Source organism: Gopherus flavomarginatus, chromosome 4, assembly GCF_025201925.1.
Source record: "Gopherus flavomarginatus isolate rGopFla2 chromosome 4, rGopFla2.mat.asm, whole genome shotgun sequence".
Classification (NCBI taxonomy): Eukaryota; Metazoa; Chordata; order Testudines; family Testudinidae; genus Gopherus; species Gopherus flavomarginatus.
The window spans coordinates 98423885-98495416 of NC_066620.1; the positions used below are offsets into that span (position 1 = coordinate 98423885).

General features: G+C 40.1%; 1 protein-coding gene across 1 annotated transcript; it reads left to right on the forward strand.

Moving 5' to 3' along the window:
- The first annotated feature begins 2121 nt into the window (after positions 1–2121).
- Positions 2122–48392, forward strand: NOX3 (NADPH oxidase 3). Its single transcript, XM_050949713.1, has 13 exons — positions 2122–2169; positions 2796–2891; positions 3098–3208; positions 3916–4000; positions 10339–10484; positions 17278–17459; positions 19473–19602; positions 24734–24826; positions 26229–26482; positions 29421–29583; positions 36468–36614; positions 43923–44047; positions 48229–48392. The coding sequence occupies exons 1-13, from the start codon at positions 2125–2127 to the stop codon at positions 48353–48355; spliced, it is 1704 nt and encodes a 567-aa protein (XP_050805670.1). The 5' UTR covers positions 2122–2124; the 3' UTR covers positions 48356–48392.
- Positions 48393–71532: the final 23140 nt, after the last annotated feature.

Here is a 71532-nt window from a genome sequence, read left to right on the forward strand (position 1 = left end):
GCGTAACACAAACTGATAATATTAAATTGATATTAAGTACTTAAAAAGTAGTTGTTGAGCATGACAGATTCTCTTTAAACCTCACTATTGTCATCCGTTGCTTCTCATGTTTTGGAAATATTAAAATGAATTGCACTCACATCTGGACAAACTGCCTCCAACATTTCAATTTTAATTAACATGTCTATTTTGTCAGGGGCAAATTTTGCCTTTAAGGCATGAATGTGAAGAACTCTTTTGGAAACGATTCTGCTGTGGAAGACAAGCAGGGAGAGGTGGCAGAGCAGATTTTCAGAGGCTACATGGCTTCTTGCAGGGAGAAGTTGGGAGTAAGAAGACCTATCAGGATAAGAATGGGAATGGGGCTAGGGAATCTGTCACTATGTGAATCCTTCCCCCTTCCTCCCAGCAACCCCTGACCTCAGAACTGTGTAAGTCAGACCTCCCGCCCCAACACGCACACACTAGGATCTGCTTGTGTGTTCTACTTCTTCATCCACCCTGTGTATGTCTTGTTTGTTTATACTGTAAGATCTGTGGGGCAGGGACCATCTAGTACAGAGGTCAGCAACCTATGGCACGTGTGCCAAAGACGGCACGCAAGCAGCTTTTTAATGGCACGCTGCTGCCTGCCGGGACTCCAGCGTACCATTAAAAATCCTGCCCAGCCCAGCCTGCTCTCCTCTGCCCAGAGTGTCAATGAACACCATTCCTTCCTTTGCAAAGATCGGATTGGAAGATGACCAAGAGGCTTACCTGGTCATTTTTGAGACGATAACAGCTGTAGCCCATTAAAAGAAGGAGACCTGGGCTATTACACAGAGGCTGAGGCACTGGAGGCCATTATGGTCATGACTGCAGACTAAAATAGAGGGGCCATCAGTAAGATAGACAGAAGAACCTTCACAGAAAAAATGTGCTGTGCCCTTAGTTAATTCAGATCAAATTTCCTTAGTGTCCCTGTGTAGACAAGCCCTAAGTCTCCTTTATGGATCTAGCCCAGAGTCCCTGTGTGATGTTGGGCAAGTCCCTTAAAGCAAACTTTACACAAGTGGCCACTAATTATATGTTCCTAATTTTCTGGGTGCCTGACTTGAGAAACTGGAGTCTGATTTGCAGAAGTGCTGAGCACTCAGTGTTGCAACTGAAGTCATTGGGAGTTGTGATTTGAACATATAAATGCTATATAATACTGAGTACACTGCAGGTCAAGCCTTAAGCACCATAAATTAGTGGATGCTTTTGACTTTAATCTCTCTGTGCCTTGGCTCCTCCTCATCTCACAGGGTGTTGTGAAAATAAATTTGTTAATATTTGTGAAGCAGTCAGATCCTATATTGATAAGCATCATAGAAAAGCCAATAAGGAAATTAATTTTGTATTCAGAGCAGAGTCTGAATAGGGCATAGGACCATATATTGCACAATGAGGCTAAAACAAAATACTGAATAGTTCCTCACTAAATGAGCACTGTTCATCTTGTGCTCTGAATAAAGCAGGGGTCTTATGAGGAAAAAATAGTATCTGATCATGTATCAGAGGGGCAGCTGTGTTAGTCTAATCATGTAATTAAGGTCTGTATCATAATACATGCTCACAAAGGGTCTGTATTAAGGTTGTATTGGCAACTTTTATTCTGGCATTTCCTAACTTTTGAGTGCTTGATTTTGCAACCATCAAGTTCTTTTAAGATAATTTTGTGTGTTTAAGATATATACATAATGAATTCTCCCTCCTGTTTGGTATTTTAACAACTTGCATCATGAAGAATTATGTTAATTTCTTCTGAACCTGTGGTGAAAGCCAACCCAGAATGGTAAATGAGGATAATTTAATGAACCCAGCTCTCATTTTCTGTAAAATAACTTTTGAAAGAGGAATCACTGGACATGGAGCAGCTTTGTATTTAGACAGGTCATAAGGCATGTCAGTTTGGTGATCTGCTCTTAGCAGGAAGTCCTTAATTAGAAAATTCCTAGAGAGAGCTGCAGCTCCCGGTAGGTGCTTATTAAGATCTCAAGACAAAAAGTAGTTAGTAGAAAACCTTGAGGAATGTACTGAGAACTCAGGTTATGATATAATGCAAGAGTGAATTGCTATTAACATAAAAGAGTGGCAATCAAGATGAGATGCTGGATTTTCAGTGAAAGTCTGTCAGTCCTGGTTTTAGTAAGTATCTCTTTAATATTAAAAAAAACTAATTGGCTATATATAAGTATTTTAAGCTTGTTTACGAGGTTTTTTATGGTTTGCTTACAGTAAGTGAACAAGTGAAATGTAAAACCTGTATAAAATATTCAACAACTTTTATAAATAGCCTTTAAAACAATTTAATGTCTTACTGTATTTTTTTAAGCATTTTACTTCTCAGATTAAGGGAACAGTGGTTTATAATTGTATTTGAAATTGTGCTCTGAATTATTTTCTGATTTTTTGGGTAAGGGAGTTCCCTCAACCTTCCAAACTCTTTTCACTTCTGGAAGTCTTTAGTTTTCATTGTTATTGCCTTTTGCAAACACATACACTACCATGCTACATCTTATACCTAAGAACAAGTGTACTATCTGACATTTATTTTGTGATGATATGTCCTCTATTGGGGGACTATATGCTGCATTTGCCAAAAGATAGACTCAGTCTGATAGGTATTTTCCATTTCTAACTTCTGTGATCTTCTAGAACTATGTTTCATACTCGTATTGAAATACTCTCCAGGTCCTTTTGAAAGAATACCACAAATGATTTAATATGCAGTAAAATATTAATTACTTAACCGTCCCCCATTTTTATTGTAGCTGGTGTGGCTGGGATTGAATTTATATCTGTTTATTGACACATTCCACTGGTATGAAGAAGATGATGCTTACCTTTATACACGGGTTATGCTGGGTGTAAGTATGAGTTAGACTGCTAAGCACCTTCTCAAAGGAAAATGTTGCAATATGCATATTTTATTAGCCTCTACTGTACTGTACTGTACTTTTGCTGATACTGAGTAATTTTTCCTAGTGAGAGACTTGCTTTTTAATATGTTTCCTTTCTTCTTTAACCTATCCCTACATTTATAATATAATTTTTTATACCATTATGTGTACAGTCAACACTGGCTTGGGCGAGAGCTTCTGCAACATGCCTTAATTTTAACTGCATGTTAATCCTGCTACCAGTCAGTAGAAACCTTATTTCATTCATAAGAGGAACAAGCATTGTAAGTACAGTTTTTGAAATCCATGTATTATTTTCTCTAATTTCTATAGCTCATCAATGTTATCCAAATAAAAAAATTCAAAGAAATGTAATTGTTAGAGGCAACACTATTTAGGGCTAGATTCTGCATAATACGGTGATGCGAAGTGTTGTGCCTATAATCACAAAGTAAAATGTGACGGTGTAGACAAGGAGTACAGGGGAATTCAACTTGCATTAATGGAGAACGTTGCTGTGTATCCATCATGTTACTCCTGTCTAGTGGCAAGATGAAGGCCAAAGTGAGGAACACACAGGTGAAGCCTCATGACTCCAATGAAAGTTGAGATTCTCACATACTCACGTGATTCCAGGAGGCAAGGCTTTAAGAAAAAACCCAAATATTTCTAGACTTGCAATAAAATCACAGGAGCTGGCAATACTGTAATAATGTGCACACTCTTTATACACTATGTAAGAACTTACATGATCAAGACCTTCTTCAATAATTGGTTTCCACTTGATTTCTGCCATTAAACCCCCAAGTATACTGAATCCCTGTGAGAAATACTTGAATAAATCATGTCAATATGTAGCATGCAATTGCTTAATTAAAAAAAAATTAAAAATAGCTGTTGAACTCACCATCCCCTTTTCCCTCTGTGTGAGTTGGAAATAGTAAATTGAATTAACTATAACTTGTAAAATGAATTTTGCTTTTTTGCCAAGTGTTGTAGAGGAGCACTGAGGAGACAACTTGATAAAAACCTCACATTTCATAAGATAGTTGCCTATGGAATAGCTGTAAATGCAAGTAAGTTTTCTATTTTTCCTGGTTTGTCTTTCAATTGTCGCTTAGTAATGATATAGTGATTTTACCTAATATTATAATCTCTGTATGCCATCCACCTGCCTCAACAGGTTGGAGGAACTTGATAGGGTCAGACATCCACTAAGATTAAGGGACACTAGGTAGCTCCTCCTGCTGGCAGTTTCTGGCACCCATTAGCCAGCTGAGGAGAAGCAGGTGCAGATTGCCCAGCATTCCCCAGTTCCCAGGATTTAACCTTGCACAGGGGCCATGAGGAGCATCCTTCAGCACTGGTTTCCAGTGCAGTTAAGAGAATAAAATGAACTGGTCCCAGAGGTAAAAGACCTGGGATTTTGGTGTTGGGCCTTGGGTTCATGGAATCCTCCTGATGGCAGAGAAAGTGCTAGCACTCAGGGAGAACGGAGTCCTGAGGACAGCCTACCCTGAGTTGTGGGTTATAGGGTAAGGAGCTACATAGCCCCTGCACTAGAGCCAGTTAAATGCCTAGTATAGGAGAGTATGAGTGGTTGGAGAGTACCGCTCCTCTGCTGTGTTAAAGTCTAATAAAAGTTGCAGCCTGCTGCTTAATTCCATGCATGTGTTTGTCCTCATTTTGCTGCTGTGTCCGCATAAAAAGCTCTGATACACTCACTGCTCCAGTATGACCATTTAGTGAGTGAAACTTTAAATATCACAGGAATCCTTCCTGCTGGCCAATAGTCTGCACAAAATTCTAGTTTTTGCTTTGGTAGAGTTAATAACATTTCAGCTGCAATAGTGCCTAAAGGTTCTAATAGCTCCATCAAGCTTTAGAAACTTCCTGCCTAGTGTAAAGACCTGACTTCAGTAACATTTAGCAAATCCTTGAGAGAGTGTAACCCACACACTTTCTGGGTGTGATGTTCTGTCCCCTCAAATGGCACCAAAACCACTGAGAGAGAGAGAGTTTAAGGAGTCTGCTCTACACCCTTAGCTAACAGGCATAAGACTTTTAGCTCATGCACTAAGCTCCAGGGACCACCAATTCAATCCCACCTGCCTACAAGTGGGGTCTGTTGGCCTTACAAAAGGATATTTGGAGAGGCAGCATAGCATTTTCATTATATTGTGCGAGTACTTTGCTCAGATTTCTGGAAACACCTAGCTCAGACTGGACATGCTCAGAAATTTAACAAAGTCTATTTTTCTATAGTCGCTCCCTTACTAACATTATGTCATCTAGTTTGCAAAGTCATCACACCATACTCTATAGCTATCCTTTCACTAACCATAATGCTATTAGCTTAATGAGGATTCTGGGGTGAAAGCCTGATCCCACTGAGCTTTCTGAGCACAATTTCTACCAGTATAGATACATACTCTATATTTCAGATTCAAATAAGGTAGTTTGTGCAATCCTCTATCATAATAATACTTTAGGTATAAACTCGATTGATATTTATACTTAAGATAATGAATAGAATCTTCAGGGTGTGGGAGATGACAGCCAGAGAAGGCTGCTGGTTTTAGGTTAGACTGATGGACTGACCTGAGTTAAGATGTTCTGTATATATGTTAACTATGCATCTAATAAAGACTATTGTTAAATTACTAGCAATGAATTATCATTAAAACTAGTGGATTACTTGAATATAAAACAACACACCCATTGAAGTCAATGACAAAATTCCTATTCATTTCAATGAGGTCAGGGTTTCACTTGGTTTTTTTATTGTTATTTTTAAATCTTTGTGATGGTGGTGGGGAGGAGTTAAAGCAGGAGAAATGAAGGGGTTAGTTAAGGTTGCTACAGCCACAGCAAATTTTACTATCAGAATTCTTCTCAGAATGTCATGGTTGATCTTGATTCTAATATTCTGGTCTTTCTGTATGAAGGATCTACTTTCCCATGCGTATATCTGACATTAATCTTTCTATGGAGGGAGAGCAGAATATGGAATCAGCATCCTCCATTAAGATCCAAGAGCTGAATTTTATCTTTCGGATGTGATGTTAAAGTAGTCAGAAGGGAAGGCAGAGGAGGTGGAATATGTATTTTCTAGTATATTAGGCTGACTTGCTTATCTGTCATGTCCATTCACTTATCAGAGTTCATTTTCAGCATAAAACACATCGCTAGAGAATGCAACTTTTTTTCCTTTAATTAACATATCAACCCAGCACTGTAAATCAGCCAACTTCTATTTAATGTATCATTTCTGTCATGCTCCAAAATGTGAGTAAAATTGCACTGTCAATTAAGCCTTTTTTATTTTAGTTTTTTATATTAGTGTAAAAATGTTTGCTAGTGTGTTAAACTGGACATTTTTTGAAATGCAAGGTTATCAGAAAAGTGATTACTTTATAACTTCAGTAATTCTAGAGATTTACGAACAACAGGTGATGTCAAGTGCCAGAAAGCCAGTACTTAATCCTGACTATCCATAGGAGGAAACTGATGATGAAATTGAAAAAAGAATACATCAAAACAAAAGGACATCTGAATAATGAAACATTACAACTTATAAACTCATGTGTCCTTTTAAAAACAAGTGAGAAAAATACTTTTTTGGGGAAATACTGAGTTCATGCTGATATCCTTTGTGTTAAAAAGGGCCAGAAACTCAGTTGTTTAAAATACAAAATGAAATGCTACAGAAAACTCCCAATACTAAACTTTTAGTCTACATCTGTACATTGTGTGGAAAATCACATTTATCTGTTTGCACTATAAGCTGTTACCCATAAGTATATGGAGTTCCTTGTTATAATATTTAGCAATATTAAGATGATGTACAGAGAAAAATGTGAAACATTTCAGGCACAATTGTCAAATTCTTTTTGTATGCTAAAAAGCATTATAGGTAGTACGTGCATAAATAATCAAGTGCCCCACAAAACTGTTGGAAATTTTCTAGTTAGTTCTAACAAGTAAATTTTCTCCCATGATTTCAAATATGGCAGTAGGAAGCTAAACTAATTTGCAGATCAAATCACTGAGCCTGATATCTGAACAATATAAAGTTGGAAATCACTTTTTGTTTAATAATAAAATATCACAAGTATTTGTCTCTGCTTTTTAATTATTATTTTAGCACTTTCACTTAGTAGCATACTAAAGATAATCAGAGCAATATTATTAATCTTGTCTATTATCTTACTTCTCAAACAGTAGACTATCTTGGTAGAGGTTTTTGTGGTCTTGGGAAAAGTTTGTAACTAAGTTTCCATCTTTAATTTTTCATCAGTTCTTATACAAATTCAATGTAGGCTTCAGTTGGCTAGGTGTAACTAGACCCTGGTGGAAGTAGAAAGTTGGAAGAAAAAGAGAGAGGCAACAATGCTATCTATAATCAAAGGGCATCACTGAAAATTCAATAAAGGGCATTCTGCTTAGTGTGGCTTCCTGCCTTTCTGCATACCTGTCTATGATAAGAGCTGCTTAGGAGTTACTCATCTTCTAATAAATGTTCCCTATAGACCTGTAGAATAAAATCGTAGTTTCATACTCTCTCAACTTGATCCACACAGATCATTCAAGATATTCTAATTCACATGGGATATTTCAGTCAAAAAATAGTGACTGGAACCAAAAGATCTTTATAAGAGAGGAGCAAATAATGTTTCAGACAATTTCTCTCACATTCATTTTCTTCCTCAAAGAAAGTAAATTTATATGTTTACAAATCTTACAGTTCCCTCCTCTTTAAAAAAACCTAAAATCTGAAACTAGAGTGTCATAATATTAGTGCTGGTTTTAAAGGTAACCTACAAAAGAAAAAGAAAGAAAAAATATTTTATTTTTACTTCTTTATGACATAAAGGTAGTCTGAAAGGGTTGGCTTTTTCTGCTTATCTTTAATATTAAAAACCTACCCTGAATTTTCTAAAATAACCCTATCTCCAGTCCTAACTTAGTCCTCCAGCAAAAATCAGGGAAGACGAGATTCTATATTCTTAGTATTTCTGAGCACAATATAATGCAAAGCTCTCATCATCCCTCACCTTTATTATACAGCAAAACTTTAAATTGGGAACAAGTTAATAAAACAAACAAACAAAAAAATCCAAAATTGAGAATGTATGGAATTTAATATCAAAATATATCAGATAGTGTGCTGGGCTCAGTATGCTTATACATTGGTTGTATTACACAGGTTCATAATTTAATATATTAAAAGGAATGATTTTGATTTTTCTTGACGTTCAAAAGGAACAATCCTGTGACAACAGAAAGCAGAGAAGGAGATGCTGCTACAAAACTTAGGGTCAGTTTGCTGAAGCATTCCCAGACTTATGCAAGACCACTGACTTAGTGAGGTTACAAAGGACAAGATTTTGACCCTTTGAGTTTATAATAGTGGGAATACCAAGATGGTTAATTAGTAGGAACGAACTTCAAAATGATTATTATCCTAGGCAGGCATGCAGAAAAAGAAAGATAAGCACATGTCCTCAGATAAACACATGCAATTTCTATTTAGTTCAATGAGAGCTGTGTATGGTTCACTGACAGCAGAATTGGCTGAATAAGACTAACTAAATTGACCAGACTTACAAGAATGTAATTAAATTACATTTCTTTTTGTTCCTTTTTTAAATGATTTTTAAGATGCACTATGGACACTGAACTCTAACTGCAGCCTCTTCCTTTTTTGTCCCCACAATAAAAGCATGTGATTTGAACTCAGTGGTGGACTAGATGAAAAATGTAAAGGCTAGCATACAAATTACTACACCTGCATACCATTTCTAAGGTTCCAGATTTTACTAATAAAAAGGGCTAAATCCTGCAGCTCTTACTCAGGCAAAACCCCCTTTGATGTCAAAGGAAATTTTGGTTGAGTAAGGAATGCAGAATTTTGCCCATAGTATATGCTTACTCATGAGCGGTGGGAAAATACTGGTAAAAACAAATTATAGATGAAGCATTCTAAGCTCTGTACCCATAATGAATAAATTGGAAGCAATAAAAAATGCTCATAAATTTCAGGAATTTGTACAGTGGCTTTTGAAAGTACTTAGCAAATTCCACACACTGTAGAGCTAAGGAAACTCCACAAAATGCACTGTAGAGATATAAAATGTTTTAGCTAATGGCAAGGTATCTGGTGCCAGACTTTTTACCTTGCTACAACTATTGTGCATTAAAGGAACCACTCTGAAAAATGAAATTAGAAGTTTTCATTACTCTTACTAGCCTGCTATAATTCACTTTTAGATTGAATTATTTTTTCTCCTAGTGGCACACAAGAAACTATCAGAAGCACAAATCTAATAAAACTCAAGCCAGTAGTTAAGATCATAGAAGATTCAGGGAAACCAACATTCTGAATGCATTTGTTTGAATTTTAATATTTTTTCTCCATAGGATTATATTTTGTATGTTAACATCTTGCACAAAGTAATTTCCAGGAAAGCACAGTCTGGCTCATGCTAGCAGACTTGTGCTATATCTGTCGGGTACAAGTTGGAGTGATTGTCATCCATCAGAAGGAAGAAAATTCTAGGTCTAAGTAGATTTCTTAGTAAGGCCTCCAAAACATAAATCTGGTAGGATGTGTTTGCATTGGGAATAGAACTCTGATTATGGTAGAAGAAAAGAATAATGTGCTGCTGATACCAAATAACATTTTTACAACGATTAGAGCTAAATGTCTTAAATAAACTATAGTGAAAATTTGATGTTTTCTTTTTCACAGAAGAGGTACAGCAGTGGGAGCTGCAATGTAGGCTTTCCCCATGCTGCTCTAACTGAACCTGACACTGAAGGACTCACTTATTGGGGGGAATAGTGATTATTTCGAATCACCCATTGCATTTGTCGTCATTTTGTGATGTGCTAGTTTCTTTGTCCAACAGGAATTAAGACCTCTGAAAACACATCATCATGGCCACTTATTAAGTGGCACCAATTATGTGTTACTTCTGACATTAGTAAAATTTGCATACGTACCATTGAAGTGAAAGGCTCCATAAACACTTTAGCAAGAGAACATGCCTAATTTTGAGTGAAACCAATCAATTTTATGGTGTATCATTCCTATTTTCAAGAGCACACCTTTCCATGGCACCAAAAGCTAAAGGGCAGTACATTTGGGAACACAAGAAATGACATCATCGGGACCCCAAACATGGGAAAATCATGTTGAATCTGTTATTCCATTTTATACTTTGAACATAAATGGTTGCCATGTATTACACGCTGACAAAAGTCTATTTTTGTTGTTGATTACTGTGTAAAGATCTTAATCCACAAAGAGACTTTTTAAATGTTTCATGTCATAGTTAATAAAATTGATGCTAGCATGTTTAAATGTACAACTTTAACTTCTGTTTGCATAACTCTCTCTTTCAAACAGTCATCCATATTGTTGCACATCTGGTCAACATAGAGCGATATCATATAAGTCAATCGAAGGAAGCAGGGGGGTTGCAGAATAAACTTTCTGGCATTGGCAAAACACCAAATGAAAGCTACTTGAACCCAATTAGAAGCTATGAAGTGGTAAGTTGTCATTAGGTGCTTGCTGGCTTTCCTCATCTGAAAAATTGTCCTCTGCAGGTTCTTTTATTGATAAAACTATATTTCAATACCTTTTAAGCAGAGCTAGGAGATGCTGTCAAAGATTAACCTGAATTTCAGCTGAAAGCAATAGCTACAAAAATGCAATTTTCAGGTTTTCCAGCTCAGAGAAATGCGTTTACTATTTTAATTAGTTTAGGGAGGAGATAAGTGGGGTGTAGATGATGAGCATTATTAGTTGAAAATTTATTAAACCTGTAAGCTATTGATATATGAAATATGGCTAACCACCTCTGACTAGAAAGAGAGAACAATATTTTAAAATAAAAAAAAAATAGTGCATAATGAAACTTCTTTCACAGCTAGAGTTAGGCTCTCACAGTGGTTTTGCAAGGTTTCCTTAATTTGGGGCTAGTTTCTACTCTTTGTTAATTGGTGTACATCAGGAGTAACTTCATTGGCTCTGGTGGACTTGCTCTTGATTTTATACCAGTGTAAACAACAGTAGATTTTTTTCCTCAATGAGTGCAGGCTGCAGCTAGTTGATTTTATTTTTATAGTTGTTGCTTTATACCATTGTTCACACTGGTGTTATTTGCTTGCTTGTGTATAATGTCACATACTTCAAATATAATGAGAAATATAGGTGCTAAGTAGAGAGCCAGGAATGGGAAAATAGGCATCTGAATTGAAGGTGGAAGGCAAGCATAAATCTGTGTATTTACATTGTTTTGCAAGTGTAAAGTTATGATATTATTGTATTAATTATTTTTCAATGACATCTGCTAAAAGAAAGAAAAATCAAATCTCATACACATCAAGCAAATAAACGAACTACTCCACTAGCATCAAAGGCCTGAACATACATGGCCTTTACCTGAACATTGGCGAACTTGGCAGGTCTCTCAGACTCATGGGTAAAGCAAATTCTAGAGTTTAGAGCCCTTGCTGGAACACTCTACCCACAGTCACCAGATGCACATGTGAAGTGTTCACCACTGATTGAAGAAGAATTTGTAGCTTTCAGAAGGGGCCCAACACCCTTTGGTGGTTTACTCCCATTTTTCTGAGGTAAGCCTACTCTCCCAAAAACATTGAAGTAAATTTCCTGATGACTTTTCCAAACCTCTCAAATAATAATATACTTGCCTGGCAATTACATGGTAACTAAATATACGTAGCCTATATTTTAACCTTTTGATAATTATTATTACATTTCTTTTATTGCCCACTTGCATCTGTCTCTACATTCTGGATAAGTCTGTCTTTCTGAATACATTCAAACAAAGGATCTCTTCCACCTTTACAGAAGAAAGTTCTGAGAGCAGTAATTCAAGTATTCTTTTCAGTTTAGTTATGCCTCTGCAGTAGCAGCGCACGAAGAGTCTTTGACATTTTTCATTGTTTCATCTCAACATTCAAACTGGCCAGTGAGATGTAAATGGTCAAAATGTCACCTAGATCAATCCTGTTCACATGTAATAGGATTTGAACATATTCATCTCAGACACCAGTTTGAAAATATACTCTGTGCTGTCAAGTGTGAACATCTGAGAGTAGTTCAACTCTAAAAATGGCACTGTGGAACTTATCATCTCTCCAGCACTTCCATATCAAATAAGTTCACTTTACAAGTAAAAATATGTTTTTTTCTCATTCTAACCCTACAAAGTCAACTCGGGATCTGGAATTCAAGCTGGGTTCTTTCATTCTTGTGCATCATCCACAGTAATATAGGGTCTGCAGGCCACATTAGGCCTTCAGTTACACAGTATGAAAATAGTTACTTATCTTGCAGTATCTGTTGTTCTTTGAGATGTGTTGTGCACATACACATTCCACTGTAGGTGTGTGTGCACACGTGCCAGTGCATTCGAGCTGGATATGCCAGCAGTAACACTAGATGGCACATGCACCACTGCTCTCTTTGCGCTTTGAGGCAAGGGCATAAAATGGGCATCTTTGCCACTTCCCTCTCCAGTCCTTCACATGGCTGTAATAATTCCAAAGTAGAGGGAAAGTGGGAGGGTCATGAAATATATATATGCACAACACATTTCAAAGAACAACAATTACTCCAAGGGAAATAATCTCTCAAAGGAGAAAAAAAAAGGTTATGTATATATACCTTCCACTGTAGGTAACTTTGCAGGTAGAGAGACTTTGGATCATCTGAAGTGGGATTGTAACACCAACTTGCCAAAGCTGGCATTGTCAAGAGGGGTCTGAATGATGGCATAATGAGTAGAGAAAGTATGCACAGACCACGCTGCTGCCTTGCATATGTGACCTATTGGGACATTACTCAGAAATGCTGTGTCACAGAGGAGAGATAGCTCAGTGGTTTGAGCATTGGCCTGCTAAACCCAGGGTTGTGAGTTCAATCCTTGAGGGGGCCATTTAGGGAACTGGGGTAAAAATCTGTCTGGGGATTGGTCCCACTTTGAGCAGGGGGTTGGACTAGATGACCTCCTGATAGTCTATTCTCCTTCCAACCCTGATATTCTATGATATTGAGCGTGGCCACCCCTGTTGGCCCAGTGTGGAGTTGGTCATACAATTGTCAGGATTCTCTGTTGGGTCAAACCATTGTGATGGTGGGGGGACTGTTGGGCCAAGTAACTAAGCAGTCCATAGTCCCTGGAGTGTGGGAAAGCAAATGCTCAGTCTCAAACCTCCTGGCTGGGGCAAACAATAGTAGCTGAGGGATCAGACTCTCTGGACAGGGCAGACCAAGCAAACAGTCTGTAGCCCCTGGGACTGGGCAGAGCAGTCTCCAGCTAGGGCTCTTAGTGGCAGTGCAGGGGATGGAGAGCAGAGGAACCCAGGGTCTAGGAAGCCATAAAATTCCTTGTTGAGCATTGGCTTCTAATACATAAGGCCCATTTCAGGCATCTTCTTGGCTGGCAGCAGTTCAGCGTCCAAGTCAGTCTCCGAGGTTGGCTGGTCATTCACAGCGCAGTCTGGGTCCACAGTCCCAACAACCTGGCAGTCACTGGTTCCTCTACAGGAGCCTGCAGCACATGTCCTTCCTTCTCCTCTGGCAGCCCCAACTGAGCTGGGCTGCCTCCTTTTATCTGTCTCTTCAAGCAGGCATGAGGGGTGAGGTCCCCTGGGCCCACAGTGATTGGTCTGGCCCCGCTGGCCCCAGTGTGGTGTTGGTACACCCCATCACATGCTGATGTAGAGGAGTGAGCCTTGGAAGAGGGAGCAGTTATTCTCAATGGAGGAGAGACTTTAGTAAGGTTGTAACAGAGCTTGATATAGGGCACAGCTACACTTGCAGATGTAGAGCACTGTGAGTTAAACCCACCTTCGTAGAGCGCAGTAGGGAAAGTGCTGCCATCTGTTCACACTGACAGCTGGAAGCACACTGGCGTGGCCACATTTGCTGCCATACTTGCAGCACTATTGGGAGCGGTGCATTATGGGCAGCTATTCAAGCATGCAAGTGGCTGCATAGTGCTTTTCAAAAGGGGAGTGGGGGTGGAGTGTGACAGGGAGTGTGTTATGTGCATGTGGAGGGAGAGAGAATGGATTTTTGGGGTGCTGAGATGTGTCAACATGCTGTCTTGTAAGTTCAGACTCCCCTTCCCCTCTCTCACTCACTCAAAGCAAACAGTAAATGTTTGCTTTTTCTTGGAGCTGATAAGCAGATGGCTTCTCCAAAACAGAGCTTTGAAAGGGCATTTCCACATGCCTGCTGCCAATTTCACAACAATGACAAGAATGGCCACGTGACTTAAGGGGATTATGGGACATTTCCGGAGGCTGATCACAGTGCAGTAATGCAACACCTCATTCACACTGGCGCCACGGCACTCCAGCGGGGATGCAGCAAACATTATTCCACTTGCCGAGGTGGAGTATCAGCAACGCTGTAGCTGTGGAGTCAGAGCGCTCTACATGCCTTGCCAGTGTGGACGGGGAGTGAGCTAGAGCACCTGGGGCTGCTTAATTGTGCTGTAACTTGCAAGTGTAGCCAAGGCCATAGTCAGAGATCCAGTATGAGATTCACTGAGATGACACTGCATAGCTTACAAAGAGCTGGGATGAAGAATCTAGTGCAGTCCAAGTAAAAAACTATGGCTCAATGAACATCCAAGTTATGGAGAGCCTCCTCAGCCTTATATACATGGGGTTTGGAGAAAAAACACCATAAGAGTAATTGTTTGATATAGGTGGAAAGCTGACAATACCTTGAGTATAAATTTAGGATGTGGCCTAGAAGGCCCTTATAAAAGACAATAAAGCTAAAAGAGGTTGAATCGCTGAAACCCTACTGGTGGAAATAATTGCCACCAAAAACTCAGTCTTCATATACAATAAAGATAATGAAGTCATATCCATAGATTGGAGGGAGGTACTATCAATTTGGAAAGCACTAGATTCAAATCCCAAATAGGTACAGGATCAGACACAGGAGAATAAACCTTGACCAGGCCCTTCAGAAACTGAGAAACACGTGGAAGTCTTTAAATCATGATTTGAGGACTTCAGTAACTCAGCCAGAGGTTAGGGGAAAATGGAAGGCCTTCAAAGAAACTTAGTGTTGAATACATAGATTCCGCAGAAGGATAGCCTCCTGACACAACTGAGATGACCTCGTCCCTCTCAGCTTGTTCATGTAAAACATAGCAGTCGTATTGTCCACAAGAATTTGAATCACCCAATTTTTGATGTGGGAATAAATGTTATGCCAGCCTCATGAATGGCCCTGAGCTCCAGCATGTTTATATGGAGGAAAATTTCCTGAGGTGAGCTTGAGCCTGAAGTTGACCCAGATGGGCCTCCCAGCCTTTGACAGATGCATCTGTAACTAGAGACATAATCAGTTCTGGGGATAGAAATGGAACTCATTTGTATACATTCTGCTGATCCATTCACCAATCCAGACTGCAGGACTTGCACTGATACACAAACTGCATGTCCAGCAGATGCCTAGAAAGTCAATATACAAATGAAGCCAAGACTACAGTCAACAGAGGTGAAGTCTGGCATGCAGAGTTAATCATGTGCCTGAGGCATGTGGCTGAGACTTGCACTGTTGTTGTTGGATTGAACTTGAGGATTTTTGAAAAGAAAAGGCTATAGATTGGAAGACTTCCTGTGGAAGATAGCTATGTCTGTTCTGGTGTTGAGGTCTGCTCCTATAAAAGTCATGTGCTGAGTTGGTTGTAGCTGTGATTTGTCCCAACTTATTTTCAGACCTTGATGGAAGAACGCGTGCTGATGACTAGGACATTGGTTTGGACATGATCTCTTAATGCTGCTCGATCCAACCAATCGTCCATGTAAGGAAATATTTGAATGTCCAGATAATGAAGGTGGGCTTCTACCACCACTATGAACTTGGTGAAAATGCTCAGAGCTGATGACAGGCCAAAAGGAAGCACTATGCACAGGCAGTGGTTGATGGCTATCAGAAACTGAAGGTACTTCCAGTGGGAAGGATGTATCGCTACATGGACATATACGTTTATAAATTGAGGGCAGCATTCCAGTCTTCAAGGAAGGGATAATATAAGCAAGGGTGACCATGCTGCATTTGATTTTCTTGATGAATTTGTTCAGCTTTCTTAGATCTAGAATGGGGCAGAGGCCACTAGATTTCTTTGGGACCACAAAGGAGCAGGAATAAAATCCTCCTGGATCCTCTATCATGCCCATCTCTATTGTGCCCAATCCATAGCTCTTAAAGTAACATGGTCTCATAAGAAGACTCTCTGAAAAGGGATGGGGAGAGTGGGTTGGGGAAAGGAAGGGAGATGAACTGGATTACATATCCAGTGTACTGAGTACCTATTTTTCCAACATGATCTTCTGCCATGTACAATACAAAAGGGACCATTGTGATCCCGAAAGGAGGAGATATAATTGGTGTGTTGTCCTCAATTAAAGATTCAAAATGACTGCTTTGAGGTAGAAGATGTCTGGTGAGAAAGGCCCATTGCCATGGAAGATGGCAGGTAACATCAAGAAGGTCTGACCTTAATGTCTATGAGTCTATGAGGTCTTGATCTTCTGTCTACTGGAGCCTCTGATGGAACAATGGTCTCAGGTAGTGTTGTGGTTTAAATTGCTTCATTTTAATAGCAGAAGTGTAGACTCCCAGTGAGCAAAGTGTTGCACAAGAGTCTTTCAGTATGTGCATAGCATCATCCATCCTGGCTGAGAACAGCTTAGAGCCCTGAAAGGGTAAATCCTCAATTGTAGTCTGCAGCTCTTTTGAAATTCTGGAAGCCTGAAGTCAGAATGAATGTCTCATGGAGACAACAGTGGCAACAGAACGTGAGGCCGTCAGGCAGGAGCATCTATTGCTGCCTGAAATGATGTAAGTTAAAGTGAAATAAGAACAAAGCGGATCCATACTTCTTACAGTCCATAGGCCACTGAGCACCCCTCATTTATCTCTCTCAAAATGATGGTGGATTTTTTTCAGTGCTGTTCTGGTTATTATCTCTTTTTTTTTACCTACTCTTAACTCTACTAATTTATTTTCTCTCTTTTCTGAGGCGCTCTTGTACAACAAAACTAGATGCAAGAACTAGCAGGATTATGTAATTTCTTCCCATCAATTGCTGAAACAGACAAGTTGCAGTTAATATTTACATTCATGTCTGGAATAAACCTAAATGGATAACAGAACAAATAATCCTTTTTCATGTAGCTTCTAATCTTTTTGCCTTGTCTGGTTTGTTGTTTATGTTCATTCTTATACTGAAGCTGCATCTCTGATTTAGTCTCTGTACATAACAATTTATTCTTATTTTAGAACACGACAACACAGATACTAACTACCATAGCTGGAGTAACTGGTGTCATAATCACTGTGGCTTTCATTCTGATCATGACTTCATCCACAGAGATCATCAGAAGATCATTCTATGAAGTGTTCTGGTATACTCATCACCTATTCATGGTTTTCTTTATTGGTCTGGTTATCCATGGTACGGGGTGAGTATATATATATATGATATGCCTGGTATGAAGTGATTATATATGATGATATCAACACTTTAGGATCACACATGATTCAAACCTACAATAGTGAGTGTGAGTGGGGGATTTGGTGTGATTTAGGCAACAGACAAGCCGCAGTTTTGTGGATCACAGGGGTGCTTAAAAACAGGACTTTGGCACCTAAGCACCCAAGCGGATAGAACTAAGAGGCCTTCTTATTTTTGGTCCCTTAATCCATCATGAACAAAGTGTGATACCATTACTCAAACTGATGATTGCTATTATTAATATTATTACTTCATATTATTTATTTGTATTATCATGGCGCCTAGGAGTGCTAGTCATGGACCAGGACCCCATCGTCTTAGGTGCTATACAAACACTTTACAAAATGACGGTCCTTGCCCCAAAGAGCTTACAACCTAAGTACAAACCAAGAAACAACAGATGGATACAGACAAACTGGTGGGGAAGCCCAAGAAAACGATGAGACAATATTGGTTAGCATGACAGGCAATGGATTAATACATTACTCTACAAGTAGTCCCTCTGACTTCAATCCACTCCTATTCAAATACTAGTAGTGTAAACTGCTCTTCAGCACTCTTAAGAATGCCACACTGTCAGAGGATGGTCTATATTTTTTGCCGCCCCAAGCACAGCAGGCAGGTGGCTTTTGATGGCGCGCCTGCAGGCGGTCCATAGGTCATGTGGATTCAGCGGCATGCCTGCAGGAGGTCTGCCAGTGCTGTGCCATCGACATCCCCGCTGCCTTATTGCCACCGAAGCCATGGGACCAGCAGACCACCCACAGGTGCGCCGCCGAAAGCTGCCTGCCTGCCGCCCTCACAGCAACCGGCAGGCTGCCCCCTGCGGTTTGCTGCCCCAGGCACACTCTTGCTGTGCTGGTGCGTGGAGCCACCCCTGCACACTGTGATCCCAAAAAGGACCCCATAGAAAATAACAATAAAGTGCTGAATCATCAGTTTGTGCTCTAGCTCTGAGATAGGGGCAGTTTGGGAGGGAGACTGACTCAGGGAGTTCAGTCTTCCCCTACTCTCCTTGTTGCTCCTGGGCATGAGTAAACTGCATCAAATGTCACAAGTACACTTCCCAGTGAACAGCATAGCTTCTCAACTGGACACACTTGGGAGGTGTGGGGAGGCAAGAGTCAAGGCTCTGCCTACTCCCTACTCCCCTCTTGCTTCTTCCTGTTCACCTGAGAGAGGGAGAGATGTAGTGGCTGTATGGAGCCCCCTCCATGCAGGAAGTGTGGAACACTGGCACAATGGAATAAGGAAGCACCTTTTATCCCCTCTAATCCCTTGCACTAGTGCACAGGACAGACCATGATCTGGCCTCAAATAAATCTGAAAGGGATAAAGAAGGGCAACAATATGACCTAGCCTCATTATCCCCTCTTCTTCACCCACAATCAGCGCCAGCTGTGGTACATTTTAAAAATCAATAATTGAGAAGGGTATGTTCAAGGAAATTCACTTCATTGTAAATTCTCTAGTGTAAAGAAGTTAAATTTAAATATGTTAACAAAAAAACCACGCATCTCATTAAGGCTCTTCACAATTATTTGATGCTCTTTAAATATGTTTCTTAAAGCTGCAAAGAAAAGAAAGTGATTATTATTTTATTTTTCTGAATAACACCAGCTGTTCACATATAGAGGAGGACAAGGTCTCTGCTTCTGACTCAATCCACAGATGAGAGAGATTTCCATGTTATATGTACTTACACACCAAACTGCCAGTGGTGTTGCTACATACTTATAGTATAGCATAAATGCTGCACTTGGTGGGTTGACAGTGAAAAACCTTGTGGAAGAAGTATAGTTGAGACAATCTGAAAGAACAACATTAAGACAACAAACCATCCGCCATATTTTCAGATATTTCCATTTCTGCATTCAGTACAGTATTTGTTAACATACTAGTATATCAAAACAACAAAAAAGACCATATCAGCTGTATATCTTTTTTTTTATGTGTTAAGTCAGCTCGTCCGAGGTCAGACACCGCAGAGTCTGTTGCTGCACAATGTCACTTATTGCAAAGATCACTACTCAGAATGGGAGAAAGCCACTCAATGTCCTTTGCCACTATTTTCTGGCAGTGAACCTGTGGTAAGAATGAAGCTCATGTTTTTTTTTATATATATATGTCCTTTCTTGAAGAAGCAGAGTGGCACTGGCTAGAGCAGTGACCTGGACTCAGGATGTTGGAGTTCTATTCCTGGTCTACTGCTGGCCTGTAGGGTGACCTCACAATTGTGCACTTTTCTGGGCCTTGGCCTCCCCCTCTAAAATATGAGGCTAATGATGCTCACCTCCTTTGTACAGTGCACTAGCATCTACAGATGAAAAATGCTAGGTATCATTATTCCTTAATAATTGCTTTTGGTATAGTCCTTTTTAGTCAGGCAAACTCCCAGTGAAGACTGTGGATTTCGGAATCAAGCCTTCTGTATATAAATCCATTATTTACAGCATTTTTGTTATTGTTTGTTTATTATTTATTCAGTATAAAGAACGTGCTTGATATGTACATTACACAAATATAAAGAGTACGGCTGTCGATCAATTAACTCAAAGAATTAATTGTGATTAAAAAAATCCTACTTCTTGTTCAGCCAATTGCTCAGACAAATGTTTGTTTATATTTATGGGAAAGAATGCTGATCACTTCTTATTTACAATGTCACCTGAAAGTGAGAACAGGCGTTCGCATGGCACTTTTGTAGCCGGCATTGCAAGGTATTTACGTGCCAAATATGCTAAACATTCCTATGCCCCTTCATGCTTCGGACACCATTCCAAGGACATGCTTCCATGCTGATGATGGTTGTTTAAAAAAGAATGGATTTATTAAATTTGTGACTCAACTCCTTCAGAGAAAATTGTATGTCTCCTGCTCTCTTTTACCTGCCTTCTGCCATATATTTCATGTTACAGCAGTCTTGAGTGATGACCCAGCACATGTTGTTCGTTTTTAAGAACACTTTCACTGCAGAGTTGACAAAACGCAAAGAATAAACCAATGTGAGATTTCTAAAGATAGCTACAGCACTCAACCCAAGGTTTAAGAATCTGAAGTGCTGTCCAAAATCTGAGAGGGACGGGGTGTGGAGCATGCTTTCAGAAGTCTTGAAAGAGTAACTCTCTGATGTGGAAACTATAGAACCCTGTAAGGAGGTGCCCTGGCTCCCTGCCGCCCCTGAGGGGGACGAGCCAGAGCAGGCGCCTCAGTGGGCGGAGTCAGCATGGCCTGTCCCCGCCCCCCGGAAGTCAAGGGGCGGGACAGGAAGTATAAAAGCCCGGCCCCAGCACTCAGTTGGGCGCAGGCTGCTGGAGAGGACAGATGCTGGTGCCTGAGCTCCCGCCGGGCCGGACCTGCCCCGCGCCCACTACCCAGAGGAGCGCTGGCCTGACCTGCCCCGCGCCCATTACCCGGAGGAACGCTGCCCGGACCTGCCTCGCGCCCACTACCCAGAGGAACGCTGGCCGAACCTGCCCTGCGCCCACTACCCAGAGGAGCGCTGGCTGGACTTGCCTCAGACCCGGTACCCGGAGGAACGTCGGCCTGACCTGCCGTATGCCCGATACCCCGAGGAGTGGCCTGAGCTTCCCCAAGACCGATACCCGGAGGAACCTATGGTCTGGGACCCACCAGACGACACCGGCAAGAACCAGGGACCCAGAGAGGGGGAGGTTGGAAGTAGCCCGGGGATAGCCGACCCTGGTTTGGCTCCGGAAGAGCCCGAACCCATGTCATTGTGTTGCGGCCAGGATCCCCACTGACCGCAGCGGGTCTTGACCGCTGCTAGGGCCCCGGGCTGGAACGCAGTGGAGTGGGAGGGCCTGTGTTCCTCCTGCCACCCATAGCCGGGTGGCAGACTCCCCCTATTCCCGCCGATTGCCACTGCTCTGCCCTGACCCAGAGGGCCAGAGCTAAATTAGACTTGTGTTTGGTGCCCGCCCGAACCAAGGGCTGGGCCCCATGGACTTTGCCACTGCTCTGCCCTGACCCAGAGAGCCAGAGCTAAATTAGACTTGTGTTTGGTGCCCGCCCGAACCAAGGGCTGGGCCCCATTGACTTTGCCACTGCTCTGCCCTGACTCAGAGGGCCAGAGCTAAATTAGACCTGTGTGTGGTGCCCGCCCGAACCAAGGGCTGGGCCCCATGGACTTTGCCACTGCTCTGCCCTGACCCAGAGGGCCAGAGCGAACTAGACTTGTGTTTGGTGCCCCGTCCGAGCCAAGGGCCCGGGCTGATACTGTGTTTGCTCAGCCCCGCTAGAGGCCTGAGCCTGAACTATTGCTGCTCGCCCTGTCCAAGGGCCGGGGCTTATTGACTTTGAGAGCCCTGACCCCGGCTAGAGGGCCGGGGCTGTACCCTGTTTACAGACCCTGTACCCCGCTCAACACCTGCCGAGGGCTAAGCCTACCCGGACTGCAGCACGTAAGGAGGCGCCCTGGCTCCCCGCTGCGCCTGAGGGGGACGAGCCCCGACACAACCGGCTTACAAACCCGAACCACCAAAAAGAAAATCAACCTTCTGCAGGTGGCATCTGAGTCAGATGATGAAAATGAATGTGCATCAGTCTGCACTGCTTTGGATCATAATCGAACATTATTTTATTTTTGAAAGCAGTTATTTTTTTGTACATAATCCTACATTTGTAAGCTCAACTTTCATGATAAAGAGATTGCACTATGGTATGTACTTGTATGAGGTTAATTGAAAAATAATATTTCTTTTGTTTTTTTACAGTGCAAATATTTATAATAAAAAATAAACATAAAGTAAGCACTGTACACTTTGTATTCTGTGTTGTAATTGAAACCAATATATTCAAAAATGTAGAAAACATCCAAAAATATTTAAATAAGTGGTATTCTATTATTTTTTAACAGCATGATTAATCACACGATTAATTTTTTTTTATGGCACATTTAACTGCAATTAATTTTTTTAGTCACGTGACAGCCCTAATAAAGAGACCCCATCCCCTGAGAACTTACTATCTAAAGCAGTAATTTTCAACCTGAAGTCCACAGACCCCTGGGGATCTGCAGACCATGTTTAAGATTTCCAAAGGATTCTGCACCTCCATTCAAAAATTTTTAAATTGAGGAAAAAATAACATTCAGTATCTTGTAGTGCTTTTAATGGCTGACATATATTTTTCTTAAACTATTGTTAGCCACTGTTCACTATTAATGAGGAAATAAATGCTTCTCTAAAAATTTCAGCTACAGTGTTTCCATAAAAATCAATATGCTGCTATGCTCTGTGAATACAGACAAAAGCTTGCTTCAATAGCATGGCCTGATATTAACTATCATAAAGCTAACTAGGGAACTTATCTTTTTCTCTGTTAGACCTCCTTTACCAGACTTTCCTGCATACCCAAAACTATAAACTTAAATTCACATTATATTGAATGAATTGTGATAATACCATCTGGCATATAGATTATCTGTAAGAATGTTACTTTGCTGGATGTGTAATATGCTGTGATATAATATCTGGTAGGTACTTCTGAATTCCATTCAAAAGAACTCTCAGAGGGCAAAAATCCTGCTGACATTTCTTTAATACTTCGTATTGTATCTATCAGCCCATATGGGCTTGATCTGGCTTCTACTGAAGTCGGTGACACAATTACCATTAACTTGTATCAGACTTTATATCATCAGTCCCTATCTTGAGTCAGTTCAGCACCATCTCACTTCATTCTAATTATGAGGAGAAATCACCACCTGGGAAAAAATGTAAATTTCCTGATTACTAGGGAAGGACGTCTGTCACCTACCAGTCCACCAGTTCTGGACTATGCTCTGTTATTTTTAACCATCCAGAAGACGTTAAAATGAAAGTGTTTAAAAGCTGTTTGCTGATGATCAGAGTGGCTCATTTGAAAGCTTTGGCTGAGCTCTTACATTTCTTGTTACATGTTTTTATTTACAAGTAGGACAAAGAGAAAGGAGAAAAACCGATTTAATCATTGTTGTAACTTGATCTATGCTAACTTATTTGGGACATATCAAACTGCTGACTGTGCAGAGACATCTCTAGTCTTTAGGGACAATGAATGAGTTGAGTTTCTGCTTTAACTCAGAATCTTCTTACTTTTGTCAGCCTCATGCCATTGTTTAAATGTATATTTTTTAACTTATTTTTCAAGACTTATCCTAGGCAAATTGCAAATCCATCCCCTTAGCACCATCTAAAGGAATTACATAATATGAATGAAGATTTCCTTCTCATAAAAGATGCTTTATAACCTAGCATCATTTGTACACCAAAGTCAATGTTTCAGCAAACAAATATTGATTTAGGTGGCTTGAAAAGCCGCCTATTTTTCAGGTCTTTTGTTAGTTTAAATGATCTTTTTGTGCATTCTTCCATCTATTAGACTGGAAATATGATGGTGTCCTCTGTACTAATACATGTCTGCATTTTTGTAATCTTGCAGATTCAATTATATATAATTATCTAAAGCTATTATACTCCAGCTGAGTACAATTATCAACTAATATACATGATCAGCTATGTATTTTTGATTATTATATTGATCAGTATATATGATCAGCAAAGTACAATGATCATGTATAATATCTACAGTATGACCAGCTAGATGCCATAAATTAGCTTAGTCCAATTATTGATACAGAATAGACGAACTGATATGTGAGAATATATACTTAAAGCATAAGTGAACATTTTGGATCTAATTCTGGCTAGTGCTGCACACATTTGCATACTGGAAACCCAACAGCCAACAATGAGAGCATTGGGGAGAAGCTGGTTACCTCTCTTCTGACCACTCTGAAATGTCTCAGTCTCTGTGACAAAAGCAAGGGAGTAAGACTTTGGATTTTGCTCCATAAATATATGTATTTATACTCCATGACCTAGCAATGACATATACATACAACTCCTAAGTAGTTAATCCTTTTGTCTGTTAGTAGGAAAAGCTTTTAAAGGGAGGATCTTGGTCAGAATACAGATGTACATTAACACAGGTTTTGTAGTGCACCCATTAAGGAATTGATTATATTTGTTTCAGGCAAATGCCAGAATTTGTCCCTTAGTAGACACTACAAGAAATATGCTCTCTTGGTAGGTCAACCAAAAGCCATAGAAGAAAGGTCCAAATCATGCCATTTTATGCTAACTGCTGATTTCATCAGAAGTGAAAACATTTTGTATCTTAAGTTTTTGTTGTCTTTTTATGTGCAACTTTCTACAGGCTTGGAAATGGATTTTCAGTCCTATGGTAGTATACATCGGTGAAAAAATTGTTAGGTTCTGGAGATTTCAGCAGGAAGTTGTCATTACAAAGGTATGTAATATAGTCTAAATGTCTGAATAAAAAGCAATGTACAAAAGAAATGGTTTTTATCAACAGACTTTTTTATTTGCTAATTTTGTTGATGACCACTCTAGCTTCATCTTGACTGCTAGCTTCCAGTATTACCATGTAGTTTTGAAAAGTATTGCTTTTTTATTTGGTTTTAGCTTTTGCTTCCATTCCAATAGTGAGTCCATAAGTTCTACATGTAAGCAAACTTGTTCCTCAATGAATAGACGTCCCCTGACTTAAGTAATTGTTCCTTTCCAAAAAGCCTACCATAACTTGAATTTTGCATAAGTCAGAAACGTATTCCCGTATGTTACACAATTTGAAAATCCTATTTCTGGCTTATGGAACTAAGTGCAAATTTGCGTATGTTGGGTCTTGCGTAACCCGGGGAGCATCTGTACTAGATTGATGAGGCAACCTGTGATCAGGTGATGTCTCTCCCTCTTTGACCCCACAGCATGAAATCCTGATCTTAGCAGCAAAACTCATAGTAACTTTAATAGTGGTCCAGGATTCTACCCATACAGCCTGGAGACCTGGAGGGGATTATGAGGCATATCCTTAATTGGTAAAAATAGTCATAGCTCCATTGAAGTCAATTGAGTTATGACAACTTATGTCAACTGAGGATCTGTCTTTAAGTTCAAGGCCTGTTTATCTCACCTACATTAGTAAATAAATCAGGAATAATTCCACTGAAATCAATGAGTTACACAGCTGTGAAACCAGGTTTAAGTGAGATCAGACTCAGACTCATTGTCTAGGAGGATAATTGTGGCAGATGAGCCTTGATGGTAAAGTCACTAAAATGAGAATTTCAGTGGACTGATATTCATTCATGATATTAAAAGACTCAGTTGCTTAACTGAGATGAGCTTTTAGAAAAAGTGAATTAGAATTGTATTCAATGGGCTTGGTTCTTCTTACTTACTTTGATGTAAATCAGCAATAACATCATACATGTCAATTGAGTTACACTGGAGTCAAATTGCTTTGAAAGGAACATTAGGCCCAATATGTTTGGGGATACAGTTGTGTGGTCTGTCTCAGACTCTCAAGCTAAAAGTTGCCTAAAATGTGGTTTCTCACACAGGCTTCACGTGACTTCTCAAATCCATAATGCAAAATACCATATAATACATGCAACTGAAATTCTTAATTTGATGTTGAGTAACAGTAGCACTATGATATATTGTATAGTACATTGTCCACTGCCAACTTAAAAACTAATGTGTATCCTGCTTCTTAATTCCTTTTGGTTGAAGGCAAGTAGAAGTGAACTAGAGGAAGCTTTGTAACTTACTATAAATGAACATGTATTCATAATTAACACAGCAGAACAGGACAAATCAATCTTTTATTGTGGTTTACTATGGTTTAGGTGGTGACTCATTCCTCTGGAGTCCTTGAACTCCATATGAAGAAATGTGGCTTTAAAATGGAGCCTGGCCAGTATATATTTCTACAGTGCCCTTCTGTATCCCAACTAGAGTGGCATCCTTTCACGCTTACCTCAGCTCCTGAGGAGGAATTCTTCAGTGTGCACATAAGAGTAGTTGGGGATTGGACAGGAGCCCTGTTCAAGGCCTGTGGAGCAGAGGAAAAAGTCTTTAAGGAGCCCTGGAAGCTACCAAGGTTTAAATACTAATTTTTGTGTGTGTTGCCTTTTGTACAGTACTAGATGATAAACTTGGAACCATCTCAGTATGTCATTGTGCTAAAGAAAAATGAATATGGACATGAACTTAGAGCTCTTAGTCATCAGGAAGGTCTGTCACAAATCCCTGATTCAGAATCAGCTTATACATAAATATGGCCAGTTAGCTGTACCTGTATATTTATGAATCAGATTAAAATGACAGTAGCCATTTATGTATGCTAGCTTCCTATCTATTAACTTATGTATATAGGTTCTTATAATGGCACCTATCATCATAGTACCTTACCTCTTTCTTGCTCCCTAGCCCTGTGTTGCGCTTCCCTACAACTGTGGTTCTCAACATGGGGTACACAGAAGTCTTCTAGATATTTGCCTAGTTTTACAACAGGCTACATAAAAAGCACTAGTGAAGTCAGTACAAACTAAAATTTCATATAGACAATGACTTCTGTATACTGCTTTATACACTGAAATGTAAGTATGCAATTTTTTCAGTTATAGTGTGTTGTGACACTTTTGTATTTTTATGTCTGATTTTGTAAGCAAGTAGTTTTTAAGTGAGGTGAAACTTGGGGTACACAAGACAAATCAGATTCCTGAAAGGGGTACAATATGGAGATATACCCATCTCCTAGAACTGAAAGGGACCTTGAAAGGTCATTGAGTCCTGCCCCCTGCCTTCACTAGCAGGACCAAGTACTGATTTTGCCCCAGATCCCTAAGTGGCCACTTCAAGGATTGAACTCACCAACCCTGGGTTTAGCAGGCTAGTGCTCAAACCACTGAGCTATCCCTTCCCTAGTTATCTGGAAAGGTTGAGAGCCATTGTCCTACAACTCTCTTCCAGTACTTGGATCCCTTTTTCTACTTCCACTCCTTATCTCAGAGAGAATTCTACTTCTCCCAGCTGTCCTGATCCCACTTTCACTGGGTCTAGGGAACAATCTTCCCTCTATTGACCCCTACGTGCTTCTTCCTCTTTCCCAGCATTCTCCCTCCATTCTGCCCCAGCTTCACAAATCCTTTTCAGTTACCTCCCTCCCCCTTAGATCTTTGTATAGAGTTAAGTAAGGCAAAGAGGTACTAAGGATTCTTAGAAGTGAGTGAGACTTATAAGTATGGTGCGGAATGTTTAGATTCATGGCAGCAGCTTGTGTGTCCCCTAATTGTTTACTACTAGAAATGGTTCTATGGCTTGCTAGGCATGGTATGCAACTCCTACGGGATCTGCAAAAAGTAATATGTTCAGAGAATTCGTGTTACTCGTAAGTAACCTTTGTTTAACTTCATTTTCAAAACAAAAATCGCCTGTTTCAAGTATTAATAGTAAAGGATGAATTTTCAAACAGTGCACAGAGATTTAGCCATCAACATCTACTGATATTAATGAAATCATGCCGCTAAATCATTACTGCACTATACAGAAAATTACTTCTAAATATTCCATAAATGCTATATGCAGAGAATGGTACATCTTATATAATTGCAGTGTACCTACCACATGCTATCTAGACAGCTGATGACAAACCTCATCATGTATGTTTTTATGCCCTAAATTCCCACTGACTTCAGTGGGAGTTTTGAGTGTTCAAGAAATGCAGGATTGGGCACAACATGCACAAATCAAGACAGATGTAGAGAGAAAAATAGATGTTTATATAACCACATATTTGGGTTTGTGGCTAAATGATCAACGATTGTCTTTTAGTACGTGTTTAGTTGCTATTTCACATGCAATTACCCACGCAAACCACTGGAAATACTTGAATAACAGCAAATCAAATGACTAGTGTAATTGAAAATGGGACATGTTTGCTTATGCAGGAACACCCTTCAACAAGCCAGCAACATAACATTCAAAATAATAGATTTTCAAATAATTAATGTAAATATATTTTGTGGACTGTTGCACAGTGATTACCTCTTCCTCTCTTATTAGCGTACTTAACTCTTCCTACAACATCTGCATGTTCATTTACACTATTTAAACTTCCTTTTACTGTGACTCAGACAATGACATCTGCAAGTAAACAGAAAATCTGGACTAAGGAAACTTAAGTTTCCTGAAAGTAAGATGTTAGCTTGTGAAACAACTTCCAGAGGAAGTGATGGAAGCACCATCACTTGGGTAATTTAAAACTAGGCTGGACAAAGCACTCAAAAATATACTGTAGGGTTACATCCCATGCTGCAAGAAGGATGGATTAGATGATTTAATAGTTCTTTTTCAGCTCTAATTTATATCATTCCTATCCAAATTGACTGATGCTGATTGAGAACTGTTGATTCTGGAGGAATTCAGACCTGAACGAATTTCTCTTAATTCTGATTCTAAGTAGAATTTCCAGTTTTATTAAGTATATTTTATTTCTGAAATACTTGTTCCTCTGAAAGAGTTCAGAAACTAATTCTTTGCTTACATATGATCTTTCTCTCTATCTCTTTCATTTCATAAATACATACTGAAAACTTTTCAAAAAGATTAATAAATCTGCTCCTCTGTCCTTTGATTTATACAATATGGAAAATAAAGCTCTAACAAAAGGATGCTTTGCAGTAAATTATAATTAAATATGCAAATACCTTGGCTAAAATTGGACATGTAATTATATGACTAATCACATTTCAGAAAGCCTGAAAATTGCAATTGCATGCTTAAATAGATGGCCAGGCCCCAAACTCACATGGATGCTCTTGTGCTCTCATTTCACACAAAATAGTTGCTTTGCTATGAAATGCCATCCACTGAAAATTAAATCCTTGTGTGATAGCAATTTGTGTGACAGTTTAGACGTGTGATTTTTATATATGCAACAGAAGCACTATTTTTGAAAATGTAGCCTAGTATCTCTCAGATTTTGAGTCACATTGATATGTTGCTTACTTTTAACAAATTATACTTTGTTACTTCAGACTGGCTGTGGATGGACCATTTGGAGCTGCAACTACAGATGTTTTTCACTATCGAGTCTGTGTATGCATTGCAGCAGGGATAGGAGTCACTCCATTCGCTTCGATTCTAAAATCCATATGGTTTAAGTGCTGTAATCCTAATACACAACTGACATTGGAGAAGGTAGGGAAATTTGTTTATAATTCCTTTAAAAAGTTCACTGCCCTCACATCCTCTAGTAGTATATTACTAAATTAATTCTTGTCAAAACTAGATAAGCAGCTCCTTCAAGTTGAGGATAGAAATTGCTTTAGTTTCTGTTGAGATGAAGGAACTATCTCATTTGTCTGCTGTCCAGTGGACCCAATGAGTTTTCAGAACTTTCTGAGATAAAGTACTTTTTAGCTGCTAGCTTACTCTATTAAAGGCCTAATTGAACATTTTTATTACCTCAACCACTGGTGCAGTGGCATCTCCTTACAATTCACCTTGATAACCAGGTAACCCATAACAAAAAAGAAGCAAGGGTGGAGCATAGGCGCCAACTCACTCAGCTCCCAGGGGGTATTCAACCCCTGCTCTGCCCCAGACCCCATCCCCACTCCACACCTTCCACCAAGTCCCTGCCCTGCCTCTTCCCACCTCCGGCATCTCACCCTAGGTAAGGCTCTTGTTGTTGCAATGTTCTCTTAGCGTGGGTACAGGAACCCTGGACTGCCCTCTCCACTGGGCTCTGATACAGGGCCAAATGGTGGGCAGCTCCAATCGGTGCCTTGATATGCTAAGCAGTTACCTTCCCAGACCACTTCCTACCCCAGCCTCCTTTAGCTTCCTGGAGACAATCACTTCTGTCTAATTTCTGACCCGCACACTCAGTCACTAGTCTCTTCTTTGTGGATTCTCACAGGTCTGGATTGTCAGATCCCAGGCAATGAACTCCAAGGACAGTACTTTCCCCTCAGAACAGCCATCTGCTCCCTTCCACTGCCCCCCTCTGAGCTGTTCTCTCCTTTTTAAAGTCATGCCTCCAGCTTGCATAGGCTTTGCTACGGCTGCTTGAGTCCAGAGCTGTTCCTTAACCCCTTGCTCTCCCATGTGGGGTTTGTGTACCCCATCACAGTTCCACACTGGCATTCATTATTAATGATTCCCTTCAGCAATGTACAGAGGTTTCCATCTACAGTTCTGAAGCTAAAGGTTATTAGAGTATGGCTTTGGAGGCCAATTGTCCAGCGCAGAATTTGTATTGTCGTTGTACTTTCTTTCATGATTTTTTTTAAAACTATACTGATGATGGGTTGGGATCTCAGCACGCAGATAAATATTTAACCTTTCACCAATTATATTTAATAATAGAGGAATAAAAAAGATGGAAATAGGTTTTAAAATTGTCTGCTTCTAACCTCAACATGCACTCTGTTTTCATAGTTAACTTTTAAAAATTCATAAAGTTTGAGATGCATGCAAAGGCAGTTAAACCTGTAACTCACCCCCACCCTGCACAAGAAACCTTTCCCTCTTTGCCTTTTCTCCTCCAGCTGTGTTTTCATCTCTTCCCTCCTTCTACTCAGCTGCCTGAGGAACTGAAGTGCAATGATAATTCTCATAAATCATTGTAATTTTGGGGTGGAAGGAAATTAGGTTAATTAAAGTATTTGCAGTAGAACTAAGGCATTAGATAGTGCTTCGCTTCCTGGTGACTAAACAGCAAGTGTCTCTCACACAAAAAAAGGAGTTAAAACAACCTTTTGATTTTGACAAAAATAGATTTCTTTCAAGAAGTAGCATTTTACTATGAGAAAATCCCTTCTCAGTCAATCCTGGAGGGTTTTTGAGCTCCACTTCCATTTGCAGTTTTCATGAGGGTCTTCCGGTGTGGTATTGTGATTCTATAAGCTACATTAAGCAGCTATTGGCTACTTTCTCTCCTTGCAAAATAATATAGATTTTAAGTAGAACAGAAGGAACACAACAGGGTCTTTAAACTCTCCAGTAGATCCACTGGTTTCAAACATGAATTATTTCTAATAATGTAATTGATTAAAGTGTGCCTGAGGCTGCAGGTCCTGGACAGCATCAATGAAGTTAACATATTCTTCATTCTCTGAACTAATTTTGTAATAATAATAATAATAATAATAATAATAAATAATATGGCAGTGCCTTGTGAGGATAGGGTGAAGAAGAAACAGCTGAGGTGGAAATGGAGAGAGTGAAAGAGTGAAACACTAAAAAGAAAGTGGCAAGTAAAAACTGTCCCTTCCCCTTCCAGCCATTTTAACTCACTTTCTAATGTAAAAACTCAACTGGGAGCTGTTCACTGTTTCAGATTTAGGGCCAGAGCCTGCAACCGTGTCTGTGGGCAGACCAGTGTAAGGGTCCATCCACAGGGACCTGAATGCAGGTCCAAGGCCTTGATGTTTATAAAATAAAGGGAGTTAAAAATGGTGGTTTGATGACAAATTGCTGCTGAAAGAGCAGCATGGTTTCTGGGAATGCAGGAGGTGAGAAGGGGTCCAAATAGACTAGTGAAAGTGTGAGTGAGAGTGGGAGAGAGAGAGAATTAACAATATCCCATACTTTAATAGTAACAAGTCACTTTTCAGGGCATGCACTAGAAGACTTTGTTGCCTTCTGGGATGGATAAAGGCTCAAGGCTGAAGGTACTTAAGGTGTGCCCGAGTGACCCACTAATTTACACCCTGCCATTGCTTTTTGCTATAATGCATTAAGTCTCACAGGACCTCTGTGAGAAACAGGAATACGTTTATTTCTACTTTACGTGTAACTTTTTTGTTTCACAGTTTCTTCATTAGTGTAATGGGAATAATGATACTTATTTCTCACAGGTGTTGTGAGGCTAAAATCATTAATTTTGGAAAGATATCTTGAGATCTCAATGGAAGGTACTGTGGAAGTCCAAAGTAGTATTAGAATTTTTTTATCAGTCATGTAAGTGAGATTGACGTAATCTCAGAGCAATTGTTTTTTTCCCATTGACTAAAAGCTTCCACTTGTGATATAATTACAAATAATTTAATCTGTCTCCAAGTATGCGGCACTCACCTTCTATAGCGGTGAGTACCATAGAAATGTCGATTAAGGAAATAAATAACAGGATTTTCTATTTTAAAAAACAATTTCATCTTGATTTGAGTACAGCTGTCATTGCAGTTATTAAACTAATATTTCCTAGTGTTGCCCACATATAGTTGAGATATAAATACTAATAGCTTTGCATAATGTCAGCAGCTGTATAATTTAAAAAAACACAGCAAATCAGAAGCAGTACACATTTATCTAATTGATTTTTCACAATTAAATAGCCTTAGAGAGTAGTTTTCATATTGCTTTTTTGATGGTTAGGACGGGACATTTTGGTACTCATGACTGGAGTGTTACCACTCAGTTTAGTTATGCACAAGCTGGTTTCGTCCTCACACCAGCTAGCTCCAATTTTGAAATTTTGTAGTTGAAATTTATGAAACTGTATTGGTTAACCCAGATTCTAACACTGGCAAACATCTGTAACCTCTTGTTCCCTATTTAAGATTCACCCCATCCCTCAAACTTTCCAGCAAAATACAGTAATTTGGAAATACTAAAAGGCTGCAGAGTTCATGTTGTCAAATGTAATGTCATGTTAAAGCTGCTTTTGGGAAACAGTCTTTATGCCTATAAGGCTGAGTGCTAAATTCTTGATCGTCTTGTTAGTGCACTAATGCAGGACCCTCACCTTTGAGTGCGGAGGATAGAGATAACTACAGTGTGCCGGACTATGCCCTGTAACCCAGGGGATGTGGTTACTCAGGTTGTGGCCCTCCATAGCCACCCAGAAACAGCTCTGGGGTAGCCCCCCCCCTCCACACTACACATTTAAGAGCAGCAGTAAGAGCAGGTGATGAATATTTTTTCCCTTGCTCCCAGTGTTTCTCAAACTGGGGTCGCCGCTTGTGTAGGAAAAGCCCCTGGCAGGCCAAGCTGGTTTGTTTACCTGCCCCATCTGCAGGTCCGGCCGATCGCAGCTCCCACTGGCCGCAGTTCGCTGCTCCAGGTCAATGGAGGCAGCTGGAAGCGGCGTGGGCTGAGGGACTTACTGGCTGCTGCTTCCAGTTTGAGAAACACTGCCCTAGACCCTCCTCTAATTCACCCAACTCTTCAGAGTGAGACACACGAACATCTTGCCATGTAATCACTTATAAAACAAAACATATTCCCTTTCCACCATCTACCATTTCACTAGAAGCTACACAACTCAGTCTATTTCATCTACCTTGCATATACGTGTACTAGAAACATCACTATGTGTATCTCATTTGTCCTCTACGTAAAGCTTCAAAATCTCACCCTTCATAAGCATGCCTCAAATAAAACTTTACCCCTATTCATTCTACACACATGGGATGTAAATGCCAAATTATCACAATAACCAAAGCACAAATTTATTACATGTAGAATGTGATTTATTCAGGATATGAAAAGCTTAGTTACTAGTAACACCTAAGAAGTAGTCCAGTTAAGTGAATAAAGTGTGGGGCTACAATACTAGAATTAAGAGTTTGTTTCTCTGAATTTGAAGGTAGAATTAACCAGTTTTCAAAATGTGCTGTGTTTGAGACAAAAACACATTAGGCAGACCTGTCAGACTTCCTTTGATATTTAAAGGTCAAGGCACTGGGGCATGGTGAGGAGAAAGAGAGACAGTTTGGATTAAGAGGAGAAATGATACACAAAACAGTATAAAAATCATGGACACAACAAAACAAGAGCCAAACATCACTTTTCTGACTTTGTTTATAGCTTTGTATCCCTTCTAACATCCATTGTCCCATTCGTTTCTTCTTAGATTGTATACTCTAAGCAGCTTCTTATGGGTTAGTAAAGTGTCTAGTACACTTTGGGGGACTATACAAATAATTACATTTAAAAAAACATTATTAAGGTTGCAAGGCGGCCAGTCCCTAGCATCTCATCCAATCTCAGGTTCCACCAACCTTCACTGGCTCTGAATCCCACTTCCTCTTAGCCCCTCATACAATTTCCCTATTCTCCCCCAAGCCATCTGGTTTGCAACCCGCTCCCCCACCCCATACATTTCCCTCACTTGCTCCCAGTCCCAGTCTCCTTCCCCAGACAACCCCAGCTTCCCCTCCAGCTCCCAGGCCCAGTCTCCCTTCCCTGCCTCTCAGTCTCACTCTCTTTACCCAGCTAGTTCTAGTCTCACAGATTTTGCTCTCGGCTCCAGTGCCTGGTCTTAGCCCAGCCTAGAGCTGCTGGGAGCAGCAATTACAGGGAAAGTCCAGCTTCACACCTTGGCTGGTGCACACTCAGTTGCTCTGTGGGAAAGGTGCATGGAAAGTCCAGTCATGTATAGAAGCTGTGAGGGGATGGAACATGCTAAGTTTCTCTGCGAGAATAGTGCATGTGCAGTCCTGTCATGCAGAAGAGCTGTGAGAGTCTAGAGTAGTGATGAGCAACCTGCGGCCTGTGGGCCGCACGAGGCCCATCAGGGTAATCCACTGGTGGGCCACAAGACAGTTTGTCTACATAGACTATCCACAGGCACAGCCACCCACAGCTCCCAGTGACTGCGGTTTGCCATTCCCAGCCAATGGGAGCTGCGGGAAATGGTGCGGGCCACAGGGACATACTGGATGCTGCTTCCTGCAGCTCCCATTGGCTGGGAACAGTGAACTGCGGCCACTGGGAGCTGCGGGCAGCCGTGCTTGTAGACAGTCAGCGTAAACAAACTGTCTTGCAGCCCACCAGCAGATTACCCTGATGGGCCGCGTGTGGCCTGCGGGCCTCAGATTGCCCATCACTGCTCCAGAGTCTGGAGCATGCTCAATTGCCTTGTGGGAGTGGCACATCCACAGCCTGGTCATGTGTAGCTGCTGTAAGGGACTAGAACACGCACAGTCACTCTGTAGGGATGATGCCTACACAGTCCATTCAGCAGTAGGAGATGTCAGAGGCTTGAGCATGCACTGTGAGGAAGGAATCTTTAGGGGTTTTAGCTGTTAAGCAATAGTAATGTTCTATTGAACATTTGCAAACTGTGATTTTTTCAAAGGCTTATAACTTGGACAAATGTAGGTGGGTTGTCAAAAAGATGACAAAAGGCACCTCCCTGACACAAAGCCCGCCCCCACCAACTTTCTAGTCTCTGCTCTATAACTTGAGGGCACTAGAGCATTACAAAGAGTAGGTCTCAGGAATTTTTCAACATGGGCAAAACAACATATTTTCCCTTAGTCTCAGTTTTGGAAACAGCTGTATCATTTTAGGTGAAATTTGCCCTCCCAAAATCATCTTGAGGCCAAGACACAGCAATGAAAATTTCAGCCCAAATGGTTAAAGTTTGGCAATGTTATAAGCAAGTGAAAACAAAATCTTATTATTGGAATGTCTGGCAACCTTAATAGTAGGTGGCACTACCAGCCCCACCTATAATACATGGAGAACCATAATAAATGTATTTAAGAGTTTTGTCTAGGAGCATAGATGTTTAATGCTGCACTCAATACGGTATCGCCAACCTAAGACTAAAAGGACAGAGTGGACTAGTTCACAGATTTTTCACCTTTGGACCCAGAGTCCAATACCACAGTGATGGGTATGGTAGAAGAATCTCAACAAAACAGAATAACTTTCTTAGTGGATGAATGAAATTGAGTGTGGTGGTCTCATCTTACTCCCTGTTTGATCACATCTCGAAATCACTGCAGAGTTTCATAGGATTTTCAGTCTCTATTCAAGAAAAATGCAGAGTTAGGTTTTGTAAGCCATGATGCATTGACAGAGTTAGATGGCTTGCATATTGCCTGTCTGAATTAATACTTTAATCACTAAATTCACTCACATTTTTTAAGAAGAAAAAGGTGTTTAAAACATACAAAGAAATTCCACAATGTCAAAAGTAGATGGGATCATGTTTAAATTTCCACTGGAGTACAGTAGCATGCTATAAGATTAACCACTTATCTCAACATAAATAATTTAAGAGCTTTATAGAAAGCTTGTTGAAAGCTTATGTCTTGTTGAATTTCCTTACTTTTACCTGACAGGTTTATTTCTATTGGACTTGCCGAGATGCATCTGCCTTTGAGTGGTTTGCTGATCTCCTGTTCTTGCTGGAAACACAAATGGCTGAGAAAGGGAAAACCCATTTTCTTAGTTATCATATATTTCTTACTGGCTGGGATGAAAGTCAGGTATTAATGAAATAGGTTTGAGTTAATGTACCTTATTTTCCAGTATGGCAGCATATGAAACAGGAACAAGCAAATGGATGAATTAATGTAATTATATTAAATTCTTGAAGTATTTGATAAACAAGTTTTTTTCCTCCTAAAATTTCCTTTTAAAATCTTTTGTGATATTTTTCCACACTTACACCATTATAACTCCACTAACAGGAAGCAAGGAGACAAAGAACTGTAAATATAGAGCCCACTTCCAATTCAGCTTTAGGAAAATAGGAACATAAGAATTGCTGTATAGGATTGAACCTGTGGTCCATCTAGTTCAATATCCTATCTCTAGAAGTCACCAGTACTATCTGCTGTAGAGTAAGGTGGAAGACAACTTGCCAGCATGGAAAATTTCTTCTGAACCCTAAATTGGATGTTGGCATGATGGTTTGTGGAATGTCTTTCACAATTATTATTATTTTTAATTCCTTACTTAATTCCTGCTTCAGCTGGAGGAGGAGCTTTAAAGGGAGCCAGATGGCTAAAAAAGGGGTCAGTCAGGGTAGGAGGACAGCTCTATCCTGAGAGCTCCTGAACAAGGGAACTACAAAAGCCTTTGCTGCCAGGAAGGGGCTATCAGCTGGGCTGAAGGGTCAGATTTTTCTTTTTTTTTGCTATCTTATATTGGACTTTGAGACGTTTTGGGGAGGCAAATGGTAGGAAGTGACCCAGAGAGGCAGCCTCAAGGCACTTCAGTATGCTGATATTTTTGCCTCTAATAGAGCTCTTGGTTGCAGCCTGGTACAGTAAGAGGGCCCTGGCTCCCCTACCAACCACCCTTGTTGTGGAGAGCACAAAAACTTCCCTTCCACACACCCCTCTCAGAAGTAAGGAAAGGGTAGAGATGTTGAAAGCCCCAAGGCGAAGCTGAGTCACCTAGAGGGCTCAGCAGGGGAACTTAAGGTCCTCCCTATTGTGAGGACGTGGGACTATATCAGTGTTTCTCAAACGGGGGTGGCAGCTTGTGTAGGGAAAACCCCTGGTGGGCCGGGCCGGTTTGTTTACCTGCCCTGTCCTCAGGTCTGGCCAATTGCGGCTCCCACTGGCCACAGTTTGCTGATCCAGGCCAATTGGGGCTGCTGGAAGTGGCACAGGCCGAGGGATATACTGGCCGCCGCTTCCAGCAGCTTCCTTTGGCCTGCAGCGGTGCACCGTGGCCAGTGGGAGCCGCGATCGGCCAGACCTGTGGATGGGGCAGCTAAACAAACCGGCCCGGCCTGCCAGGGGCTTTCCTACACAAGAGGCAACCCCAGTCTGAGAAACACTGGACTATATATATTTCTTTTGACTCTGTTACCGCAGAATGGGGTGAATTAAATTAGTGACCTGGCTGGAGGGTAGTGAGTTCTGCAAGTTAATTGTGTGTTGTGTGAAAATGTATTTCCTTTAATCAGTTTTAAATTTGCCAGCTTTAAATTTCATTGATAGATCTTACTCTGAGATCTGCATGCTACTTAGATTAAGGAGGCTTGTTCAGCTTCTTCCCTCTTTATTTAGCCCCAAATGGGTCTTTCCTTTCTCTCTGCTTTATTAATTGGTCAGTCAAGTCACGTTAGATGCAGGAAAGGAAAACCTCTCGACCTGTTTCTTAGTTTTTGTTCTTTCCATTTAATGAAAGGACTCTTACAGGATTAAAAAAGAGGAAATATACCACAAATCATTCCTTTCCTTGTAGCCTTGCTCTTCTCTCTTCTTAATTCCTTCCCACTTTCCCTCAGGGATTATTTAAAAGGTAATGACTTGAGGTGCTTTCAACATTATGGGATTGATTTTCAAAATGTATTTGTGCAGTTGTTCACACACACATAGTCCAACAGCCTCTTATATCAGTTTCTCAGCCCATGGGTCAGGACTCAAAACTAGGTTGCTAGAATGATTCAAAGGGTCATGTGGTCCAGTCAGCAGGGTAGGGCCAAACCTGAGCAGTGCTGCAACCCCACAGGTTGCAATGCCCAACGCTGAGAGACAAGCCAAGCCAACCCCACAGCACAGGAACTGCAGGAGCCACCACTCTGTGATAACTGGCCAGCCTAACAGGTAGGCGGAGACTGCAAGTACTTCTCAACTGGGCCACCTCAGAGCCTCAGAGCTTGGCCAGGAGGGTGACGGGACCAGGCCAGCTCCCCATCTTGGGGAGGGGGAAAGGCCCGCAGAGAGGCATTGACTGATGGGCTGGTGCTGAGTCCCAGGCCTGCACCAGCTACCCTACCACCATGACAGGGAGCCAGAGAGAACAACACTTCCCCCAACCTTGTGTGTGAGACCTTAGGTACTCCCTCCAGCACCCCTCCATCCCCCTCCCCCCCCATACACCCTCCCACTTTGTTTGAAATGTTGTTTCAATAAATAGATTGGGCTACTTTGTGGATAGTTTTTAAGTCACTTTGGGCTATTAATGCAGTAGAAATCTGAGAACCCTGAAACTCCCCCAGGCCCAGAGGACCTGACCGAAACCGCTCCAGGACCTCTATTCCCAGACTATTTACTGGGTTGTGACAGGCCACAAACATTTACAAATGGGTCGTGAGCCCAGAAAGGTTGAGAACCTCTGTCTTATGCTAGTTATCTAACAGAGACTGTGAAAACTTCTTTTGGAGAGAAGCATGCAACAGTTTGACCAATATTAAATAAGCCATTGCTCAATGTTAGCAAACTCACAGGCTGTTATCTACCATCTATTTTCTAAAGATCTGGATCAAGATATATATTTGAAATACCAGCACGATGGTTCACTTTTTGACCTCCGTCGCCTGAATGCAAAGACTAAGACAGTGCAGAAACTCCTTCTTGAGGCACTCTTTGCCGACAACTGTGCCCTCATGGCTCACACTGAAAATGATCTTCAGCACATTGTCAACAAGTTTGCAGAGGCCTCGCAACTCTTCGGACTAACTATCAGCCTCGGAAAGACAGAAGTTCTCCATCAACCTGTACCTGGATCAAATGCTTCTGTCCCAAGTGTCTCCATTGATGGCACTCAGCTTAAAGTAATGAAGAACTTTAAATACCTGGGTAGTGTCATATCCAGTGATGGATCACTGGATAATTAGATCAATGCAGGAATATCCAAAGCAAGTCAGGCACTTGGCTATCTGCGTGTCAAAGTTTTAAACCACCACGACATCTAGATGTCAACAAAACTGCTTGTGTACGGAGCTGCTGTTCTTTCATCTCTTTTGTACGGGTGTGAAACATGGACACTATATAGGCGTCACATCAAGCAGCTCGAAGCATTCCACATGCATTGCCTCCGCAACATCATGAAGATCTGCTGGCAAGACGAAGTGCCCAATCTTGAGGTCCTCAAGCATCAAAATGATGATCATGAAGTCACAGCTACGTTGGCAGCCGCATGGATGCCAACAGAATCCCCCGCCAGCTTCTGTATGGTGAGCTCTACCAGGGCATCTGGCATATAGGTCGTCCACGAGAACGTTACAAGGACACCATCAAAGCCAATCTGCAGTATAGCCGTATCAAACTCAGGGACCTTGAGGACACCGCCAGTGACAGAACACAGTCAGGAATACCTGCATCGCCTCTGAGGAAGACCGCTGCCGGCATCTACAAGAGGCATGCGAACGACGTCACAGAGCACCAGCAGCGCACAACCCACTGACTGCGAACTTCCCATGCACCATCTGCAGCCAAATGTGCACCTCTAGAATTGGCTTGTATAGCTATCAGAGGGCGCACCATGAGACCAACAATAGATTATTTGCTCAGATTTGTCATCATTGGATCGATGGACTACCAAGATTTTCTAAACAAGCTAATCAAGAAGCTAACAAAACACATGGTCACCATCTCCCACCAGCTGCCAATATCCTGAATCCTCACTCCAGCACATGGTACAGAAACAAACAATTTTTGCTCTCATGAGTGACCACCAGCTCATAGACAGAGGTGGACATCTTGTTCGACCTTTGGACCTTTCTGTGGCATGTAATACCACCGAGCACCAACTACTATTATCCCCCTCCAAAAGTTTGCAGGAGTGAAAAGAAGTACAGTGAAATGGCTTTCTTCTTCTCAGACCAAACACAGAGGGTTATAATTGGTAACAGATCCTCTACCTCCAGAGCTCTAGCATGTGGAATCCCACAAGCCTTAAACCTCTCCCTATCTTACTTGATATCTTTAGGAAACCACTAGTGGAGACTGTGTTAGCTTAAATACCAGCAATACTCAGATAACACCAAGGTTTACATTTCCTTTGCATAGAACATAACCAGCATTCTCTCCAGGCTATCCCCCAGCATTTGGCCAAGAACAACATTTGGATGAAGAGTAGTTGACTGAAGCTGAACCTAGGCAAAATGAAGGTGATGATCTCAGAAAGCAAGAATCCCTTTGGAAAATTTACTTCTTTCCCCTCTGTTGAGGGCATATGCCTTCAGACTGTTAAATTTGTTCAGTCTTGATGTCCCTATAGATTCTTCTGCCACTAGATGGCCAAATAGAGTGGTGTCAAACAAGCCCTCTTCCATCTGTGGCTCCATCAGGAAACTGTGCCTCAAGATATCAAACCCGGTCCTGGCAATGCATTTGAGACATCTAGGCTTCATTACTGTAATTCATTATACTTAGGACTGAAGTAAAAATATTGAAAAAGTTCCATTTGGTACAGAATGCAGCCACCATCTGCTGAGCAGCACAGCTGGCCATGAGCAAATCATCCAGTCCCTGCATTGACTCTCCACTGAATAGACTCCAGTTCAAGTCCTCTACCACGATATTCAGAGCCAATGTTTCTCAAACTGGGGTCACCGTTTGTGTAGGGAAAGCCCTTGGCTGGCCGCGCAGGTTTGTTTACCTGCCCCGTCCGCAAGTCCGGCTGATTGCGGCTCCCACTGGCCGCAGTTTGCAACTGCAGGCCAATGGGAGCTGCTAGAACTGGCTTCGGGCAGAGGGAGATACTTTCTGCCGCTTCCAGAAGCTCTCATTGACCTGCAGCGGCAAACTGCGGCCAGTGGGAGCTGCGATCGGCCGGACCTGTGAACAGGGCAGGTAAACAAACCAGCCCAGCCCACCGGGGGCTTTCCCTGCACAAGTGACAACCCCAGTTTGAAAAACACTGTTCAAAGCCCTCCGTAAGATTGGCCCAAGCTAGCAGGACCTCCTGTGACTGCTACGCCTCACCAGAACACTGAAGCTGTCAAGAAATAGAGGAGTCTCATGAGCACATCCAACCTAGGGAATACACTCCTGCAAAAGATAATGACCACAGGTCTCACCACATTCAGAACTAAATTCCAAACAAATTTCTTGACTTAGTTTTTCTTCAATAATTCTTCACAAGGATAATAATAATAGTCTATAATACAAACAAACACATTACTCCTACTTACAGAGGGAGAAAAGTGGAGAGAGATTTTATGTTTGATTTTTTAAATACCTATGCAGTGATGGGTGCAATATAAGAACCTATAGAGAGAGTAAATCTGCATGCAAATTATGTACATAACTGCATTTCTGTGCATTTAATGAAAAAAAAGGCCTTATTTCTGTCTACATATAGGAATCCTGTATATTATTTAGGAGAAAAGGAACACAGGCATTGCTATGTTGGATCAAATAATAATATATATTAATTATAATATTATTAATTATATTACAGTATAATAATAATTATTATTATTATCTCTCAGTATGACATCATAGGGATTTTTTTCACCTTCACAACATATAAGATCTTTAAGCATAAAGAGGGGAAAGCTACCATCAAAAATTTATTCCCATGAGTCACCAATAAATCCTGACCACAAACTGACTCTGTAGGTTTGGGTAGTCATTTGTTAAATTGTGCACAGAACTTCTGCATTTTAGGGGCTCCAATATTCTGGTTCTCTTTTGACTTTCCTTAATATTCTCACAAAGCCTACAAGCACTGACTTCTGGAGATCACTAATCGTGATGTTTTGCACACCTACTGTATTCCTGAGCTGCTCATTCATACCCTGAGGGACTGCTCCAAGTGCTCTTGTAATCATCTTTGTTCTGTTTTCCATCATAATTCCACTTCGTGGCAGAGTTCTTCATACTTTTCCATTTCTCTTCCTCTTTCTTTTTTGTTTCTTCTGCTGGTATGGCAATATCAATTAACATGGTCTTGTTAATTGGTTTATTATTGATGTACTGGTTTGCTATAGTGCCTACAATGTGCTAAGTACTTTCCACGCATACAAGATGAAATGGTCCCTACCTTGGGGAGCTTAGTCTGTGTACATAGAGCATGGGACAGATGGGTTATTATATATCAAGTTTAGAAAATACATCTATTTACTTGTTCTGGAAGTTTCTCAACTGAGGTTAAAATGGGTGTGGATAATCCTCAATATCAGCTTTGGTTCTTTGCCTCCTTGCTTACAGATGGTGCAATAATGTTTTCTGAAAGGAGACTATTGGGGGAATAAGGGGAATGAAAATGGCAAGCAGAATTACTTGCAAGTAAATTTCCTTTATCAGCTTAACAAAGGAAAGTTATTGCTGCTTGTCTGATACCATAGAGTATACTATTGGTAAAGCATTGGCCACCGCTAATGATGGTATGTATATGCCGTATGAAAGTATGAGGTGGAATGTTGTTCAAAATATTTAAGCAGGTTCTTTTCTAGGCAAATACAAAAATAAAAGGGGTGGTAGACTGTTGTGCACCACTTGTGCATACCCAATTTGACTCCTCCTCTGTGAGCAACTGAAAATTCAAAATACACACATCCTGGATACATGTAGAATTCCTATAATGCATATAGTTTCTAATATTTATTTAAAAATCACCATTACTTCACTACTTATGTTTTTCCTTTCTCAAATAATTTCTTTTCAACGTTAGAATGGTTATCACCCACTTAACTACCGGGAAATATTCAAAAGCTGCTAAGAAACTTAGGAATCTAAGTCCATGTTTGCAAAAGTGACCTGGGCCCAGACCCTCAGATGCACCTAAATACCTTTCAGGATCAGGGCCTTAGGAATAAGTCTCATTGAAAGTCAATAGGACTTAGGTGCCCATGTACTTAAGTCACTCTTGAAAATGGAATTTAGTCTTCTAAGCCACTTAGGCACTTTTGAAAATATTGTTCTGCCCCCAGTCTTCTGTCTCTTTAGGGGCAGAGTGCTGCCCTCTGATGATAATTATAAGTTCCCCCCCCCCAAGTAATATATATTTCCACCTTTTATTCAGAGACAGTATTTTTGCTTTACTTTTTGCTCTCTATATACGTTATTGATTCTAAAACTATTGTCTTGCTGTACATTTTGCTTTAGGCTACTCATATAGCTCTACATGATGATGAAAAGATGGATGTAATTACTGGTCTGAGACAGAAGACCTTCTATGGAAGGCCGAATTGGGACACTGAGTTCAGGCAAATAGCAGAAAATCATCCTAGGTAAGGCAGGTTAGCTTCTAGCCTTATTATGTAACTCTTTTTCGACATAAACAGTGGGAGGGCAAATCTTTTTAAATGACCCTTTTAAAATAATTTAGTTTTTTGCTATGTGGAAAGAAGATTTATGTTTAATGAAGCTTTTAATGAAGAAATCTCAGAAAGAGAATGCCAATAAAATCTAATTTTTGGATAAGAAAATCTAATATTTATAAGTATTTCAATATCCTGGCCCTTGCCAGATATAATTGAAACACACAATCCAATTACTGTTCTGCACAAAGGACAAAGTAACATTAATTTCCCTTGAAGATGGTTATTAAAGAGATAAACTGTGATTTTTTTTCTTATGATGTCAAGGATATGTTTGTTCTCCCAACATATTTGGCTACCATTGTAAGACTGCGCTGTTCTGTCATTAGTTCATCTCTGCTGGCAAAGACAGTTCATTTGAACCTAGTGGATTTGCTAGTGGTCTGAGAAAAGCTTCTTTGTTCCTGGAAGCCTTTGAAGAAAGAATTTGAAATATTTTTGTGTTCATCACCAGAAAATTCTGGAATCTTTGTGATTCTTTTCCATTTCCAAATATTTACCTGTTAATGCAAGTTAAAGGCCTGCATTCAGGAGAAAGGGTTGAGAAAGGAAAAGGAAAAACATTTTTTTTATGAATACAAAACTAAAATGCTAGAAGGGGAAGAGAGAAAAGAGTAAGCTTCAAGAATACCATAAAATTGAAAAAATAACAATAATAGAGAAACCTATTGATAGAAGTAAAGATGGATACAAATCAGGAAATAAGAAGGAAGATTAAAAAATGGGCAAAGGGCTGACAATAGAAAATATAATTTTTTCCTTTTTATTATTTGTTAAATATTGCTACTACAAAATCATATTTTTAAATTTTAGGTTTGCAGTCAAATTTAACTTGTAGTCTAAACTTTATTATTTGATAATATTCAAAATATAGTTGTGAAGTGAAAAATCTTCAAGAAAGACACTTTCTGTGCTGCTTTTCACGCACAGAGTAGAAGGTGATGGTGAGAAGTCCTGAATGTCATGATGCTTCCTTAAGAATCCAGCACTGAAGTTTTAGGAACATGAATTTGGTCATAATAGGTCTGTCAGTCTGACATCGATCCAAGGCAAGATAATGGAGTGGCTGATACAGGACACAATTAATAAAGAATTAAAGGAGGGTAATATAATTAATGTCAATTAACATGGATTTTTGAAAAACAGATCTGGTAAAACTAACCTGATATCTACTTTTATGAGATTAAAAGTTTGGTTGACAAAGTTAATAGTTTTTATGTAACAGACTTCTATAAGGCATTTGACTTGCTATCACACAACATTTGGATTAAAAAACTAGAATGATATAAAATTAACATGGCACACATTAAGTGGATTGAAAGCTGGCTAACTGATAGGTCTCAAAATGTAATTGTAAATGGGGAATCATCATCAAGCAGGTATTTCTAGTGGGGACTCACAGGGATCAGTTCTTGTCCCTGTGCTATTTAACATTTTTATCAATAATCTGGAAGAAAACATAAAATCATTCCTGATAAGTATGCAGAGGATGAAAAAGTTGGGGGAGTGGTAAATAGTGATGAGGCCAGGTCATGGATACAAAGCGATGTGGCTTGCTTGATAAGCTGAGAACAAACAAATAATATGGCTAACTGTAAATATATACAGGTAGGAAAAAAGAATGTAGACCATACTTACATGATGGGGGACTCTGTCCTGGGAAGTAGCAACTCTGAAAAAGATTTCGGGGTCATGGCGAATGGTCAACTGAACATGAGCTCCCATTGCGATGCTGTGGCCAAAAAGGCTAATGCGATCCTTGCATGCATAAAGAGAGGAATCTTGAATAGGAATAAAGAGGTTATTTTTAACTTTGCATTTGGCACTGGTATGACCACTGTTGGTATACTGTGTCCAGTTCTGGTGTCCACAATTCCAGAAAGATGTTGATAAATTGGAGAAGGTTCAGAGAAAAGCCATGAGAATGATTAAAGGATTAGAAAACGTACATTATAGTGAGAGATTCACAGAGTTTAATCTATTTAGCTTAATAAAGAGAAGGTTAAGGGGTGACTTGATCACAGTCTGTAAGTATCTACAAGAGGAACAAAAATTTGATAATGGACTCTTCAGTCTAGCAAAGTATAACATGATCCAATGGCTGGAAGTTGGAGCTAGACAAATTCAGACTAGAAATAAGGTTTAAATTTTTAAAAGTGAATGTAAATAACTATTGGAGCAACTTACCAAGGTGTCATAGTGTATTCTCCATCTCTGGCAATTTTAAAATCAAGATTGGATCTCTTTGTAAAAGATATGCTGTGGTTCAAAAGGAATTATTGCGGGGGAAGTTCTATGGCTTGTGCTATACAGAGATCAAACTAGATGATTGCAGTGGTCCCTATGAATCTATGAATTTGCTTATGAGCCTCAGCCACACTTAAGGTCAAATGTGAACCCTTTAAAGGAAAAAGGGCATGAGAGAAACATTTTATTGGACCTGTATGGGGCAAAAACTGCCCCTCCTCCATGCCCTTTGCACATGCAGATGGTTCAGGATGCAGAGGAATTAGCATGTTTCTGCTGTGTGTGGGTAAAGGGGCAGATGGATTTCTTGAGGTAATCAGACTCAGGGCTGATTCTAGGGGCAAACAGGGCCATCACCCTGGGCACCAGCTTCCAGGGGCACTATAACAACTTCCAGAGACACTGGACTGCTAGGTTCCCCCTCCCCAACTGATCGGCCAACCATGTTTTAGGTTTTCTTTGCCTGACTGTTAGGGGAGAGTGGGTGCCAAAAATGTTTTCTGACTTGGCCAGCAAAATGACTAGGGCTGTTCCTGTCCAGGTTCTACATCCCTTGTATACCACTGAGTCCAGGCCCACATGGGCTCCCTTCTCTCCAATGCACAGTCTCTTTGCAGATGGAGTAGAGTGATGGTGTATACACTACACCAGAGGTTCTCAAACTTCATTGCACCACGACCCTCTTCTGACAATAAAAATTACTGCATGACCCCTGGACGGAGGACCAAAGCCTTTGGCCCTGGGCCCCAGCAAGTCTAAGCCAGCCATGGCAAATGGGGTTGTGACCCACTTTGGGGTCCTGACCCACAGTTTGAGAACTGCTGTACTACACCATGAATCCACCATTCACACCTGCTCCAGAGTACAGAGCTAGGACTGTCCAGCTAGAGACCGGGGCAGCAGCAGCAATCAGATTCTTAGCCATTCCAAGCTCTTATAGGTGCAATTGCTGGTGCAAACGTTTTGGAACTCCAGTTCCCACTTAGGCATAGGTGTGCTTTGGAAATTCAATGGTGGGCACATGTTCTTGGTACAGTATTAACACTTCTGCAACACTGTTTTTGTGGATAGAATTCACTTGAACCTCATTTGCACTTTCCTTTGAGAAAGCTTATTGGGAGCAAACATCAGTTGTACCTCATTGCTGCAGATTTAGCTGCCTGCTCTAATGGCACAAATTCTGAAAATTTACTCCAGTACGTGCACAGCTAATGAGTGTGTACTTTATATGTTTAATGGATATGTGCAGTGTCTTTTTAAAAGCAAACTCTCAAACAATGATATATTCTATTGTGCAGAAAATAGCTATTTTTCTATTGTCTGTAAACATCATTGCCTAGATATTTGCATACTTGGGCATGCACTTATTCATCTATGAGGACTACTTACATGTCAAGTTTCAAAATTCAGCCACTTTTAAATTGTGTCTGTGGGCAAAAATGTGTATTTTTTTCATCTTCATAGAACTCAAAAATAACTGCAGGGATTTTGTGCATTTTTTAAAAATATTTCCACTTAGAGACAAAAAATGGAAAATTTCAGCCCATAGAGTATTTTTTTTTGTAAAACTATGACAATGTGAAAACAGAGAGTTATCATTAAAAACGTTTTTTTGCAACCTCAGCTATAGCAATCCAGTTGAACACTGCAATAAAATGTAATAAACACTAACGAAGAATTAAAAATAAAGATAGTTTTAAAATAATATTTTGTGAAATGAACATGGGCAAAACTTTTAAAATGCATTTGTCAAAAGGCCATTTTAAAGATTCAAACAAAACTGAGGATTGTCAAAAGATGTAGTTTATTTGTTTTGTTTTGTTATCTTTTTGTTATTGCTGCAGCAACAGCATCGGTGTTTTCTTCTGTGGACCCAAAGCTCTCTCCAAGATCCTTCAAAAGAGGTGCAACTTGTATTCATCAGCTGATCCTAGGGGTGTTCAGTTTCACTATAACAAGGAAAGTTTCTAAACAGTATTTTTGAAACTTTATAATTGATATCATCGTATTGTATGCTTTTTCAGTGAAATCAGTGGGAGTTAGGGGTCTAATATAGTTGAGGATCTGGGCCCAAGTGTCTTTATAATTCAGAGTTTTTAAAAAAAATTAAAACTAAAAACATGAAATCCCCACAGAATTTACATGTTAGTAGAAGATGCAGCTATGCTCTATTTAAAAAAAACAAAAGCAAAAAATATATTAGATTTGTACTGAGGTGTAAAACACAGTTCATAGGGATCATATAATGCATTTACCCATCCATGCAATAAAACTGTGAAGCAGAAAACATCCCAAGTGTGTTAGCAGTTGAATAAGACAAATGACAATATTATATACGTACAAACACATGGAAAAATATTCACTAGAGAAGACAAAACTATATAGACAAACAAACACATAAGGATAAACATTACATCCCAGAGGACTTTAGGAATATTTTATAAATCTCCTGTTTGGGGATGGAGTTTGTATGAACTAAGCTGAGGCTACAAGATATAGTTGTATTATTATTGAGTTGAAGACGATGCATCTTTATTTGAAAATTGTGCAAGTTTTCTGAAATGTCTGTGAAATGATTAATGTGGTGCATATAGTGTAGCGGTAAAGTGAATGGAGAATTAGCATCTCTGCCAGTTCACCTAGAGGCATTTATCTTTTTTTCCCCCCTGGTGCCAGTGATGAGCCTCAGGGTAAGCTGACTCTTATTTTTTAACTATAAATTAAACTTCTTTTTTGTGTGTTGAAAATCTTGAAGGGAATGAGGAATGTGTGTAAGCACCAATACCAGCTGCCATTGCATGACAGAAAGAGGTGACAATCTCCTGTAGATTCTGAATTATTATTTTAATGGGGCTGGATCTGAGGTAACAAGCACAAAGATATTGTGCTGCCAGAAAAACAGGATCTGTTCTCCCTTACTTCATGCAACAAGATGTAACATTTAGCTTCTGGCTCAACGTGGCATCTCTTCACTGCTTTGATTTATTCCCACTTTTGCAAATCACTGTGGTATGCTACAAGAGATGCATTTAGAGCCCTTGTTATAGTTCATTGAGTAGCATCATTGTTATCACCACCAGAGGAGAATTTCACTTGTATCTGGGCTGAGTGACCTGGAATAAAAGGAAAAGAATAATAACAATAATAATAATAATAATAAAAAGTGAGAAGGTTTCTCAGACTAGAATGAAACTGCATTTAGGTTGAATGAAAATCCCTTTATTATGAATATAATTTAAATCAAAATGGAAACTAGGAAGATTTGGCTTACTGCCTTGTTTTGAGCAGCACTGAGCACTCAGCAGCTATAATAATGTGAATGTATATGTAATTACTCTGTTATTGTGTTTATGTATGAAAACATCTGCTGTAGGGTGGCCAGACAGCAAGTGTGAAAAATCAGGACAGGGGATGGGGGTAATAGGAGCATATATAAGAAAAAGACCCCAAAACCAGTACTGTCCCTATAAAATCGGGACATCTGGTCACCCTAATCTGCTGTCAGGGAAAATGAAACATGTCTTCATGGATTTGTCCATTCAGCTTCTTCAGTGGGAAGTGATCATGACTGTAGAGAAAAATAGTAGTAAATAAAATACAGTCAAAACAGCACAGCCTCATCTCAGACTGTCTAATGTGACAGTCAATCAAGTAATCAGAATCCCATACCTACAGATTAATTATTTGGACCTTACGATAAAATTAACGTTACCAACAGATTTAATATAAGAATTTAAATTGTGCACTTGTATTCACCAATAAGTATAATTTAGAATATATGATTTTACATGCTCTGGGATTTTTTCCTCAAAAAATCCTCTGTGCAATGGAAACTGTGTAATGAAAATTGCCCCATTTTACACTAAAAGATGAAACAGGGTCTGCCAAATTTACTGCATTCCATCATATTATATACACTGTATAATTATAAGGGATCCCCTCCATCTTTCATTCTGGTATGATAAAGTGCTGTATTTGGGCAAAACCAAATATTGTAAACTTCAAAAAAAGAATGGGACTTTCAAAAGGTTTAGATAGTCCAGATTAGCAGGAGAATTTATTGAAGTTTATCCAAAGAGAGCTGTCCTGGAAAGGGGATAGTTTTAAATGACTGTTACCTGACATTTGTGTTGTTCTTCTCAACCATGCACTGGAGTTTTTTTAGCGGAAATTACTTGAATGTGAATGTGAATATGAAAAACAAAGTGATGAGACGAGAAGTGAAACCATAACTGCCAAAAACAATGTTGTAAGAGATGGACTCTAGCAGCAGCGCTCTTGTGCATAGCAGAAGTGTGCAGTCCACAGACTTTAATTTTCCCTTTGGAAGTGTCTCACCCAGATACAGGCCATAAACAAACTTGCTTTGCTTATGAGATCTGAAGAAGTTACAGCTTGTTACAAAAAAGCAACAAGCCTAGAAAGCATAGCATTCTCAGACTGTCACCCATCCAAGTACTTATTAGAACCAAACCTGTTTTGTTTTGAAAATTAGATGAGTTTAGGCCCATTCAGACAAATAGCAGTATCCAGCTGCTCTTCTTCCATTTGTAACTTATGGTGACCCTTATCATTCTCTGCCCCAGAAATTCTGCAATTCTGAATCTTCAGATTAACAATGGGGAGTTGAGCAATGTTCTCCCTGGGTAACGCTTTGTCCACATTAGGGAAAACAGTGTTTTCAGAATACGTGAACTAACATGTTAGTTAACTTATGTTAAAACTCTAATAGAGGCAGGAAATTTGTATTTTAACATGAGTTAACTGGTAAGAACCAACCAGGGCTGTATTTTGACACAAGTTAAAATGCAAATTGCCTTGTCTGTGTTATGGTTTTAATACATGATGACTAACACAGGTTAGTTAATATGTTTTGAAAATACAATTGTTTTCCTAGTGAAGGCAAGCTCTTTAAAAGGTTTATAAATATGCTATCTGATACTGTTGGGGAGTGCTGATTGGGTGTACTGGGACAACAGTGCTGCCCAGTAATGATGCTCTGGGATATAATGCCCAATAGTGGGGATTCCAGGGGCCACTTTGTCTAGTGGCAATATCACAGAGTCAGTATCACCCAGTGGCAAGAGTCCAAGAGGCCGCTTTGCCTAACAGCAATATCACCCAGTGGCAAGAGTGATGAGGGTAAGAGAACCCAGGCCCACACTATTTCACCAGGTTCCGACCCAGGGCCCTTCAAAACCAGATGCCCTGACACTGGGTTCAGGTCCAAATATCCCCAGGCACGTTCCCTGGGTCGCTTCCTACCCTCATCCCATTCCCTCCAGAGTTAGGATGGGTTCCCTCTTATGTTCCCTCTGCTCTGTCTCCAACAGCTCCTCCACTGGTAACAGCAAGTCATCCCCTTTGGTTCCTGTAATCAACTGACTTCCTGCAGCTCAGGTAGGCCTCAAGGGCTTGGAGTCCCAGCGACTTCCTGGCAGGAGGCTTTTGCACACAACCACTCTCCTCCTCAGTCAGCCCAGGCTGAGCTGAGATGTTCCCTTTTGAATGCTCCTTCCACTTGGGAGCAAGTCCAACAAGGGCAAGGAGGCGTGACTAAAAATAGAGCATGCTAAAAATAGAGTGTAGCCCTGACAGCATGAGTGGTGGGAGGGGCCAGCCACCATGAGTATGTGCCTAGCATCTCACACGGGTGCATATTCTGACGGCTAACCCATCTTGCTGCTCACACAACTGCAGCTATACTCTTACTTTTTTAGCCTGATTAGAGTTAACACAGGTATGTCTCCCCAGGCTGGAACATACACCTCTAGCTCAAAGTTTAGACATATCCTTATAGTCATAGGGGGTTGCTGTAGAGACAGGGCTCAAGGTTGGGATCTGAACACTGATCCTACTTATACTTTTATTGGATCTTCGCTAGTCCTTCTTGACTGCTTATCTAGAATTTTATTCTTTAATATTAAAGGCCAAAATCTGAAAACTTGGATGCCTAAAATTACATAGCTAGGACCATATAATGATACTTTAAGTGATCTGATTTTCAGAGGTGGTTGAGTACCTTCAACTTAGGCACCTAAGTTTGAAAATGTTGGCCTAGTACCTTTGTTGAGTGCGGCACAGAAAAGAACCAAGAAAATACAATTTCTAGTACTGTCGTCACATAAATAAACATATTTTAGCCAACACTGGTGTATGTGGATGGCAGTTACAACACACGCAAAAAGCCATTTAGTTTTTGACATGAATATTGAATATCTGTTCACAAATAATATTTATTCTTATTAAAAAAAACTTTTTACAAATTCTGCCTTTGTTGACAAGTCAAATACAAGTATAATGATCTCATACTAGTTCCTTTTTGAGCATCTCACAAAACCACCATGTGAGTTGGCATGGTGGGCATTCCCAGTTCAAGGAGAACTCAAAAGAGTTGTGGGTCAAAACAGTACATTTGGCATAAACATGTGTGAGAAGTAGCACAAAACTCCTGCCTGCACAGTATCTGACTGAAGCCAATGCCCATTAGCATGAGGACAATACTCACTCATGCATCGTAAAAAATTGATTAAGATAAAAAAAGAGAAACCTCAAATTAAAAAGGCCATTGATACCTGATCAGTCCTGCAACACAGAACACTCATTAATTATACATTACTATAAGACTATGTGCCATTTACATAAAAATGTCTACATTGAACAACCACCATTGCACATTAATATTAATAAACTAGCCATGCAATTTTCTGAGTTCACGTAGCAGTGAAAAATTCAGAAGGCTATGTAGAATGCATACAAATGCACTGCTAGCCATTTAAGATCCTTTTTTTTAAGATTTCTTACTCAGCAGACAAGATGCAATTTGACAACTCTGAACGTAATATCAAAGGATGAAACAAACAAAAATATATGCTGTGACACTGGTCAACACATGGAGTCCTTTGAATATAAACCATGTGCAAAATAACTAGATCTAGTTGGATTGGCCTTTGAAAGTTTAGACAATCCAGTATGCCATTTCTTCTAAAGGGCTGTACTATTACTACTTGTTATGGTAGGTATGATCAGCATTACAAAAGATGACATTCCATAGTATGGCTGGTGGAGTGTAATCACATAAAAATAGGGAATCTATATATATTACCATAAATATGTTATAATAATATAATACATTCTACTTACGAATAACTTTTCACGCAAGGAACCCAAACCAGTTTATGAACAAATGGTCTAATTCTGAGAGGTGCTGAGCTAATGGAACATACAGGAAGTCCAAAGAAATTGAAGGTTCTCCGCATTATGCAGGATCACTGCATAAGAGCTTAGTCAATTAAATTAACTGGAGTTTTGTCCAAGTGAGGACAGTAAAATTTGGTACCGTTAATCAACATCAGCACAAATGATATTCTACAAATATCAAACACTAAACTTTTTAAAAAAGAGAAAAATTGAATTTAGTTCAAATGACTGAAATGGTCAGATTTGTCTATAATGAATATCTTAGTGCTTTGTTACATGCCGGTTATCTTATTCCTATACATACATGTAAAGATTAATAATGCAGCCCATAAGCAGTGAGATGTTTTTTTGAGAAAGGACACAAATACATAACAGAATTCAAAGTTACTGCTCTAGGCCCTGATCCAGCAAAGCACTTAAGCATCTGAATAGTCCCCTTGACTTCAATGGTCAGTATGTCCTCTTGACTCCAATGGGACTAGTCACATGCTTAAAGTTAAGCATATGCCTAAGTGCTATGCTAGATCACCACCCTACATAGCTCACAGAAAGTGATGCACAAACAAGAGGCTCTTTTGCTGAGGAAAAGAGTTAGGATTCCTGGGTAAATCAGAGGAACGTTTTTCAGATAAAACTTTTTGGGGGGTGAAAAATGCAAATTCAGTGACATTGAAATATTTCATAAATGTACATTAATTTTGCCAAATTGTTTCTATTAGAAAACAAAACAATATCAGAAAAAAGTTGAAAGGCTTAATTTTGACATTTTTTAAATGAAACGTTTTGCCCTTGTGGTTTGAAATATTACATTTCAAACCTTCCTTTAATTTTATTTCAAAACAATTTTTAAAAAATGATCAACATTAAAACAAAACATTTCTATTTAGGCAAAACAAATCATTTTGTTTGACTCCAAATGATTATTTTTGCTTTTCTAAATTGCCAAAAAAACAAAAAATCCATCATTGACTCAGCTCCACTTCTGGGTTCTATTTCTGACTCTGCTCTCCAGAGGTGTAAAGGTGGGCCTATGACTCTCCTTACCTGCCTGATCACCTTAGCAGAGTCAGCCTGAATCTGTCCCTTAAATATCTCACTAATTTCAGCCATTTTTGGAAACTATATTACCATTAACCTAATCTATTCTTAGCCCAGCAGCTAAGATGTTTTTAATGACAAATATTTTGTATTCCTAATAAACAGATGTACGTATATGACAAAATGCCTCTGTGCCAAGTAGATGCTGTGACATACAATAGATTTCTTCAGTAAAGTAACTGAGAGAAATACACTGAACTTGTAATGACATCAATGGTTAAAAATGGGCTGAATTCTAAGTGAGATTATGAGTTAAAATAAGATATATATAGAGAGAAATAGATTTAGAATATTACAAAGTGGATTAAAAATGTACAACCAAGATGGGGAGAGAAAGAAAGAGGGCTTTTAAAAAAGTCTTTAATAAGCAATATTATCCAAACACCTGAGCATGGATTTTTGTCCTGGCACTTTTTACCCTAATGAGAGAACAGGAACAAGACTTAGCACGAGCTCATACTTTCAGCAAAGGGCATAGTAAAACATTCAGTGGCTTATATGGTAGCAGGATCAGACCTTGTGCTTCAGAGCACAGCTCTATCAGGATAGCTGAGGTTTAATTTTTATGTATGGTATATCAAGAGAGTTTTCAACAGGATGAAAGACTCTTTTTAAATATTTCATGTAGAGAATATACAATGGCAAAGAATAGAGTTAAGTAAATAAATAATGTTCTGCTTCAGTTTCCTGGGATGCACTTATCCCCTTTATGACTCTTCATACTTTCTGCAGTGCATTTCCTTGCTTTCAGACTTCTCTTACCTCACTCATACTTAAAGAATTTTCTAAGATTACAGATGTAGATCTCCTGTTCATCTCTTGTCTAGTCTCCTTTAACAGCTTAAGATAAATCTTATCTGAATCAGGTTTAAAGTCTTCATCCTAATTCTTTATCACCTCTGTTACTGGCTGTGTAGAAATCCAGGCTAGTGAGTGTACAACTACCATCTGATGGTAATTGGTTATTGTCCTGCCTTGAAAGTATATTTAATGCTGTATCTGTGACACTGTTCTTTACATCAGTAAATTCGTCCTTTCTCACTCCACTCACTATTTTCTATACAATTAATGGGGGCATTTTTAGCACATTTTACTTCTTCAAGAAGTAATCAGAAAACGGTAGTTGCAATGGGATGGGTAAACATAAGGCACTTTACTATGCAGATATCTTACTTCTCTCGACTGGTGTTAGTTTACACAGAGAAATCCAAAGCTCGTCTGAGAAAAGCGGATAATTAATTTTCAAAATTCTCTGTGTATAAAGTAAATTTACAAAAAAAGTGAAGTACTTCCCTTGTCCAAAACTGCCCTCATACTTTACTACATAAATTAAATTCCATTGGCTGCCAAAGTCATGAAGCACTTGGACAAATTGTTCAACAGAGGATTGGAAACTATGCTATGAGACATTATCAATCTGGGAATCCAGTTACTGAAAGCTTGCTTCATGAACTGGAGCTAATTGATGCTCTCATTGTAGGGTTGAACCCGAACCATCAAAATGATAGTAGTTCCACAGATAAATTAATTTTTAGTATGCTGCCACTTAAAATTCCACCCAGTCACTTTAAAAGGATTCAGCACGATTCAAATCCTTCTATGGTAAGGGAAAAGACCTTCTATGGTAAGCAGAAAAATTTGCTGCTCATAAAAACAAAAGGTGACATAAGGCTTCCAGATGGAGAATTATATTATATTGCAACATATTTTTCACAACTGCCTCTTTTTCTTTTACCTCTGAGCTACTTCTTACTTGGATACATGTAGAAGCTCTAGAAATGGCATCTTTGCCAGTTCAATCCTGCATAGTTGCTCCAAGGAAAAGGTTCAGTAGCCTAATATCAAAGTATAATAAGGAAGTTTGGATAAATTATGTAATCATACCGCCATCTGGAACAATGCTAAAATAAAAAACAAGAGCATGTTCTTTTACTTGGAAGAATAGGAAAAAGTTTGTTTCCATAGGAAATTTGTATCTGAAGTGTTTGCAAACTACCTATACATTTTTGCAAAATAGTTTTAACTTGGGAAGTGATCCACAATTGAAATTCCATGTAACTTTTAATTAATTTGCATTCCTATTAAATATATTTGACTATGAAACAAGACCTGCTAGTAACACTGTATTGGACTGTTATCAGCTGAGTCGTATTATATTTGTAATATTACAGGAGTTTTCCTCAGTACACGAGAGTACAAAGGGTAAAATTTTCAAAAGTGCTCAAGGCCCAGATCCTCAAAGGTATTTTGGTCTCAAACTGCTATTGAAATCAATAGGAAGTAGGCACCCGAATACATTTGAGAATATGGTCCTACATCCCATTTTCAAAAGTGCTTATTTCACTTAGAAGCCTAGGTGCCATAGACTTTCAATTGGACTTAACAAATTTGATCTTACCTCACTCATATTCATTCAGAAAGCTGCAGCAAAGATCATTTTCCTAGCTGTCGCTTTGAGTACAGTCATCTCTCTCTTTGCATCCTTCCACTGGTTCCTTCTTCTCTAGCACATCAAATGTAAACTGCTTCTCTTCTCTTCCAAGGCCCTTCACAGCCTATCCCCACCCTACCTATCAACTCTCATCTACTAATCAAATGTTAAATTTTAAAACAAGAGCCTCAGTGCTTTCTCTCATGCTGCTTCTCATGCTAGGTAGGAGCTCCTTAAAAACATCCGAAAAGCTACCTCATTATCTAAGCAACCGCATTTTCCTCTTCCAAATTCCTCCTTAAACCTACTTTGCTGTGATGCCTACAAAAAACTTGACAACAGTTAGGCTGCTGGCGTGCTGAGACCACTACCTGTCATGCTGACCAAAGATTGTCTCATTGTTTCCTTGTCCTGCCCTGTCAGTCTGTCTCCATCTATTGTCTCTTGTTTTATAGGTAGATTGTCAACTTTTTGGGACCGGGACTATCTTTTTTTTTTGTATTTGTACAGTACCTAGCACAATTGGGTTTTTGTCCATGAATAGAACTCCTACGTGCTATGGTAACACAAATAATGAATAATAATAACTTAAGAAGGTTCAAGAAATATAATGAGAGGAAATGAATGAAACTGAGAAAAGGACATTTCAGGCTAAAAAATAAGAGAAAATATCCTAATAAGGAATTTCCAGAAGCATGGTTTCTTGAGTTATTACAAATAGGACTAGACAAACTACAGAATAGAACTTAGGATACAACCCTGTTCTCACTCCCAATAAACTTCCAATTTCCACCTCTAATTTCTAGGACTCTCATATTTTCTCTGAGTATTGGTCAGAAACTTTTAATCAAAAATGCCAGTTTGTCAAATTGTTTCAAAATTATGTTGATTTCAGTGAAATGTCATTTAGGCAAAAAACAGAAGTGTTTTGATAATGTTGTAAAGACTCTGGTGGGTGGAGACCACTGCCTATCCCACTGACCAATATTGTCTCATTGTTCCCTTGTGTTCTACAATCTGCCTCTATCCATCTGTTGCCTCTTGTATTACACTTTGATTGTAGGCTCTTTGGAACATGGACCAACATTTTGCTCTGTACAGCCGAAGCACAATGCGATCCTGGTCCATGACATCGGCTCCTTTATGCTACCACAATACAGATAATAAACAATAATAATAATAACAATTCTTCGAAGCTTGAAATGCAATTTTTCAAACCAATTTTGAACAGTGTTTATCCAGCCTAAAAGCAGGGTGGATTTGATTTAAAACAATTTGATTTAAATCATGATTTAAATCACTAGTCAGGAAGACTCGATTTAATCATGGATTTCTACATCCAAGTGCATTCTTGTTGGTTGTTATAACCTTAATACATATTCTTCACAAGTCAGAGATAGATGTAGGTTTCATTTTTAGAAGGTGTACATTATACATTTTAAATTTAAAACTTTTCATATTAGTTTTACAGCTATATCAGAAAATGAATGATTATTTGGTTATTTCATTTACCAAAGGTAATTGAAGCAGATATTTATGAAGTAATTGGGAGGTGAACTATCTCCAGTTCAACAGGTTAATCATTACTATTTGGAGGATTTTCTTGCCATGCTGTATTAGGAGGAGAACATCAGCAGACAGACATTTAAATTGTTTTATTTAACTAAAATAACAACTTTATGTATTCTGGATTTTTTTTAATGGAAACATATATTTTAACAAAACAAGCATATGAATTTTTGAATTTCATTAAACATTCAAGATTTTTAAAATCAGGTTTGTTTTTGTTAAAATTCTTTTTAACTAAAATAGTTAAATAAAAAAAATATATAAATCGACTATATCAGCCAGGTCAACATGAGAAACTTAAAATATAGGCTTCTGCAGCTAACTCAGTCATCTTCACCTTCGTTTCCTGTTCGTTCATAATCTGGAAAAGGAAAACAAGCTTTCCTGCTTTTTTAGGTCCCAAACGATTTTTCAATTTGGAATGAATTAGTCCAAAGGAAGAAAATATTCTTTCTACACCAGCAGAAGAAGCTACTGCTCTTAAAAGTGAGATTATCACTTCAACAGTCTCTGAATCCAAGTGCTTAAGTGACTTCCACCAGTTCACTGGTGTGACTCTGTTTAAAACATGATCAGCAAATATATATTTCTTGAATGGTTCTTATTCCCAAACTGGGTCTAGTCAGAGAACGGTATGGTAGTTCTCAAATCAATGAAGACTCTACTCAGAAAGACCTCAAGACTTCTGGAATATGCTGCTCAAATAGTTTCACTTTTGTTTCGACTGCCTGTCCCTCCCATCTCACATTAATCTCCAGACTTCTACACCTTGTCCAGATCTAATCCAACAATCTTCTATTCATTGAACTTTTTGAAAGTTTGTACTTTTAGAGAGAGGTAAGGGATTGACTCTGTGTACACAAATTTGCAGAGGGACAATAGGGTTGAGGTCTGTTATTTTTCACCGCTATATATTATTTATTTATTTATTTAAAAACATTTTTGCTGTTAACAAGCATGTTATCTCTGGAGACACAAATCCACAGTTTGAGAAGTGCAAAACTAAGCATCTCTGATGGTATCTTCTAGATTGAGCACTGAATCCCATTGGGTAGATAGAAAGATTAACCCTAAATAACCAATACAGAAGCCCCTGGAACCTCATAAGACTGGGTCCCCTAATTCATGAATGATTGGAACTCATTTACAAAACTTTTCTTAAACATTACGTGAATATATTGTCTCATCCTATAGAATTAGAATTTATAATTCTTATTCCATGATGAGATATCTTTGTGCTATAATGTATCTTAATTAAAACTACGTCTAGATAGGTTTTTTCCTCAAAAAACATTTTATCAAAAAATTCCAATTTAAATTAAAAAAATCTGATTTTGATTTTTTTAAAAAAATCATTGATTTTTATCCACCCTGCCTACAAGTCTGACTCATCATGTCTGCAACCACTTTAAGGAGAACTGCGTGTTTTAAGTTTTCCAACAAGGCTTTGTCAGATGAAAAGTCAGAATTATATTAGTTTATCACCACCTAGCTGAATCTTTGAACGCACTGAGATCAGTTTTAAAAAGGCCAGATTGTTAACTACAGCAGTGCGGTGATATTTTCAAGGATTTTAGGACAAGGATTTTTATTTAAGAAATAGTTAGCTGCAGTCATGATTTTAAAAAATAAATTAGTTTAGCTGATGTGTAAATCAGCATAGGTCCATTGACTTTAATGGAACATTACACTAGCTGAGAAGCTGGTCCAATATCTTTAAATAAACCTTATGTATTTCTGAGGAAAACACCATGGTGTATAAAAACTTGAATAATACCTTTTCATTATTTATACAGTGTGCTTATTTTTTGCACTTCACTTTCTAATTCTCATCCCTAGCACAATATCGATACGTTTTGGGTTCCAAAATTGCAATATAATTAAAAACAAAACAACCTTTACACTGAAATTTTAAAATGTCATAAAATCCTTTCTACTTCTTTCTACTTATATTATGTTTTGTAAGCACTCCTTCTGCTCCTTTTTAGCAAAAAGTAAAATTTGGCCTACCTTACTTGAAAGCTTCCAAAATCTAGAAGAGCTGTGATTAACAACCTATCTATTCATGTATTTAACTACATTTATTTTTCAGCTTTGTTAGTTAGGATTTATACTTTCAATTTTGCTTAGTACATTTGCCTTCATTCTTCACTATAGGCTTGTTTCACTGACCTGCTTTTATTTCCAGGTACAATATTAATATTCTGGCAGTCTGACTCCACTATCTGTAGTTATTTAAATATTTTGTTCACTAGTGAAGACTGTAGCATTCACTTAACATGGAACAAGAGTGGCACCCAGTGGCCAGACCAGACACCTCCAGCATGTATTCTTCACAGTTTTTCCATTCTGCATCTTTAAATTTTTCTGGGATGCTGAAGATAGCAGCTTAAGCTCACAGAATCGTTTTTCCTGTACTGCCCTTGGCATTAAAAAGACATAGAGCAATTGTAGCTAAAAAGTTCACTGTCTGTACTCTTCTACTGCCATAAAAATGTCTTTCTAGAGGGTTCTCTTAAAGTGGACCATGAGTAACTGCTAGGGTCAAACACCTCAAACTGCTTAACACTTTTATACCTTCAGGGCCAGATTGTGACTGGCTGTTGCACAGATGCGCAGAAACAGGGGGAGTGCAAGGAGCCCCCCCTTTTCACATCCCACTTTAAAGTCAGATATAATCTCAGTCCATACACTTAGGGGAATGCAATGACTTCTTCATCCATATGCTGTATGGATACACACCACCTAAAAGCAGGCTGGGAGAATATAGGGCCTGGCTCTCGACCCTCAAACACACTGGCCTGCAGAACAGTCCTGACACACTCGAAGGAGCAGGCTACACATCCCAAAGGAACCTTGGGACACAATCCTTTCTAGAGTTTCCCCTGTGGTGGTACTAGAATTGCAAGATGTTTTCGACTGGAACGTCCAGTCCAAAAGGGAAACTGACAGCGACTGCTCAGCACAGCTGACTGGATGCTAAAAGTTTGGTTACCCGCAGTAACTGGCCTCGGCCACTGCGGGCGAGAAGAGCACCAGTTGCTTCTGGAGCCTGAAGGAGCCGCTCTGCTTAGCAGCTGCTGCTCTTCCCGCCCCCAGAGTGACGAAGAGAACTGGCTGGCTCCACTGGCGCCGGAACTAGGGAGGCCCCGGGGGTGCTGGCCTGTCTGCTTTTCCCAGAGGCAGACCCCACCCCCGCCCCTCCTCTTCCCCCCATCCCCCAGCCAGGCCAGCATGGAGCCTGGCCAGGGAGCCTGGGCAGTTCTGGGAGCGGCACAGACCCTCCACCTGCCTGCGGTGTAGGGGGGCTGAGAGCAGCCCCCAGCCCATGTCCCTGGCTCCGGGGCTCCCTGCCCAGCCCAGGGCAGGTGGAGGGTCTGTGACTCTGTGCCAGTTCACCAGAGGTGCCCGCACAGCTCTCCCCAACCTGGCTTCAGCCAGGAGGGGGCCCTTGGAGCCACAGGTAAGAGCTGCACAGACAGGGGAGCTGCAGACCCTCTGCCTGCCCTGGGCAGGGGGGTGGGGACATGGGCAAGGGCTGCTTTTGGTGGGGATTTGTCAAGAGTAAAGCATGCCGCCAAACCAACCTAATTTCTTTCTTTGACAGGGTTACTGGCCTAGTGGATACATGAGAAGCAGTAGACATGCTATATCATGATTTCAGTGAGGCTTTTGACACAGTCCCACATGACATTCTCATAAGTAAACTAAGGAAACGTGATTTAGATGAAATTACTATAAGATAGGTGCACAACTGGTGAAAGACAGTACTCATAGAATAGTTATCAATGGTTCACTGTCAAAGTGCGGGGATATATCTAGTCAGAATCCACATGGGTCTTTCCTTGGTTTGGTACTTAATATTTTCATTAATCACTTGGATAACGAAGAGAATATGCCTATAAAATTTGCAGATGACACAAGGCTGGTTGCTAGCACTTTGGAGGACAGGATTAGAATTCAAAATGTCCTTAACAAATTGGAGAATTGGCCTGAAATCAACAAGATGAAATTCAGTAAAGACAAAGTACTACAATTAGGAAGGAAAAATCAAGTGTGCAAACACAAAATGAGGAATCACTAGCTAGACTGTAGTACTGCTGAAAAGCATTTGTGGATTATAGTGAATCACAAATTGCATATGAGTCAACAATGTGATGCAGCTGCAAAAAAGGCTAATATCATTCTGGGGTATATTAACAGAAATGTTGTATGTAAGACACAGGAGATAATTGTCTAATTGTCCCCCTCTACTTGGCACTGGTGAGGCTGCAGTTGGAGTACTGTGTGCAGTTCTGGGCATCCCACTTTAAGAAAACTGTGGACAAACTGGAGAGAGTCTAGAGGAGAGCAAAAAAAATTATAAAACTTTTAAAAACCTGACCTATGAGGAAGGGTTAAAAACACTGGACATGTTTAGTCCTGAGAAAAGAAGACTGGGGGGGACCTGATAACAGTCTTCAGACATGCTAAGTGCTGTTACGAAAAGGATGGTTATCAATTGTTCTCTATGTCCACTGAAAGTACAAGAAGAAGAAGTGGGCTTAATCTGCAGCAAGGGAGATTTAGGTTAGATATTAGGAAAAGCTTTCTAACTATAAGGAGAGTTAAGTACTAAAATAGGCTTCTAAGGGAGGTTGTGGAAGCCCCATGACTGGAGGTTTTTAAAAGGAGGCTAAATAAACATTTGTCAAAATGGTATACTTGGTCCTGCCTCAGTACAGGAGGTTGGACTACTGCCAGCCCTACATTGCTATGATTCTGTTGTTTTAAAGGATAATTGAAAACAAAAATACCTGTCAGAACAAACAATAGATTAGAGACTTTGTGGTAAGGAAACTTTCAATAGGGTGGGAAATAAATTTTCTAGCTCTAACCTCATTTGAGTGTTTTTGGGTCACTTTGCAACACAAACTAGCCAGTTATAATCTGTCTTTTTATTTACCTTAAATTGGTGTAAATTGATTGTCACATGGATCTCTCTCTACTACGCTGTAGGCCACAAAACTCTAATGAGGATGGCATTTTCTTTAAGCCCATTTTCTAGAACTAGGTGAATATATTTAAAACCTACCAATAGTAATTCCAAGCAACACATTAATTTTAAGGTCAGTGTGATTATATTTTCATTTTGAGATAATTCTTAAGTTGTAATAAAGTGAATGTCTATAAATATAGAACCACAATGTAAATAGTAAATATGCCATTTACTGAGCTCAAGAGAAAACTGCAGAAGGAAAATGCCATTAGAATTCATAAAAAGAGGAGCAAAAGAATGAACAAGTTTATATCTTCTTGAGATTACAGACTACAACATGCCATGCTAACTATTCAAAATGCCACAGAGATCTCACCCTTTCAATGGAAATTCTTCACTGGATACCAACACAGTGTTGATGGAGTGGCAGCTGCTGTTCCATAGCTAAGGCTGTATTTCTGGCCGTGATCCTGCAATTGCAGGCAGACTCCTTCCATTGCCCTGAAGCCAATGGTGCTCCTGGGGGGCATGGAGGTCATATCATATCAGGTCTATAAAATCATGACTCGTGTAGAGAAAGTACATAAGGAAGTGGTGTTTACTACTTCTCATAACAGGAGAACAAGAGGTCACCAAATGAAATTAATAGGCAGCAGGTTTAAAACAAATAAAAGGAAGTATTTCTTCACACAATGCACAGTCAACCTGTGGAACTCCTTGCCAGAGGATGTTATGAAGGCCAAGACCATAACAGAGTTAAAAAAAGAACTAGATAAATTCATGGAGGATAGGTCCATCAATGGCTATTAGCCAGGATGGGCAGGAATGGTGTCCCTAGCATCTATTTGCCGGAAGTTGGGAGTGAGCGACAGGGGATGGATCACTTCATGATTACCTGTTCTGTTCATTCCCTCTGGGGCACCTGGCACCAGCCACTGTCAGAAGACAGGATACTGGGCTAGATGGACCTTTGGTCTGACTCAGTAGGTCCATTCTTATGTTCAGTAAGTTAGACCTGGGGCTAAAGTGTACTTCCTTAGGTCCATAGAAAGAGACCCCTGCTTCTGCATGCCTCAGGTGACTGTGGGGGCAATGAAAGTGCAGGAAAGAGCAGAATGAATGGGTGGGAGATCAGAGAGTTTCATGCCTTCCTGTAAACCTAGTGAAGTCTGCAGTTGGAGAGACCCTTCAGTGACTGTTAAATAGATTCTAAGGCCCAAAGGGACCACTGTGATCATCTAGTCTGATGACCTAACAGCGGCCATAGAACTTCTTCAAAATAATTCCTGTTTGAACTACAGCACATCTTCTACAAAAGTATCCAGCCTTGATTTAAAAATTGCCAGTGCTAGAGAACCCACCATGACACTCGGTTAAAAAAAAAAAAGCCTAATTACCCTCACTGTTAAAAAATGTGTGTTATTTCCATTAACCCTATAACTCACTGAGAGGGGAAACTGGACCACAAAGAGAGGAAATTATTTGCCAGGTCACACAGTAAGCTGGGGCAACAAGAAGAGGCTGGATGAAGAAATAGTTTGCGTGTGGGCCTGGGACCCAGGAGGTGAGGAGACTTATTGTTGCCCTCCCTTTCTTTGCTTCCCCTCATCCACTGAGCCTTAGGCTAATTCATCCAGAGCCATATGAATATTGGGGCCAGAGCCTTGGGCCTGGTCTAGACATCAATTGCGTACTGGTATAATTATTTCAGTTAGGGGGTGATTTTTCTACCACAATAGTTAAATAGGTACAACCCCTAGTGTGGACACAGTTATATTGGTATAAAGGTGGTTTTATATTGGTGCAGCTTATTCCCCTTCCCTGCAGGAATAGCCATTCTTGTATAAAGCACCTTTATAGTGCTATAACTGCATCCATGTTAGAGGACTTGTAATGCTTTAAGTATAGTGGTATAGTTAAAGTGGTACAATTTTTGTTTGTAGAAAAGGTCTGGGATGGAGTGTATAAACCCAGCACAAGAACTGAAGAGGTTAAGGAGCAACTCTGGGCCCAGCCGACCCCGCTCAGGCACACCTGCAAAGCATACTCCAGATGGAGGTAGAGCTTAAAAGGGAGCCAGACAGCACAGAAGGACGCTGACAAGGCAGAGTGAAGGACCAGCCCTGAGAACCCCTGAGGAAGGGTGTTACAAGAATCTTCTGGAGAGGAAGGGCCTGCCTGCTGAGCCCAGAGGGACTGAAGAGTTAACTGATACTTTTGCTGTTACTAATTTGTAACAGAGTACAAAGACTTTGACAAGAGAGAGGGTGGTAGGAAGTGGCCTAGGGAGGCAGACGTCAGGCTCTCCTGGGTGCTGGACATTTGGTAATCCTTATAGGGCCCAGAGCTGGAGCCTGGTGGAGTGGGATGGCCTGGGCTGCCCTACCTACCCCCCTTGATTAAGAAGCCTCAACTTCTAGATTCCCCCCTGAAGGAAAGGAATGAAAGGACCTTTTGAAACCTCACTGGGCTCAGACACTTGTGGGGGGTCAATAACTGAACTCCATATCTTCTTAGGAAATCTGTCACACAGGGAGAGAGAGGACTAAGTGGTAAACTGACCAGAGGGTGAAACCACCCCCAACAGAAGACAGATCGACTTCAGGTGTGGAGGTGGTCTAACTACTAGGCGATGCCACCAGCAGACACCATCCGTCACAAAGTCTAAGTGAACATTTGAGGTTGGCATGGTGAGAAAAAAGGACATTTAGTATTGGAACTCTCTCTATATATATGAATTTTATTATTAAAACAATGGTCTGAGGTGCACATTATCAATACTGTACAGGCAAAGAAGAGAAGATGGTAAATCGGCATATCTATGAGATGGAGTTTGGTTGTCTTGCTTGAGAAGTATTTAGTTCTTGTGCTGTAGAGCAAGCACATGTAGGGGTAAAGAGCATAGGTGCCTCTTACTCCCCCATTAGGGTCATACAGTCTAAGGCCAGAAAGGACCAGGATATCATCTAATCCAGGGGTAGGCAACCTTTGGCACACGTGCTGAAGGCGGCACACGAGCTGATTGTCAGTGGCACTCACACTGTCCAGGTCCGGGCTACCGGTCCAGGGAGATCTGCATTTTAATTTAATTTTAAATGAAGCTTCTTAAACATTTAAAAAACCTTATATACTTTACATACAATAATAGTTTAGTTATATAATACAGACTTATAGAAAGAGACCTTCTAAAAACATTAAAATGTATTACTGGCATGCGAAGCCTTAAATTAGAGTGAATAAATGAAGACTCGGCACAGCACTTCTGAAAGGTTGCCGACCCCAGATCTTGTCTGACCTCCTGAACATCACAGGCCACTTACCTTATCCAATTTTTCCTGAATTAAGACAATTGTCTGGATTAGACTGGAATATTGCAAATCTAAGGAGACTAAACTATTGTGTGCCGCAGAGAAAAGGAGGGACCTAGGTGCACCAATGCCCCTCCACCCGTGGCAGGGAAATGATTAAATGAGATATGCCCAGACAAACCTGGCAAGCGACCTGCATCCCCACACTGCAGAGGAAGGTGAGCCAATCCGATTTAGAGAAAATTCCTTCCTAATCCCAGATATGGTGATCATTTAGACCAGGGGTGGCAAACTACAGCCCAGGGGCCACATCTGGCCCTTCAGATGTTTTAATCTGGCCCTTGAGCTCCCGCCGGGGAGCAGAATCCGGGGCTTGCCCTGATCCATGCATGCTGTGGCTCCGCACATCTCCTGGAAGCAGCAGCCTTTCTCCCCTCTGGCTTGTACGCGTAGGGGCAGCCAGGGGGCTCCGTATGCTGCCTCCACCCCAAGCACCAGCTCTACAGCTCCCATTGGCCAGCAGCCTACATGCCGCTGCTTCCAGGAGTTGCTTGAGGTAAATGCCACCGGAAGCCCGCACCCCTGACCCCCTCCTGTGCCCCACCCCCCTTCCCTAGCCACCAGGAACCTGCACCCCTGATCCCCCTCCTGCCCTCTGAGCCCCACAGTCCCAGCCCAGAGCACCCTCCTACACCCACAACCCCTCATCCCAGCCCCATCCCAGAGCAAGCACCCACAGCTGGAACCATCACCCTCCCCAGTCCAGAGCCCCCTCCCACATCCTGAACTCCTCATTTATGGCCCCACCCCAGAGCCCTCACCCCCTCACGCATTCCAACCCCCAATTTAGTGAGCATTCATGGCCCGTCATACAATTTCCATACCCAGATGTGGCCCTCAAGCCAAAAACTTTGCCCATCCGAGTTAGACCCTGACCATGTGATCAAGATCCACAGCCAAGCACCTGAGAAAATTGCAGAGAATTTACATTTTTAAAAACCCAACATGAAATCACATTTATTAAGAGCTTAACTTGAAATAATTAAAGAAAAACACTATTTTTTCATTAAACCCTTCCTGTTGTTTTGTAAAATAGCAAATATCGTTTGCTAGTCTACATTTTCATCAACATGTGGAGCTTGCTCTTTCTACGTTTATCATGTTTTAGCATTTTAAAATATGTCAGGCCAAATCCTGTAGTTTTTACTCAGCCAAAATTCCCATATCTTGGCTGAGTAAGAACTGAAGGATTTTAAAGAGACACTTAAAATATATATACAGTACAACGGAACATATAAAGGACAAACATTGGCCAGCTTCTTTTCCTATTGACATCAATTGCAAAAGTCACATTCTCCTTTATGAGAGCGATTGACCCTTATGCAGTATACTAAAAATACATTTCACTGTAAAATTCCAAGATTATCATTCTGTTTCACTCTGTAACCTAGAATGTCCGTAAAGTCAGCGTGAAGTGACTGGAAACAGCATGGTTGAGGGCTCCTTTTGTTCAGAATATCACCAGGTGCAACCTTTATTGGGTTTCGGGGTCCATCATCACCAGTTTTTAAGGTCTCAGCCATTTTGACTTTATGAATAATACCTGTGCAGTGAACTGATACAGTATGTCAAGAAAAGAATCCTAGGTAGGTAATTCAACCAATCATCAGCCTTATTCTATAGCTAATTTGCATGCAACAATTTCATTGGTTGTGTGAGGGAGACTGTATGGATGGTGAATTAGTTGGTCCAGCTGCCACACCCCTTCAACAGCTTTAGCTACTAGTTTTAGATAAAACTTAGCTGGTTTTTAAGTAAAACCATTCTCTTCTATCTGCCAGCCCTGCAGCTGCAAGATGGAATATGAAAGTCAAACTGCGTTCTGTCTGGCTCATATCATCAGATTCTCCAGGCTGAGTTGTTGCACAGGTCTGAGGTCAATCCACGGATTTCAGAGAGGTTTAAATGGATATAACTGTCTTGAGTCGGGACCTGCAGTTAAATCTTGTGGAAAAATTCTACTACTACACAGGCCAGAACAGAATCTAGCTCAGTCCTTCTAGATTACAAACACATGTAAAGTAGTAAAAACTTCTGAGTTGTCAGCTATGAGTCTGGGATCAAACACATCGTAAAAAGGGCTTCCATTTTTGCAGTCACTCTTCTGAAGTAGAATGGCACTCTGAATTACAGCAACTGACGAATCTAGGGACTTTTGGCTACTAGTACACCGCTACCTTGATATAATGCCACCTGATATAACATCAATTTTGATATAACGCGGTAAAGCAGTGCTCTGGGGGGGTGGGACTGCGCACTCCGGTGGATCAAAGCAAGTTCAATATAACACAGTTTCACCTATAACGCGGTAAGATCTTTTGGCTCCCAAGGACAGTGTTATATCTAGGTAGAGTTGTATAATGTAAAGTAGTGTACATGCTCCCAATGAATCAACACTGATTGAACTCTTTTAGAGGGGAATCGTAAACAAAACATGCAGGGACTTTATATACCGGGGTAGGCAACCTATGGCATGTGTGCCAAAGGCGGTACGTGAGCTGATTTTCAGTGGCACTCACACTGCCCTGGTCCTGGCCACCGATCCAGGGGGCTCTGCATTTTAACTTAATTTTAAATGAAGCTTCTTAAACATTTTAAAAACCTTATTTACTTTACATACAACAATAGTTTAGTTACATATTATAGACTTACAGAAAGAGACCTTCTAAAAACGTTAAAATGTATTACTGGCACGCAAAACCTTAAATTAGAGTGAATAAATGAAGACTCAGCACACCACTTCTGAAAGGCTGCCGACCTCTGTTATATACTCTAGACCAGTGGTGGGCAACCTGGGGCCCACGGGCTGCATGTGGCCCATCAGAGTAATCCTTTGGTGGGCCCCGAAACCTGACCGTCTGCAGCCATGGCTGCCCGCAGGCATGGCCGCCCACAGCTCCCAGTGGCTGTGGTTCACTGTTGCCAGCCAGTGGGAGCTGCTGGAAGTGGTGGCTGACCGGGAACAGTGCAAAAGCTGAGAACAGTGAACCGTGGCCACTGGAAGCTGCCGGCAGCCGTGCCTGCGGAAGGTCAGTGTAAACAAACTGTCTTGCACCTCAACCAGATAAACTGAGGTAAATCTACAACTTGTCCTGTCTGCATTAGGATTTTACAATGTTAGCTATCACATAGTAAAAACTCACCTGTGTTCCTGGTTTAGACAGGGCATGCCTCCTGGTTTTGCCAGAGGATGTTGTGAAGGTCAAGACGATAACAGAGTTCAAAAATAGGCTCTGTTTGCCAGAAACTGGGAATGGGTGACAGAGGATGGATCACTTGATGATTACCTGCTCTGTTCATTCCCTCTGGGGCACCTGGCATTGGCTACTGCCAAAAGACAGGATACTGGGCTAGATGGATCTTTGGTCTGACCCAGGATGGCCGTTCTTATGTTATATGGGAGAAGTTTAGACTCTAACTCAACTCAGTTTATAATATGCTAATATGTGTATCATATTGCTGTGTCTTCACTTGAGCTTTAGAAGGTGTTGATTAGAAAGAGGACCTGATCTAACTTCTAGTTTAGATAAAGCCTATGTGTGAATAACCTAAATAGGGGGAAAGTAGTCTAACATTTTTAAATACTTTCAGTTAATTTAGAAGTTGTTTCAACAACTGTTAAATGAACCAAAAGTAGTTTATAAATATATATAAAAAATTACCTTAAAATGACTGTGAAATGGTCTGATTTTTCCATGTTCTTCAGAAGGATATTAATATCTTCAGTCTTAATTTACCTTACAAAGCTGTTAGGATGTTGGTTTACCATTTGATTAATCTTATTGCACTTGAAATATTTTTAATAACTTAGTCACTATTTCCATCACTGGCTGTGAATACCTCTGCTGATTCCATGACCTTTTACATAACTGATGCTTATCTGTTCTTTTAAAACAAAGTACATGGGTTTGAGCCAGGACAAGTCCCTTTGACTTCAATGAGAGCACAGGGACTTTAACAGGTTACTGGGATCTACTGATTTGTTATTGTATTATTGGGAATTTGTTATTGATGCTACAGGCTTTTTTCAGTGAACACTACCGAGAACCCCCCCTCAATGATTTCCCCTGATTGAGGGTTACTTACTGGAAACATTAGGTTACAGATAGGTTACATTAAATGTAAGCTTGACATTAATTTAAAAAACCACATCCTACTATGAACTTTACTTTTCCACCTGCAACTACCAATATGCACTTCACTTCTCCAGGGCTTCCCCTTTGCTTTTTATTAAATATTTCACTTCCAGAAAACTACTTATTACCATTCACTTACCCTGTCAAAGCAATTAGCAAGCAAAGAAATAAAAAAGTAAAATCATAAATACATACTTAAAACCCATCATTTCTGCAGTACCACAGAGAAAGGAACATTCTTCTCTACCAGGCCCAATCACTTCTGATGTCAGCAGGGGCCTCTTACAACCAGTACTAGAAAATGTTGGAAGAAGTGTACTGTACACATAGATTTAGCTACAATATGTCCTGTAATTCAAATACTTACT

Coding starts and splice junctions, on each gene's coding strand:
- NOX3 (XM_050949713.1), top strand. CDS start 2,125: ATGAGATGCTGGATTTTCAGTGAAAGTCTGTCAGTCCTGGTTTTA. Junction 2,170..2,795: donor GTCTGTCAGTCCTGGTTTTA/GTAAGTATCTCT, acceptor TTTTTATTGTAG/CTGGTGTGGCTGGGATTGAA. Junction 4,001..10,338: donor TGGAATAGCTGTAAATGCAA/GTAAGTTTTCTA, acceptor TCTTTCAAACAG/TCATCCATATTGTTGCACAT.